Source organism: Capra hircus, chromosome 15 (assembly GCF_001704415.2).
Source record: "Capra hircus breed San Clemente chromosome 15, ASM170441v1, whole genome shotgun sequence".
Classification (NCBI taxonomy): domain Eukaryota; kingdom Metazoa; phylum Chordata; class Mammalia; order Artiodactyla; family Bovidae; genus Capra; species Capra hircus.
In genome coordinates, this window is record NC_030822.1 from 52377786 (window position 1) to 52445894 (window position 68109).

At 53.1% G+C, this 68109-nt stretch overlaps 4 protein-coding genes across 13 annotated transcripts in view; all 4 read left to right on the forward strand.

Annotated features, from left to right (window-relative positions):
- Window positions 3588–9569, forward strand: THY1 (Thy-1 cell surface antigen). 2 transcript variants are annotated; one of them, XM_018059657.1, is made up of 4 exons: window positions 3588–3694; window positions 6469–6529; window positions 7027–7362; window positions 8115–9569. In XM_018059657.1, the coding sequence occupies exons 2-4, from the start codon at window positions 6493–6495 to the stop codon at window positions 8225–8227; spliced, it is 486 nt and encodes a 161-aa protein (XP_017915146.1). In that variant the 5' UTR covers window positions 3588–3694; window positions 6469–6492; the 3' UTR covers window positions 8228–9569. The 2 variants fall into 2 exon arrangements, with proteins under 2 accessions (XP_017915146.1, XP_013824992.1); XM_013969538.2 differs by lacking the exon at window positions 3588–3694 and adding an exon at window positions 4852–5167.
- Window positions 28918–54423, forward strand: USP2 (ubiquitin specific peptidase 2). Of its 8 annotated transcripts, none has more exons than XM_018059659.1 (15): window positions 31160–31241; window positions 32674–32907; window positions 37285–38102; window positions 38323–38508; window positions 49775–49825; window positions 50346–50469; window positions 50638–50749; window positions 50855–50965; window positions 51124–51188; window positions 51379–51482; window positions 51570–51650; window positions 51786–51864; window positions 52052–52159; window positions 52348–52468; window positions 52670–54423. In XM_018059659.1, exons 3-15 carry the CDS (start codon window positions 37326–37328, stop codon window positions 52755–52757), a joined length of 2007 nt encoding a protein of 668 aa, XP_017915148.1. In that variant the 5' UTR covers window positions 31160–31241; window positions 32674–32907; window positions 37285–37325; the 3' UTR covers window positions 52758–54423. The 8 variants fall into 8 exon arrangements, with proteins under 8 accessions (XP_005689603.1, XP_005689608.1, XP_013824982.1 ...); XM_013969529.2 differs by having other exon boundaries at window positions 32674–32882; XM_005689546.3 differs by lacking the exons at window positions 31160–31241; window positions 32674–32907 and adding an exon at window positions 28918–29123.
- MFRP (membrane frizzled-related protein) lies at window positions 61867–67413 on the forward strand. The gene is made up of 13 exons (XM_005689544.3): window positions 61867–62104; window positions 62227–62329; window positions 62447–62560; window positions 62680–62841; window positions 62982–63195; window positions 63632–63762; window positions 63881–64006; window positions 64228–64304; window positions 64677–64825; window positions 65340–65470; window positions 65599–65721; window positions 66470–66597; window positions 66687–67413. Exons 1-13 carry the CDS (start codon window positions 62051–62053, stop codon window positions 66909–66911), a joined length of 1737 nt encoding a protein of 578 aa, XP_005689601.2. The 5' UTR covers window positions 61867–62050; the 3' UTR covers window positions 66912–67413.
- C1QTNF5 (C1q and tumor necrosis factor related protein 5) overlaps window positions 67569–68109 on the forward strand; it is a 2041-nt gene continuing 1500 nt past the window's right edge. Inside the window, exon 1 of one of the 2 annotated variants that reach the window (XM_018059663.1) lies at window positions 67569–67841. The gene's annotated coding sequence lies outside the window, so the exon portion shown is untranslated. Of the gene's footprint in view, window positions 67842–67872 lie in introns of those variants that run through there. The other variant, XM_018059661.1, reaches the window with a different exon arrangement.

The window sequence follows — 68109 nt, forward strand, 5'->3', positions numbered from 1 at the left end:
GAGCTAGTGAGCCCTAAGGGCACTCGGGAAGGAAAAGAATACCTGCCATCTAGCAGCCGTCAGACTACAGCCACTCCCTACGGTGGGCCCGGACGCTCAGGACGTGAAAACACAGGCTGCTGGCCCCAGATAGCTGAGATGCACCTGAAAGCAATAATTTCAATGAGCGAGCCCAGACTCTTGCGCCTTCCCATACACAGAAAAGCGCTAAATTCCTTAACTTGGGGATTCTGATTTTCTTTAATTAACAATAATCTTTTGATGTTCAGACTGCCTGCCAAACTTCTCTATAACCTGGCTCCTCCCCTCGCCTCCTCTGAGCAGTTCTCTCAGGGTCACTTGTGATGTGGTCTCCCGTGCTTGAAGTCCTAAAAATTCCCACCAAATAAAACAGAACTCTTAACTTTTAGGTTGTGACTATTTTGTTAAGTCAACAGGTTTTATGTGTTTGACCATCTCCAAAACCCTAGGATGGGAATCTGGGAATGCTCCCTTATCAACAGAGTGAAGGGGAGGCGATCAAAACCATGTAGCAGCCTGACAGGTATGTTCAGCGTACTCCACAACGTCCTTGTTTTTCCCATTTCATCCAGACCAGTGAAGTCAGTCCAGCAGAAGGCTGAAGACCCGCCCTGGAAGGAGTGGAGCACGCTGTACCTGGAATCAGAAGATCTGCAGTCTAGCTTGTCTTGGCTGTGTTTCATAATATTTGTCTGACCTTTGACAGGTCATTATCCTTTTGGGGCCTCATTTTTCAGCTACAAAATGACGAGATGGCTTCTGCCACCTCTGTGATTTTATAAAGACAATCAGATGAAATCAGGAAATAGAGTGAATGGCTGGTAGACCCTTTGTTAGCCTAAAGGCAGGTGCATTTTGAGAGGAGCATTACTCCATGTATCTCCAGATGGGGTGCCCAGAGGTGATGGGAAAGACCTAAGGGACCCGCAGGGCAGCCACAGTAAGTCGGGAAATCTTGCCTTGGGTGGATAAACCCTTCCTTCCTGCTTTCAGCACTCCTATCCTGTGCCATTAGAAAATGGGAGTTTTTAAATCTCCTCCCCATCAGGACCCTGTGTTCCATCCTAGCCTGTAAATTGATCATTTGAGCCATCCACTCCATCCAGTCAGACACCTTGGTTTAGCAGACACACTGTTGCCACACTCCCCTCCCCTTCCTGAAGCAAAGTGCTTGGGGACCCAAAAAATAGGCCAGGTCCTTGAAACCTTATCAAAATAGCACAGCCAGGCCTTCCAGCCAGCAACACTCAGCGACTGGGCCATAGAGTGGGAAACAGAGCATCCAGGGTCTTATCCAGACAGAGCTCAGATATTTTCTGTTGTTAAGGGGCCTGTGGGTATCCTCATGTCTTGCCCAAAGGAAAAAAAACCCATCTCCAACCCCATGGGGGTAGGAGGCAGGATTAGGCTGAAGCAAAAGCAATTAAAGCAACTGTGTTTTGATAGGAAAGATCCTTGGATTGAGAACCAGAAAGCTGGTGAGCAGGAAAGAAGACAGAGTGGAGTGCCAAGGAGGAGGCTAGCGTGTCCAGAATGCAGCAGGAAGAAGAATGGGAAAGATGAGGTGGTGGTGGAGGTCGGCCGCCAGGGGCAGGACATCCAGGCACTTAAAAATTACCCTCCTGGTGGTCCAATGGTTAAGAATTTGCCTTGCAATGCAGAGGACACTGGCTCAACCCCTGGTCCGGGAAGATTCCAGGTTCCACATGCCACGGAGCAACTAACCCTAGGCGCCACAAATACTGAGCCTGCACTCCGAAGCCCACAAGCTGCAACTACTGAGCTCGTGTGCCGGAACTACTGAAGCTCTCAGTCTCTAGAGCCAGTGCTCCAAAACAAGAGGCCATCGCAATGAGAAGCCCACATACCACAACCAGAGAAAGCCTGTGCCCAGCAACAAAGAGCAGGCAAAATTAAATCCATAAATACTTTTTTAAAAAATTACCCTCCAGACAATGAGAAGCCAGGTCACCTCATCTATGAAAAGGGATGGTCTGCAGTGACCATCAAGGGAGCCTGTGAAATGTAGACTCCGGGAGCCCTACTACTAGGCTAGGAAAATCCCAGGTGGGCAGGAGCAGCTACATTTCTCATAAAGTGCTCCAGGAGCTCCTGCTGTTTACCAGAGCCAAGGCTCTGTGGATTGGACCATCTGTGAGGCTTGTTCCAGTTAGAAAGTTCCATCACTCTAAGTGCTGGGAGGCCACCTAACCTCCAAAGGAGGGAGAAGGAGTGGGAGGGAGAATCCCCCATTTGCTAGCCCAGGGATGGCTTCCAACAGTACCATTACAGTAATGGAAACTGCAGAGAAGGTGCCAACACCATCTCTGCAAAGAAATAGGAGAACGGCTGGGGGTGGGGGGGTGGGGCAGGGTCAGCCCACAGAATGTCTCAACCAGAATTCACAAAGAGGCCAGAAGGAGGCAAATTAATCAAATAAACCTTTGTTCAAAAAAAAAAAAATTGGAGACACAAGTCATCAGCACTGGCTATTAAAAAAAAAAAAAAAAAAAAAGTTCCGAGGGCTTCTGGTGACTTCAAATTAATGGAGCAAGGACAGATGCCCCAGAAGATCAAAAGCGTGGTATCTGCTATTCTTGCTAGTGGTCCTGCCTCCTCTCCCTTCCCACAGTTGCAGAATTTCCCTTTCCCCTGGACTGAAATGCAGCAGTGGAATATAGCTCAGCACCAAAGACTTGGGACTCCAAAGACTTGGGGCTCCATAGCCCAGGTCAACTGGCCATCTCTCCACCTCTTAGCCATGAAATGGGATGAGATGATCCCAGCAGACTATGGCCATGGATGGAACAGGCCAAGCAGAGTGTTTTCTAGAGGGCAGCAGCACCCTGCCTCTTGTCTGAAGACCAAGCACACAGCACTCAGGGACTTGGGTGGCTGTGAGGGGTAAGAGGAGAACATGAAATCGAGAAGAACCTTCTAGCTGTCTGCAACAGGAAGTGCCAGCCCCGGAGTTGAGGGACACAGTGCCCCAGAGCAGAAAGCCTCTTAAGAGATGGGTGTTCTAGGCTGGGTGAGGAGTTGGGGCAGGGCTGGGGACCAGGAAAGACCAAGTGCTGCCCTTAAGGGCTGTTGCCATGTGGAAATACACCCCACTATCCTCCTTTGGAGAAAACCTGGAATATTCCAACACCAAAAACCTCTCACTGGCTGCTCCCGCGGAGATGAGTTCTAGGTGAAACGGAAACGAGGAGGCATGGGCCTTGCCTAAGGGGGCCCAGCAGCTGGCTTCCATCCACCATTCCTTACCCCCTCGGTTTTCGCGCAGGCTTCCAAAACCTAGGTCACAAGAAAGGGTTAAAGCCTTAAAAGGGGAGCGGTCTTGGCGGGGCTCTGGGAGGCGGCTAGCGTTCCCTGAGCGACCCCAGCCCGATCTCCAGGGTCCAGAACCCTGCCCTCCCAGGCCAGGCCAGCCGGCCACAGGATGGCGGCCCCCTTTTGCTGCAGAAGTCCCCTCTTTCTATCTCGGGCCGCCGCCTCCTCCCTCCACCACCCTTTTTCTCTGCCGCTCAGCCTCTGATTGGCCGAGCCCCCGGGCCCTCCCCGCTCCCCCTCTCCCACCCCTGGTGAAAACTGCGGGCGCGGGGTACGGTGCAGCAACTGGAGGCGGCGGCGCGTCTGCGGGCGGCTGCAGCGGCGGAGGACCGGAGGCCAGGTGGGAGCTGGAGCCAGGGCGGGACCCGGGGCGCAGGGATGGATAGGTCTCCGGTGCCCAAGCAAGCCCTCCCGACCCGAGGCTTTGGAAAATGGACCGAGGGCGCCCTGGGAAGGAGCTGCGCAGTGCTTGGGGAGGGGCCTGCTTGCAAGGCAGGGGCGGGAGCAGCGGCGCACCTTTCGCCCGCTGGGAGACGTTTACCTGGGACTGGAGTGCTGGAGGAGAACCGGGAGGAGAGCGGCAAAGACAGGCTTGGGTTCTGCTCTCCACCCAGAAGTACCCAAACCCAGATCGTAAAGGCGCGGGGGCGGGGGCGGGGCGGTGAGACTGGGTGAGACTAAGGGAACGGAGGACCGAAAACCGAAGGCAGTCTCTGCCCTGCGACCTCGCGGCGGGCTTGGTGCGGGGCCTCCAAGGAATGGGAAACCGCAGTGCCGCGAGGCCGGGGGGGAGGGGGTGGGGAGTGCGGGGGGGCGGGCCACCGGGAGAAAGGCCGGCAGACGGCGGAGGCGAGAACCGGAGAAGGATCAGCGAGGGGGAAGGGGGACCTCAATTGGGAAAGGAGAGGCTTGAAATAGGGAAACGGAATAAGGATGGGGTTAGTCGAATGCGGGCTAGAGTGGGCGGGAGCGCGAAGCTTCTCGGGGTTCTGAGCTGCGGGCAAACAAGGCCAGGGAAACGCTAACAGACGGTGCCTCCCCTATAGCGTCCACCCCACCCTTCCGCTCTGCATCCCCTTCCAGCTCCAGCCCCATTTCTTCCTTTCTAGTTCTAGCCGCCTCCCCGCTTCCTCTCTAGATCCCAAGCTCGCCACCCGCCTCTGTAACTCCGTGTCTGCTAATCAAAACCAGATGTTGCCACCCCCCTTTCTTCCCCAACAGCACCTCCGGGTCCCTTTCGGCGGGGGTCTGAAAGGGAACTGACTGCAGCGCAGGCGCCCGGGGACCCCAGCCTCGCCCCTCCCTCCCCGCACTGGGCAGAGCGCCGGGGACCTGGACGCCGCTAGCGGCGCGCCCTGCGCGCGGGAGCGCTGGCACCCGGGCACGGCCCTCCTGTGGCCTCTCCCAGGCGAGCGCTGCTGCGGACAGGCTAGGCTACCCGCTCTGTTGCCTCGCCAGGATACTGATTGAGCCCAGGCTGCAAAAAAAGATGGAGCAGAGAGCCGAGTCAGAGAGGCTACCAGCAGCCGGACTGGAAAATTGCAGGTCCAGGAACCCCGCCCAGAGAGCTGAGCAATAGAAAACGTCTTGGTTCCGATGCTGAGAACACATGCAATAGGAGGCCACTGTCACCTTCCTCACACACAACCAGAGACACGTTTAGATGTGTGCCACGTGGGGCCCCACGCGCACATGACCGACCACCCAGCCATCATCCCCAGCCACACAGTCGGTCAGAGATGAACGCTTATGGATCACTCACTCTTGAACAGTGCCAGATGTTTGTCATTTTCCTTAAGCCCATCACAACCCGGTGGGTATCTAAAGCCAGGTTCATTCAGTATCTTTCAGACATCTGTTATATGCCATCTGTTATATCTGTTTAGGTATTGGGGAGTTTCTTCAGAACGAGAAATAGGAAGTCCCTGAATAAGAAGGTTTTGTTTCATGGGTAGAGAGTTGTGGGTTTTGCAAGATGAAAAGGTGTTTTGCTGAACTTTCATTTCAGGTTGGAGGATCCTTAACAAAAGAAACCACAAATAAATACACAATTTCAATATTTAATAGAGGCTTATTTATATATAATTATTAAAAGAAAAGAGAAATAGGAAAAGTAAAGTAACAGCATATACATCACCGAATTGGGCTGACCAACATCCAGACTTAAACAGCACTGGGAAGTCCCAAATAACAGCAGTCTGGCGTCCCAGTTGGAAAAATGCCCCAGGCTGTGCGTCCACTTAGCGGGTGAGACTTCACATTGCAGTTTTGGGGGTTCCTGCTTATAATCCCAGGCCTTACAGTGATAGCATCATTTGTTTGCATGCAGAAATGCTCTTCTGCATTTTTTACTTATTTAACCCTTTGACAATGCTGTTTGTTTCACCTTATGAGTCATAGGATTTCATTAGACCCTGGGAGATTGGCCAGACCTTCAGGAGTTCAAGAATTCCAAGACCCGCTCTTTTTTCTTTTTTCTTTTTTCTTGACTAAAGCGCCACCTGACTAGCTGTGCTTGCAGGCAGGCACAGAATCCGGGCAGTGTCCAGGCAGGTCAGAGGCCTGCTTGCCTGCTTCTGAAGCCTGAACAAGACTTCCTCCATTTTAATTTCCTCAACAAAAGGGTTCCAGAGATTGGCTGCACTACAGTGTGGATGAACTTTACATTTCTGAATTGTACACTTAAAAATGATTAGCAGGGACTTCCCTGGTGGTCCAGCAGTTAAGACTCCATGCTGCCTGATGCAGCCAATTTTTTTTTTATTATATATGGTTAAGATAAATTGTGTTTCTGCAAATTTTCCGATAAAAAAAGTAGGAGGGCCCTGCCTTGGAAATGATCAAGTTAAAGTCACTTATTCAAAGCCACCCATCTAGTAAATGGTCACATACACACACACCACAGAAGGCTGTGTTCTCCCACCCCCTTGCTTCCCTGACAGGGAAGAGCTGAGTGGCAGTGTCACATTCACTGAGAGGAGGGGAGGGGAGAGGGCTGTAGAGAGGGGCTTGGATGGCCATTATGGGAGGTCTCCTGAGGGCCCCCAACCCTGGCAATAAGTCTGGGGACACCTGCACTACCTCCTGGCTGATTCCCATCTTGTTCCACCCCAGATCCAGGACTGAGCTCTCGGCACCATGAACCCTACCATTGGCATCGCCCTCCTGCTGACAGGTATGCGGCAAGGGGTAGGGCTGGGATTCCAAGCTCCCTGGCTGCTTTCTTTTCAGAAAAGCTAGCTTCTTCCTCAAGAACTCAGAAGGTGGAGGTGACTAAGGGAGAGAGGGCTTCTTTTATCCCTAAGACAGCTGAGCAACCTAGTTGGTTTTCTGACTACCTGGGACCATTTCTGGAAACACAGTTCACTAAGCCTGTCCCATACTAAGTTGGAATCTGCAAATGTGGACCAAGATATAGCATCAACTCCCCCAAGATCTCCTGCCCCTGGAACACACTGGCAGGACCCCAGGACTAGAACAGAGGGAGATGGGCTGGAGTCTGCAGAAGGGAAGGTACACTGGCCCTCAGGGACCGTGTGGGCAGGGAGAGGTGCTCGACAGCAGACCCTTGTGCCCTCCCTGGTCAGGCCTTCCTCTGCTGTGAATGTGGGTGGGAAGCCCCCTGCTCTATAGGTCCTTCCCCAACTTGGAGGGGGGCACTGCTGGTGCCAGTCTTACAGGTGGCCCGTGGGCAGAAGGTGACCAGCCTGACAGCCTGCCTGGTGAACCAGAGCCTTCGTCTAGACTGCCATCATGAGAATACCACCACCACGCCCATGCAGTATGAGTTCAGCCTGACCCGTGATACAAAGAAGTGGGTGCTCTCTGGCTCCAATGGGGTCACTAGGCCAGAATACAGCTCCCGAACCAAATTCTTCAGCAAGTACAACCTCAAGGTCCTCTACCTGTCCAACTTCACCACCAAGGATGAGGGGACCTACACATGTGAACTCCGCCTCTCTGGCCCGAATCCCACCGTCTCCAATAAGGATGTCTCTGTGTTCAGAGGTGAGGCAAGCCCCCTGCAAGATCAAGTAAGCAGGCAGAGGCAAGCTGGGGAGGAATGGGCCAGCTGGGACACCAGGCAAGCCTCTTGGCTGGGCCACAGAGGAGAGTGGCCCCGTAACCTCTCTCCCCTTGTCCCCTACTGCCGCCTGTGCCCAGGGGAATCACTACCCCCAGCCTGAATGGGGGAAGGGCTAAGGGGACAGTCAGACAGGTGGAGTAGTGTGGTGGATGCTTCCCCTATGACTGTGGGCAAATCACTAGGCCTCCCCAAACCTCCTTCTCCCCACCTGGAAAACAGGATGGCTCTAGCTACCTCACCCACAGTTTTCTTGTGAGGATATGTGTTCAAGGGCTCAGGAAAGGAAAAAACAGATGAAAGTGTAGTCACTCAGTCGTGTCCGACTCTCTGTGACCTCCTGGACTGTAGCCCACTGGGCTCCTCTGTCCATGGAATTCTCCAGGCAAGAATACTGGAGTGGGTTGCCATTCCCTTCTTCAGGGGATCTACCCGACCCAGGGATCCAACCTGGGTCTCCTGCATTGCAGGCAGATTCTTTACCGTCTGAGCCACCAGGGAAGCGCTTCAAGGGCTCAGGAACCTGCAAATGGGAAAGATGGTTGGTTCCACTAGGTTGGCCCTGGTTGCAGCCAAGACATCACGGCACCAGCCTCCCCAAGGGAAAGCACCCTTGCCCTGGGCCTGGCCCCTCTCCATTCCCGCCTTTCCTGTCTGCCCCGTTCTCTTGCCACAGATAAACTGGTCAGGTGTGGGGGCATAAGCCTGCTGATCCAGAACACCTCGTGGCTGCTGCTGCTGCTGCTCTCCCTGCCTCTGCTGCAGGCCATGGACTTCATCTCCCTGTGACAAGTCAGGCCCACGGAGGACACAGGAAGCCACAAGGCCCAGTCCAGAGAGCCTGCGTCTCTGAGTCGGCTAACCCCCTTCCCCACAACCCCTCACACACCTTGGGGAGCAATGGGGACCCCTCCCTTCCTAAGGAATTCCAGTGCCGCATGCCATTCCCTCCCCTCTGCCAGTGCCACCTCACACCCCCTCTGCCCGCCACTGGCTACTTGTACTCTTTGTTCCAGAGCTGCTTCTGTCTGGTTTATATTTAGGGCTTATCCTTCCTTGTCTTGGGGAGTTTGTGAACGGGGAAGCCAGGGTTAGAGACCTGATGGAGAGTGAGGGGATGGGAGGGGTGGAAGGATGGAGGGGTATCAGTCTCTGGAGGCCGTCATCCTTGCCCACGGGGACCTGAGCCCTGGGAGAGCCCTGCACGAGGAGGGTGTGTCTGGCCCGAGCAGGCGGGGCAGTGTCTGAAGGCCCCGGATGTGGGGGCACCACCAAGCGTGACCCATCACATGAGGGGAACGCCAAGCGTCGCCACGAGCACTCTCTGCCACAGAAGAATGCCATCTTCTCACCCTGCCGAGGGGCCCTGGGCCCGGGGTCTGGTCCAGTGACGATGCCAATTGTGTGGGAAGCAGTGCTGATGGGTTGGGGGCAGGTGGAGGGGGCACCACAGAGGAAGTTACAGCTGGGAGTCCAGTGTCTCTTACTGGCCAACCAGCAGCTGGGAAGGCGGCAGAGGAGGACAAGCCCGCTCCCCGGCTTATCCCAATATGAGCTTCCAGAACTCGGACCTGGAGGCAGTAAAGTCAGGCCTGGTAGAGGCCCTGATGGAGACCCACGGAGTTTGGCCCCAGTGTTTCTCCAGGAGGCTCTTCCCTTCTCCCCCAGCAGTGCCTGAGCCTTCTGGCAGCCCCCTGCCCCTTAGGCCTGCCTTCTCAGGGACCTCCGGGGGGCGCTGAGGCAGGCCACGGGTTGAGACCCACGAGTGGGACCTGTCTTGAGTGATGGCTTTTCCCAGCACCCAGCTCCCCACCCGGCGGCTCTGCCAAGTCTCGTGACCGTGTGTAGTGCCAGCGTAGCTTATGGCATCTTGTTGAGGAAAAAGAATACTGTACAATAAAACCAAGCCTCTGGAATCTGCCCTCCTGTGGCTCTCTGCTTTGCTTCTCTCTCCAGGCCTGTCCACCACTCCCTTAGCCAAGAGGTCCAACCCCCTGCCTCCTGTCCCCCTGCTCCCTGCCTTCAGCAGCCCTTCCTCTCCCCTCTGCCTCCAGGGGTGGACCACTGCACGCCTGGCTTCTCAACCATTTTAACACCACATGTTTGCCCAAATAAAGGAATATTCCCTCTCTCCAGACTCACCTGCCCACAACACGGTTTGGGCCAAGCCACATGGTGCTGGTTCCAGGATAGGCTAACAAGCATCAAGGTGTGGAGTCTGCCTTCTCAGATGGGGTTGTTCTCAGATGAGGTTACATCTGCTACGTGGGAGCTGCCCACATCCATCAAGGTGTGAGGACAAGCATCTCTTAAGTCCAGCTTGGCCATAGAGAGCATTGGGGTGGGGAGACAACACAGGCCCATCCTGGGCTCCCTCTCCTAAAATCACTGAGCAGAACGCCAACAGCGCCCCCTGGCACCAGGGGCTAGAACACCATAGGGTGGCTCTGGGTCCCAGTGGCTGCCGGAGTGACACAGCTCCCAGACATCCTTCCAGGCTTTGCCAGGGGATCTGGGGGAGGAGAGTGGTGACTACCCAGAATCTGACTCATCTGATATTTGGTGCTGGGTAGGATGATTTTTCTGAGCTTTTGCTTAAAGGCCTAGGATCTAAAGTCACGCCAGTGACTCCCAAGCCCCTGGTGGCCAGGCTAGAAGAGAGCAAGAGAAGTCCCCAAGGAAAACAAACTGTGTCACCAACAACAGGGGCCCACCCACGTGGGCTGTCAGACATTCAGTACGGGGCACCCAGCCTGCGCACAGTTCCCTTTTGGTTTGCTTGGTGGTGGTTTCGTCCCTAAGTCATGTCCGACTCTTACAATCCCATGGACTGTAGCCTGCCAGCCTCTTCCATCCATGGGATTCCCCCGGCAAGAATACTGGAGTGGGTTGCCATTTCCTTCTCCAGGGGATCTTCTCAACCCAGGGATCGAACCCAGGTCTCCTGCCTTGGCAAGCAGAGTCTTTACCACTGAGCCAAAAGAGCCTTTATCAGGGGAAGGGAATTAAAATGCTACACTCGGAAAAAAAAAAAAAAATGCTACACTCAGGGTAGTGAGAGTTCGAGTCGGAAGGAACTGGGAAGCCAGGCGTGCAACCTCGACTGTGAGAAGCCATGAGACCCTGGCACCTGCATGAGCCCCCTGTGGGGTCTTTGTCACCCTGGCGCTGTACCCCTCAAGAGTTTAGTGCCCCATCCCCTCAAGGGTCCCCCTACCGCTGTGGTATGGAGGGGGAGGAGGCGAGCCCAAGGCCCACAGTGAGTGGGGTTAGCTTCAGAAGATACAGAGGCCATCTGAGGTCCAGGGGCTCCAGGAAGGCAGAGACGGAGAAGAGAGGCACAGGCCTGGGCCTGAGAAGGGGCTCAATGACAAAAGTCAGAGCCGTCAGGCCTCACAGCACAAGCTGACCGGGAAAGACTGTGGGCCGGGGCTGCGGCGGGCTCTCAGAGGCAGGCCACGATGGCAGTCAGCTCCTCTCGGTCAAGGAAGGAGAACCTGAAGCGCTGCAATGCGTCCACAGTGACTTGGCTAATAACAAAGCGGGGTAGTGAGGGACTTTGGGAAGGTCGTGTACACACTGCTGTGTTTTAAATGGATAACCAACTAGGACCTGTTATATGGAACTCAGCTCAGTGTTATGTGGCAGCCTGGATGGGAGGGGGCTTTGGGGGAGAATAGGTACAGGCATATGTACGGCTAAGTCCCTTCACTGTTCACCTGGAACTACCACAACATTTTTAACAGGCTATACCCCAATACAAAATTAAAAGTTCAAAATTTGGGAAAATAAAAAAAGAGGCCTGGGCCCCAGCCATCCCTGGTTCCTGCACTGATGCCCAGAACTCACCCCACCAAGCCCCTCCCACTCCTCACCCCTCCCCCACGCCCCCCTCGGCCATCTCCTTCCCTCCCTTAGGGCACAGAATGCTTGCTCGGTGGAAACAGAGAGAAGCTCCTCTCCACACCTCCATCACTGAGACAGAGGAACACCTGAACAACCGGCGTGAGGGTCTTCCCAACACCCAGGGGCTACCTCGGGAAGGGCAAGGGCATCACCATGGGGAGACACCGGGACTCTCTCTGGCCAACCAACAAATGTACCCGGCATCCAGGGGACCCGTGACATACATCCTCCAGCCACCCCACCCCTCTGCCCACCGCCACCAGCGTGATGCTCCTGTCCTGTGTCTGCAACTCCCATGTTGTCATGAGCAGGTTTGTCTTTACATGTGAAGGGAGCAAGTCCCAGGTTAGGAGTCAACCGCTTTCTCATCTATCATTAAGGAGTCTGTGGGGCTGGAGTCCTGAGTTCTGGCAAAGCGTGACAAAGGTCCTCCCTCCTGCTAATCCAGCAAGGATTCAGGACAAAGGTGGGACTGCCCACCCCTCAGGAGGATCGTGTCCTGTGAAGACTCCCAGAAGGATTTCCCTGGTGGCTCAGTGGTAAGAGAATCTGCCTGCCAATGCAGGGGACTGGGACTCAATCCCTGGTCTGGGAAGATTCCACATGATGAGGGGCAACTAAGCCTGTGCTCTAGAGCCCTGGAGCTGCAACTGCTGCGGCCTAGAGCCTGTGTTCTGCAACAAGAGAGGCCACCCAGATGAGAAGTTCACCCATAGCAACTACAGAGTAGCCCTCGCTCACCGCAACTAGAAAAAGCCCACTGCATACAGCAGCAAAAACCCAGCACAGCCAAAAAAAAAAAGACTCTTGGGAGGCATCTTTGCCCAGACAAAGGGGAAGACCTGGGCACAGGGAAGGTATGGAAATGGGCACATGCTGGAGAGGGCACAGTAGGACCAACGGGAGAGTTCTGCAGAGGCCAAGTGTGGCTCCACCCTGGAAGGGCCACTGGTGGCTGGCCTGGCCCAGCACAGAGGTGGGAGTGGCTGGCAGTGGGCATGGTCAGAGGAGGTCATTCAAATAGCTTCTGGTACTTAGTGGAAACCTGGGCTACAAGATCCTAGTCACGTCACCCTTCAATGCCTCACTCCTCTGATTTCCAAAATAAGATGGGGGAAACTCCCTGGTGGTCCAGTGGACTCCACACCCCTCACTGCAGGGAACTAAGATCCTGCAAGCTTTGCAGCGCAGCCAAAGACAAAATAAAAAATAAAATCAGATGGTAGCACTGGAACATTTATTTGTACAACAAATGTTAAGTACCTAGCTAAGCTAAGAGGTGAAAGACACAGCCCCTGGCTGAAGGAATCTACAGCCCAGTAAGAAGTCAGGAATTGATTTCCATGCAGTGATTGTTGCTAGGAGGCAGCAAAACTGTGGCAGACTGCGTAGTGGTTTCCCAACATGCATTCTCCTCTTCTTTCTCAGCAGTAGAACCCACAAATTTGAACTAGAATAAAGACTACATTTCCCAGCTCCCTTGTAGCAAAATGTGCACATACAGCTAAGTTCTGTCCAATGGAACATTAACACAAAATAATCAGTATAATTTCTATGTATGTGTGTTCAGTCACAGTCATGCCTGACTCTATGACCCCATGGACTATAGTCTGCCAAACTCCTCTGTCCATGGAATTTTCCAGGCAAGAATACGGGAGTGAGCTCCAATATTCTTCTCCAGGGGATCGTCTTGACCCAGGAATCAAACTCTGTCTCCTGTGTTGCAAGCAGAGAAGTGCTCTTAAAGAGAGAGCATGTGCTTTTCAGCCCTTTTCATCTTCATGCTGGCTGGAATGTGGAGTCAATGGCTGGAGCTGGAGCAGCCATCCTGGGCTGTAAGACAGAAGTTGAATGCTACACATGACAAAGTACAAGGCAGCAGCTGGGATTCCTAGTGATGGCAGAGTTATTAGAGAAGCCATGGAATACTGCATTAGAGCGACTGTTACTTGGAATTTCTGCACTCACAACTGAACCAAAATGTACCTTTAAAAAGAAGTTGCTATTTAACACAACTTAACTATATGCTTAAAAATGGCTAAGATAGTAAATTATATATATATATATATATTTTACCACCAAAAAAAAAAAAGCCAAAAATCAAATTCAGAGAGACAGAAAGTAAAATGGTGGTTGTCAGAGGTTGAGGGGAGGCGGGAGGAGGGATAGGGAGTCATTATTTAATGGGTACAGAGTTTCAGTTCTGCAAGATGAAAAGCATTCTGGAGATGGATGATGGAAGTTTCACAACAATGTGCACCAAACAGTTTTATGTATTTTAACACAATGTTGTTTTTTTTATTAAAAAAGGAAACAAGGGAAATTTTTGCTGTGTTTATGTGAGCACTTACATTTGTAAAATGCATTTTAGAGTCTCAACTGTGTCAGGAAGTAAAAAGGTCAGAGAGTGGGCAGATTACACATAGATGGAAAGAGGAGGTACAGGGGGCCAAAAGTTGACAGGCCAGAGGGCTGGAAGGAGCATCCACGTGGTTGTTGAAATCTTGGAGAAAGATAAAAGAGACACAGTGGAAAGGAAGCCATTGAGCCAGGAGCCAGCAGTGACCTGGAGCCAGCAGGTGGCAGCAGTGAGGAAGGGCGGCAATAGGGTACCCAGCTGCCGGTAGACTCCTCCACAAGAGAGGGAAGCCGCAAGGACACGCCCCCCACCTGCTGTGGGTTGAAGTGTAGCCTCCCCAAAAAACATACAGTCAGGCCCTAATCCTCATGACCTATGAATGAAGCCTTATTGGGAAACTGGGTCTTTGCAGATGTAATCAAGCTAAAATGAAGTCATAGGATCAGGGTTAGTTGCTCAATCATGTCCAACTCTGTGACCCCATGGACTGTAGTCCACCAGGTTCCTCTGTCCATGGAATTCTCCAGGCAAGGATACTAAGTGGGTTGCCATTCCCTTCCCCAGGGGATCTTCCCTACCCAGGGATCCTGCATTGCAAACAGATTCTTTACTTTCTGGGCAACCAGGGAAGCCCATAGGATTAGAGTGGACCCTAATCCAAAGATTGCTGTCCTTATGAGAAAGGGCAATTTGAACACTGAGAAACAGGAGACACACAGAGAAGACTGCCATGTGATGATGGAGGAAAGATTGGAGTGGTGCTGCCACCAGCCAAGGATCACTGGGGACCACCAGAAGCTGGAAGAGGCCAGGAAGGACCCTCCCCCAGAGGCTTCAGAGGGAGCATGGCCCTGGCAACACCTTGATTTTGGACTTCTGGCCAAAAGTGTAAGTCTAAAAAAAAATTTCTGTTGCTTTAAGAGATGGTCATTTGTCCCGGCAGCCCTAGGACACCCAAATCCCACCTCCCGACCCTGAGGTGTGTGAGGGATGGAGTAAAAGCAGACTCCACTGGAAGGGGGGAGGGAAGCTCGGGAAGGAAGGGAGATACATACATACATACATACACACACACACACATATAATTATGGCTGATTCACATTGTTGTGTGGCAGAGGCCAACACAACATCGCAAAGCAATTATCTTCCAGTTTAAAAAAAAGCAGACTCCACTGAAAGAGGCTTCAAGGGAAACAATGTCCTCAGGGGACAATGAGTTTCACTGAAGGCCAGCACTCAGACTCTCCGGAGAAGAGGCTGAGAATAAAGCAGAGCTTGTCCATCCCAGAGGAGTGTCCAGGCGTGAGAGGGTTTTGGAGAGGTGGGGACGGGAACTGGCTCAGGTAAGGAGATTCTACAGAAGAGAAATGCTGAATTCTCTGGACCACTGGTGACGGAGCTGGACAGGGAGGAGCAGGCCTGAGGCAGTCACTATGGAACGGTGGGCAGTCAGTTTAATTATGGCCTGACACTTGGTCCCACTGTCCCGGGCTCTTGGGGTGTCAGCTGCAGCCTTGGCACATTTAGGACACTGGCGCCTCCAGCTGTGGGGCCTTCTGCGGCAGCTCCACCCCCCATACAGGGTGACACAGCCTCTTGGAGCCTCCGTGTCTTCTGATGACAACAGCCAGCATCACAGCTCTGGGTTCAGGCTTCGGGCTTTAACGCTTCGTGGCTTTCTGCCATCTAGACCCTAGCTGTCCAGTATGGTAGCCACCGGCCACATGTGGGCGTTTAGACATAAACAAGTAACACTTAAGTGAATTAAATTTTCAGTTCCTCAGCCACAACAGCCACACTTCAAGTGCTCAACAGCGCATGTTGGTGATGTTCCCTCCTCACAGAAAGCTCTATTGGACAGAGCTGGACCAGACCAAGGGCAGGAACCATGGTGGTTTGCACCACGGTCCTTATGAAGCAGAGCTGTTCACCTCAGCCAAACTTGTGAAGAGAAGGAGGGCCTGTAATAGGAACACCCCTCGCCTCCCTCCCTCAAGTGAGGGTCAGCTCCAGCAATGCTCTGAGCACATCAACCCCTCAGAGCCCAGAACACAGTGTCAGGAGGCTCAGAAAGGAGAAAGCTTCTTCACCCTTAGAGTCTAAGATCCATCACCCCCCATTCTTTACTTCCTGTCAGCACAACTAACAGCGAAAGTCCACTTCCTTCAGAGGCATGGGCTGGGGTATGCCTCTAACCCTAAGAGGCCACTCACACCCAGACTCATGACACACGCCAACTCAGTTCATTTGAAAATGTCTGGGTTAGCCAGCCATCTGGGCCCTGAGTAGGCCTGAAGGAAGTCCACCACCCACCAGCTCCCTCTCACCTTCTATCACCTCCAGCCCCACCCCACCCCCCAGCCTGGGTCCCTGTCTCACACCTCCGATCCTGCACACAAACGCTGGGCAGAGACCCAGCCAGGGGACTCAAAACTCAGAGCCAAGACATACTTTCTCCTTAGTGCCTTCTAAAAAAGCTAGAAGGCCAGAAAACAATTCCCATCCACCAGATCTAACTACCCTCTCAGTTCAGTGATGGATACTTGCTCCACGTCTGGGAAACTAAAACCTCTTTGTGGTTATTTTCCCAAAGCAAAGAATCAGTCAGCCCCCGTGGGAAGTCTTTTGATCGCTATAAACTGAAAATGTGCTTGCAACTTTTTCAAAAATGTATTTATTATTTCTGTTTGGCTTCGCCAGGTCTTTAGTCGGAGCATATGGAATCTAGTTCCCTGACCAGGGACCGAACCCAAGCCCTGGGAGGCATTGGGAGCGTGGAGTCTTAGCCACTGGACTGCCAGGAAAGCCCCTGTGCTGGCAACCTTTGAAGGATGGTTTTTCCTGCTTCTCCTTATCAAGGTGTCAAAAATCAGGATCTGATCTCAGGTGCCTTTATAAAGGCACCCTTTATAAAGGATTCTGCAAAGTCGGCTTGGAGACCATGAGGGAATGAGACAGCAGGGCCATGCCATCTGGAAATCCTAAAGTTTGGGCAGAAGGCACCTAACGTGAGGAAAACCCCTAACTACATGGCGCCTACACTGAACCAAACTAGACTGTTGAAACTGCAGGGAAATCCCAAAAAGGTGAAGTCACCCAGGGACAACAAACATAAATTAAAATATACATATTACTGCTAACTTCTGGTCTGTAAAATGTTACTGATACTTCCTTTAGTGTGAGTGTTAAATGTCGGCATTGATTTTAGTCAAGATAAAACAGTTATCAGGCATTGGGTATGTCACTCAGTCTTCCTAAACTTTTTTTTTTTTAAATTAAAGCTCTTCAACCATAAAAACCTCACACTGTTTTCCAGAAACCTGACCCTCAGGATTGGGAAGACAATTTTGCCAAACCAGGAGAAATATGAGAATGAAACTCGGGGAGCTTCCCTGGCAGCCCAGGGGTTAAGACTTTGCCTTCCAATGTAGGGTTGGGAATGCCAAAATACCACATGCCTCGCAGCCAAAAAACCAAAACTGAAAACAGAAATACTACAGCAAATTCAATAAAAACATTAAAAATGGTCAACACCAAAAAAATCTTAAAAAAAAAAAACAAAAACTTGGAACTAAGACGCAATGGAGGTGGTAAGAGGGGAACCTGAGGGGAACAAAAGAAAGAGAATGGTCCCCACAAGATGCACTACATACAGTACGATGATGTTTTAAAATATTACTTTTGTTGGCTTCCCTTTACCCCTATGCTGCTGCTGCTGCTAAGTAGCTTCAGTCGCGTCCGACTCTGCAACCCCACAGACGGCAGCCCACCAGGCTCCCCCGTCCCTGGGATTCTCCAGGCAAGAACCCTGGAGTCCAGCCAAGGTTTTGTGCTCATGCCTCAGGAAAAGGATGTGACAGCAAAAACCAGGGGGCAGGGCTTCCCTTGTAGCTCAGTGGTGGAGAATCCGGAAGATCCCACAAGCCGCGGAGCAGCTGAGTCTGTGCGCTACAGCTACTGAGCCTGTCCTCTAGAGCCCAGGAAACACAACTTCTGAAGCCCAGGTGCCCTAGAGCCCATGCTTCACAACAAGAGAAGCCACTGCAAAGGGAAGACTGGGCTCTGCAACTAAAAAAAGGCCCATGGGACAACAAAGACCCAGCACAGTAAAAAAAAAAGAAAGGGGGAAAATGGGAAGCCAGTTCTGGCCTTTATGCTCCATTAGCCTAGACCCTTCACAAGACAGAAAGGACTCACGGGCTGGAGAGAAGTTGTGGAAAAGATGTCTTGGGTAAAGCCAGGCCTCCCATTGGCACAACAACCAGCACCACCTGCAGACACAAGCCAGAGGCGAAGCCGCCAAGAGACAGAAAAAAAACCAGAGAAGGTTTTGAGATCTGACCACAAGGAGGCCCTACCACCCAACCAGGGGTAGATCCTAAGATAGAGGACAGGGCCCCAGATAGAGGAAGTGACTGCAGAGAGCAGCCTACTTTGGAGACAGCTGAAACCTTGGACAGCGTCATGCTTCCTCATGCTATTCTGGGGCCTGGAACAGGCAGAATAATTCCCACGTGTCCAAGAGTGACCGACAGGTAGCAGAGACACATCAGACCTAACGAGGTCACACAAGCAGGAACCAGGCAACATACATTCCAGTGGCCATTTAATACTGGGTTGGCCAAAAGGTTCATTTGGGTTCTTCTTACAGAACATCTTACAGAAAAAACCCAAATGAACTTTTTGGCCAACCCAATAATAAGGGCCACTTCCTCCAGGGCTTTAGTAAATATGTATGGGACACCCCTCAGAGTTCAGGCAATCCTTGCAGAAAGGATGGGCAACTCCATCAACGGACCAAAACTCAGTATCCACCACTCCAGTTAAATAGGGGCTGGCTCCACATAGAAAGGTTTCCCAGGTAGTTCAGTAGGAAAGAATTCACCTGCCAAGGAGGAGACTCAGGTTCAATCCCTGGGTCAGGAAAATCTCCTGGAGAAGGAAATGGCAACCCACTCCAGTATATTCTTGCCTGGGAAAGCACATGGACAGAGCCGCCTGGTAGGCTACAGTCCATGGAGTCGCTGAGTCAGACACAACTAAGCAACTAAGCAGCAGCCACACAGAAATGTAGCCGTATTGCAAAAAAAAAAAGAAAGTTAGTTTCCGGTATATCTGAGTTGGAAGACTAAGAGAATACCTCTGTTTGAGAACTATGGGAGGAGAGAAGTTGAAAACTAGCAAATTTTTGGTAGTAAACTAGATAGATGATGCCACCATTCATAGATGTGGGGATTAAAGGAAGGGGAGCAAATGGAATGGAAAACGGTAAGTTTAAAGATTAAGACACGCTCAGATTGAGGTACTGATGTGATGTCCAAGGGTATGTCAGGAGGCAGCTGGATAACTATGATTGGTACTCAGGAGTGAGTACACATTTGGGCATCATCAGCCCCGACAAGTAACAGCTGATGGATGAGCGAGAGATCAGATGAGCTCAGGCACTCACTACATGCCAAGCACCACTGAAAGCTTTTTGTTTATATGAACTTTTCTTTTTTCACCATGCCACATGGCTTACGGGATCTTAGTCCCCCGATGAGGGATTGAACCCGCACCCTCGGCAGTGAAAGCATGGAGTCCTGACCACTGGACTGCCCCAGAATTTCCTAAACGAACCCATTTAGTCCTCAAATCAACTCCGTGAGAAAGCAGGTACTACTATCCCCATTTTGGGGGATATCTTTTTTACATGCACACTGCTATGTTTCCTTCTTTATTTTTGGCTGCGCCGGGTCTTCGTGGCTACACACAGGCTTTCTCTAGCTGTGGTGAGCAGAGGCTACACCTAGTTGTGGTGCAGAGGCTTCTCTTGTTGCGGAGTCCAGGCTCCAGGGGCAGGCACTTCAACAGCTGCAGCACATGGGCTCAGCAGTTGTGACTTGTGGGCTCGAGGGCACATGGACTCAGTAGTTGCGGCCCACGGGCTTAGTTGCTCTGCAGTATATGGGATCTTCCCAGACCAGGGATCAAACTTGCTGTCCCCTGTATTGTCAGGCAGATTCTTATCCGCTATGCCACCAGGGAAGTCCCCCATTTTTTGTTAACATATGAAGATACAGATGTAAAAGTTGCAGGGCTCGCCGCTAGTAACCAGAGGAATCAGAAGTTCTCTCAGGAAATCTACAGCATACAATCTGCAAGTATAACAGCCACGGTGCTATAAGCTCTCTGAAAACTGAGACTGAAGGGACCCCAGAGGAGAGGGGGAATGAGAAGGAGGCAGCAGGGAGTAAAGGAGAAAAGCATAATCACACAATCTGTGGGAGGTATTAATTTTGTAAGAGATCAAGTAATCGAGTATGACTAAAAAGGCCCACTGGAGCAACCAAGCAGGAGAGGATGCTGAGTGGGTGCGGGCGGTTTCCGGCTCTCTGCAGAATAGACGGGGAGGTGGGGAGACAGTGTGCACAACTCTTCCAAGAGAACTGTGAAGAGAAGAGAGCTAAGAGATTTCAAGATTTATGGGCTTTTTTAAGGGAAAGAATTGGGAGACTTATATGTCAAAGGGAAAGTCGGCAGATATCATATAAAGTCCCTTATATGTGAAATGAACTTACTTGCAAAACAGAAAGAGACTCACAGACATGAACTGGCTGGATGGTAGGGGGAGAATGAAGGGAAGGGGAAGTTAGGGGATCTGGGACGGACAGGAACACACTGCTATATTTAAAATGGATAACCAACAAGCACCTACTATATAGCACAGGGTACTCTGCTCAGTGTCATGGGGCAGCCTGGATGGGAGGGGAATTTGGGGGTAAAATGGATACCTGTGTATATATGCTGTCCCTTTGCTGTCCTCCTGAAACTACCACAACATCGTTAACTGGCTGTACCCCAATACAAAATAACAAGTTAAAAAAAGAAAACGACAGGATTCCACCCAGGGACAGTGACAGTAAATATGGCAAGGAAGAATACGGAATGGAAACACGTCCAATCCCTGATTTCCAGCCTCAAACCAGTCCTTGAAGCTGCTTGACAACCCTGTCTGTGCACAGTTCATACTTTCGCTCTGCCAGCCGCTGGCCCATACCAGCTAGTTCTCAAAGGGTCATCAGACCAGCAGCTTCAGCACCACCCAGAAACTCCTTAGAAACTCAGATTCTCAGGCCCACCCAGCCCTCCAGAGCCAGACACTCTGGATGGGGCTTGAACAGACTCTAGGTGATTCTGATACACACTCAAAGTTAAGTGCCCCGAGATGACTAGTGCACCAACCCCGCCCCGACCTCTCTAAATTTCCAACCCTTCCTCCATCCTCTCTCCCAGCTGACCTTGCTGCCTAATTCACTGAGGGAAAGAGGCCATCCGAGAGAATCTCCACCAGATTCCACCACATCCATCCATCTCTGTGCCGTGGTGCCCTTACTGTGCTGCTCATTTCTCACTCTGGATGCACCTTAGTGCCCTGACCAAGGCCAAGCTCTCATTCTGTACGAGATCCCATCCGCTCTTACCTCGTCAACAAGGTTGCTCCACTAATCTCTCTCCTGCATCATCTGACTCTGGCTCTTTCCCATCAACATATAAATGTACAACTATTTTTCCCACTTAAAAAATTGTCTTTGTAACTGAACAGGACCCTGTGGGGCCCTCCCAGCACAGAGCCACCTATATCCTCTGCCTTTCTCTTATTTGTAGAAAGACTTTAGCCTCCTAGGCCTTCCCAAAGAACAAATTTAATCAGAGAAGTGAGAAAATGCAGAATGAAAGGGAAACAGTCAAGCAAGACAATAAGAGTTTATCTATTAAACCAAGTCAAGGGGGACTGCCCTGGTGGCCCAGCGGTTAAGACTCTGTGCTCCCAATGCAGGGGCCCTGGGTTGGTCCCTGGTCAGGGAACTAGATCCCACACATGGCAACAAAGACCCCCACAAGCCAAAACTAAGACCTGGCACAGCCAAATACATTTTTCAAAAACAAATAAATAAATAAACCAACTCACGAACTTTAGTTCCTCCTCAAGGGCCATGGATAATATTCTGAGCTGTATCCTTTGCGCTATATTCTGCAGATACTGAAACCCTCACCAGGTGGAAGAAGTTAACTACATGCTGACCACCAACACTTAGACCCCAGACAGTTGGAACTGAAACTGTGCAACTCAGACTGGGACTTGAACCCACAGTCTTTTAATTGGGATCACACACCTGGTCTCAGGACTTAATGAAACTCAGCTTATTGATGTCTCATCACAAAAAGAATTCAGTGAGAGACAAAGTGATAGATAAAAAGTGGACTTAGAACACACTCCACAGACAGAGTGTAGGCCATCTCAGAAGGTGAGAGCGGCCCCAGTGTATGGAGTTGTCAGTTTTTACAAGGGTGGGTAATTTCATAAGCTAATGAGTGGGACGAGTGTTCTAACTATCTGGAGGAAGAGGTGGGAATTTCCAGGAATTAGGCCACCACCCACTTTGACCTTTAGGGTTAGCTCTGAATGGTCAAGGTGCTGGAGGGTGTGTCATTTAGATGCTAAGGTATTATACTGAGCATATAATGAAACTCATTTGCCATCACTTCATGGCAAACCAGATGGGGAAACAATGAAAACAGTTAGAAACTTTATTTTCTTGGGCTCCAAAATCACTGCAGATGGTGACTGCAGCCATGAAATTAAAAGATGCTTGCTCCTCGGAAGCTATGACCAACCTAGATAGCATATTAAAAAAACAGAGACGTTACTTTGCCAACAAAGGTCTGTCTAGTTAAAACTACGGCTTTTCCAGTAGTCATGTATGGATGTGATAGTTGGACTATAAAGAAAGCTGAGTGCCAAAGATTTGATGCTTTTGACCTATGGTGTTGGAGAAGGCTCTTGAGTCCCTTGACTGCAAGGAGATCCAACCAGTCCATCCTAAAGAAAATCAGTCCTAAATATTCATTGGAAGGACTGATGCTGAAACTGAAACTCCAATACTTTGTCCACCTAATGTGAAGAACTGACTCACTGAAAAAGATCCTGATGCTGGGAAAGATTGAAGGCAGGAGGAGAGGGGGTGACAGAGGATGAGATGTTGGATGGCATCACTGACTTGATGGACATGAGTTTGAGTAAGTTCCAGAAGTTGGTGATGGACAGGGAAGCCTGGCGCGCTGCAGTCCATGAAGTCGCAAAGTGTCGTACACGACTGAGCAACTGAACTGAGCTGAACTGAATGAGGCTCAAAGTCCACTGGAAGTCTAATCTCCTGCCATCTTGGACCTAGATGTTTCTAACCAGTTTGTCATGGTGGCTCAGTGGTAAAGAATCTGCCTGCCAAAGGAGGAGACACGGGTTCAGTCCCTGGGTTGGGAAGATCCCCTGGAGAAGGGAATGGCAACCCACTCCAATATTCTTGCCTGGGAAATCCCATGGACAGAGGAGCCTGGCAGGCTACAGTCCACGGGGTCGCAAAAGAGTTGGACACGACTTAGCAACTAAACAGAAATTCTCTACAACCATTTAATGTCAGAGATGCCAAGGACAAACTGGCACTTGCCAAAGGCATTCGCCACCTGCCTCTGCAGGGATTGAACCCCATGCTGTTGCAGCTGTTGATCTTCCACATGCCCCAAAGGAAGTTCAGGGTGGAAAACAGGAGCTAGATACTTTGTGTTCCAGGAAAACTGGCAGAATGGGTCTTTAGATAGCTAGATATTTCCAGGAACTGATTTTATGAGCCCAATCCTTGCATCTCCTCCTATCTAGACAAGCACTAAATCCCCTCATGGTGACATCAGCCCCTCATGGCTAGCAGAAAACTTCTGCAAAGAAAATGCTTGATTGTATGAACTCCCCCTTCACCAAAACCACATATACTGACCTCCCCACCACCTCACCTCATTGGAGCAGTTTCTCAGAGCTATCTGAGGTGCAGCATCTCGGGCTGCAGTTCTCATTTTGCCCCCAAATAAAACTATTTTGTCCCCAATAATTCATAACTCTCATATTGTGTATCTTTTTTAAGTCGACAGAGAGCGCCAGGGTTCAATCCTTGCACATCTTTTCTTTCCTGTTTATATTTGCTCCCTTGGTGATTTCTTTTAATCTCATAGCTTTAAATAACATCCATATGCTTGACGACTCTCAATTGTAATCTTCAACCCAGATCTTGCCAAACATGTAAATCCAACTTCTTTCTTGGTGTCTTGACACGCCTAATAGACATCTCAAACTTAATACATGTTAAATCAAGTTCCTGATCTTCCCCTCACTCCCAAATCTACTCCTTCCGTGACGTGTGTGTGCACGCTTGCACGTGTGCACTCAGCTGCTCAGTCTTGTCGACTCTCTGAGACCCCATGGACTGTAGCCTGCCAGGCTCCTCTGTCCAAGGAATTTTCCGTGCAAGAATACTAGAGTGGGTTGCCATTTCCTGCTCCAGGGATCTTCCCAATCCAGGAATTAAAACCCGTGTCTCCTGTATTGGCAGGCAGATTCTTTACCACTGAGCCACCTAGAGCAAAATCTGACTACATGTTGGATCTGCCTTTTACTCTAATCTTTGCTTCCTGTTGCTTTTGTTCACTAACAGTATACTATCTGTACATAATAGCCTGCCATAGGGAACCCTCCCTTCTGCCTGAAGATTAAACCAAAGTGCCTTTGTTTAGGGAGACCTCCTGATCTTGTCCACCTGTGAATGGCTATACGAAAGAAGACATTAACACACTTCCTTCCCTCTATTACACAAGACTGGCCATTCCAGGAGATATTTGCAAGACTTATGGCCTTTTGGGGCTTTCTAGGTGGCTCAGTGGTAAAGGATCTGGCTGCCAATGCAGGGGACTTGGGTTTGATCCCTGGACTAGCTACAGTCCATGGGGTCAAAAAGAGGCGGACACGACAGAGCAATTTCACTTCACTTCACTTCTTGGAGGAGGAAATGGCATCCACTCAAGTATTCTTGTCTAGGAAATCCCATGGACAGAGGAGCCTGGTGGGCTACAGTCCATGCAGTCACAAAAGAGTTGGACATGACTGAGCATACACACACGGCCTTTTTTTTTTTTTCCCCACACACGGCCTATTTAAATACTGTACTTCCTCACCTCCTCCCCATCTCTGTTCTATAGAAGACATCCAGACCCTGATAAGATGGCTTTTTTGAGACACCAGTCTGCCATCTTCTCTGCCAGCTTTCCGAATAATGTCTCTATTCCTCGCCTCAGCACCTTGTCTCCCAATTTACTGGCCTGTTGTGCATGGAGCACAAAGACCTAGGACTCAGTAAAACTTCCACAGCCTATACATCCTCAGTTAATGGTCAGGCCAAAAATTCCTCCCTTTTTCTTATGCTACCCAATCCATCAGGAAACCCTATTGGCTCTATATTCAAAACATCCAGAATCCAATTGCCTCTCACCTCCTCTCCTGTTACCACACTAACCAGAGCCACCATCACCTCTCATGGGATGACTGTAGTGACGTACTTGGTCTCCTGCTTCTACTCAGGCTCTCTTCAGATCTGTCCTCCATTCACTGTGAGGTCCCATACCAAGGTCACAGATGCAAGACCTTGAACCAAGGCCATCTATGGAACTAACTGAACCCAGCTGTAACCATTGCCAAAAGCCCCTCAGTCCTTACAGGCAGCTTCCTGACCCCAAATTAGGCAAAATACTCACCCTAACCAATCACCTAATGCCACCTTTCCAGCAGGAATTTTTTTCTTGAGGCTATAAAAATTGGCTGCTGCTGCTGCTGCTAAGTCACTTCAGTCCTGTCTGACTCTGTGTGACCCCATAGATGGCAGCCCACCAGGCTCCTCTGTCCATGGGATTTTCCAGGAAAGAGACTGGAGTGGGTTGCCATTGCTTTCTCCGATAAAAATTGGCTACTAACCCACAAAAACTGTTGACTCTCCCTGACCTGTCAGAAGGTCGGCGCGGTTCACTTGAAGCACCCTAAACTCACTCCCTTCTGAAATACTCTGTGTCTGGAAATTCTTTTCCAACCCAGGCACAGACTGCCATGACATACAGTGGTTTTAGGGACTCTGTTAGAGCAAAAATCAGATCTACATCCCTCCTCTGTTCAGTGGCTCCTATCTCAGAGTAAAAGTTCAGTTCAGTTCAGTTCGTGTCTGATTCTTTGCAACACTATGGGCTGCAGCACATCAGGCTTCCCTGTCCATCACCAACTCCCGGCGCTTACTCAAACTCATATCTATCAAGTCGGGGATGCCATCCAACCATCTCATCCTCTGTCATCCCTTTCTCCTCCTGCCTTCATTCTTTCCCAGCATCAGGCTCTTTTCCAATGAGTCAGTTCTTCGCATTAGGTGGACAAAGTATTGGAGTTCCAGCTTCAGCATCAGTCCTCCCAATGAATATTCAGGACTGATTTCCTTTAGGATTGACTGCTTTGATCTCCTTGCAGTCCAAGGGACTCTCAAGAGTCTTTTTCAACATCACAGTTCAAAAGCATCAAATCTTTGGCACTCAGCTTTCTTTATAGTCCAACTCTCACATCCATACATGACTACTAGAAATCTTTCCAGTAAAAGTTAAAGTCACTGAAATGCTCTTAGGATCCAACAAGGGTGTTCCCTTTTCTCTTTGACTTTGTCTTCCTCTCTCTAGCTTGTCCTCTTTCACTCCAACCGCACTGATCTTCATTCTCTTCCTCAAAGGTGGCCTACCTCAGGACATCTGCATTACTGTTCCCTCTGTTTCGAATACTCTCTGCCCAGACATCCAGATGGCTCACTCCCTTAGCTCCTTTGGGTTATCCAAAGTCACTTTATCATTGGGACCATCTCTGATATCACTTGACACACTGTATCATCCTCCCTGTTTTATTTGCCTCTATCACTCTGAATGCCATCCAATACTATATAGTTTACTTATTTCCTTATTTGCTTATTGTCTTCTACTTCTACAAAATGTAAGCTCCTTAAAGGCAAAGACATCACCTGTTTTGTTCACTGCTGTATCCCCACTTCCAAGAAGATTACCCAGCATGTCCAGTAGCTATCCCTAAAATGCAATGGAATGAGGGTCCTAAGGTAAACAGAGTAGGCAGTCCCTGGAGAAAGAGAACTAGGTATTGCTTTCTTGACAGAGGAGAAGCCATTTTTGGCCGAAGCTGTTTTGTCATCTAAGCCTGGCCTCAGTGGCAGATCTTGAACAGGTCTCAGTGACCAACGACCTTAAGTGAAGGGAAAGAATGCAGAAATAAAGGAAAACCAGTCAAGAAACAATTGCTCAGTTAAGTAATAGTAAACAATAGTTTAATAAAAAAGAGTCCTAGTTCTTCCTCAAGGGATATACATAAGAATCTGATGTCAATCTTTTCATTCAGCTGGATCTAAGATCCTCACCAAGGTGGAGGATGATAACTATCTGCTGAGACCCTAGACAGGTCTGAATCTAGGGAATGATGCTGACCTTTTCCAACACTCTGACTTCAATCAACTAAGGTGAAGTCACTCAGTCGTGTCTGAGTGGACACGACTTTGCAACCCCGTGGACTGTAGCCCACCAAGCTCCTCTATCCATGGGATTCTCCAGGCAACAGTACTGGAGTGGGTTGCCATTTCCTTCAATCAACTAAAGCCCTCTGTTAAAAAGCAGAGACATCACTTTGCCGACAAATTCCATCTAGTCAAAGCTATGGTTTTTCCAGTAGTCATGTATGGATGTGAGAGTTGGACTATAAAGAAAGCTGAGGGCCAACAAATTGATGATTTTGAACTGCGGTGTTGGAGAAGACTCTTGAGTCCCTTGGACTGCAAGGAGATCAAAGCAGTCAATCCTAAAGGAAATCAGTCCTGAATATTCATTGGGAGGACTGATGCTGAAGCTGGAACTCCAATACTTTGTCCACCTAATGCAAAGAACTGACTCATTGAAAAAGAGCCTGATACTGGGAAAGAATGAAGGCAGGAGGAGAAAGGGATGACAGAGGATGAGATGGTTGGATGGCATCCCCGACTCAATGGACATGAGTTTGAGCAAGCTCCAGTAGTTGGTGAATGACAGGGAAGTCTGCTGTGCTGCAGTCCATGGGGTCACAGAGTCAGTGACTGAGGGACTGAACCAAACTGAAGGCTGTTAACCTTTGATCCAATTCTATGCGGAATTCTGCTTAAGCCCCTTCGTGAATATGCATACACTGCTCAATCCCTCATGAATATGCATGTACCCTTAGCTTAAAACTTCCCCAATTTTGCTGTTCAGGGAGACACTGCTTGGGGAAAGATCCCATCTACTCTCCTCCCTTGCTGCAAGTAATAAATTCTTCCTTCTCCAGATCTTTTGACTTGGTTGTGTCTTTTGGCTTGACACCCACCAAAAGGGGAACCCGGTTTGAGGGTAACAATAGGAAACACAAGAGCTGCGATCTGGAAGATATTTTTCTTGCACAAGAGGGACACAGCTCTCACCGCTCCTGGAGCAGAGGTAAGAATGAATTCAGCTATGTTTGTAGGCAGAACTTTAAGGATTTCCCTCCTGATTGCCTCTAGTTCCTCAGGGAAATAGAAGACAAGGAGGGACTTGGGAGAGTGGTAATGGACAAATGCCAGCTGTAGAGAACAAGAGAAGCAGCTAAGGACACTTGGAAGGACTGACAGTCCAGGTGAAACTGAAAACCTTGGACTTGCCTTGGCACCAGTCTACCTGGCCGTGTGGTTTTCTTCACAGTAGAGGAAAGGGGGGAAAGTTATATACAAAGAATGGAAGTGACCAAAAAAATCAAGTTTCCTTTGGCTTTTTCTTGAAAGACAAAAAGAGAATCTCTGCTACTGACCCAGTGCCACCGTTTACCCACTTCAGAAAACACCACCAGTCACTCGTCTCATGTTAGTAAAATAAGCAGAGAGTGTCTTAAAGAGTAGAGAAGAAGGGAAGAGCCAGAAGAACTGGCCCTCTCCCAGTCGGGTGGGAAGGAGCTGGAACATTTAGCCTTCCCTAAAATCTGAAAGCTAATATGTACGCCCTGCGGTTCAACGCTGAGCCTTCTCCCCGTGACCCTTCCTCTTTCCCAATACCTTCCAGCTGTCCCGTCGTGTCATATTCAGGTCCACTTCAGGTACTCCAACCACCCCTTCCAAGCTCGCGTGCCTTTTCTCCACGTGGTTCTCTGTATATGTCGGTCGCCTGGGAGATCCTGGTCGGGCGGGGCCCTGATGACGTCATAATAGGAACAAGCCAATCGCCGTGACGCGTCTCAGTGACGCTAGACGCGAGGTGTGGCTTTGCCGGCCCCGGGCGCAATGAGGCGGCAGCCCGCTGGGTGGCGCCGATTTCCCGGGGAGGTCCTCTCTGGGCCCCCGGCGGAGGTGGGGTAGAGGCGGGCAAGAGCCGAGGCCAGGGAGCCCTCTGCGTCAGCGGCTGTTTACTGCGCCGCTCCAGTACCAGCCGGGACTCATCGGTAGCTCCATGCTTGTGCCCGGCTCGACTCATCCATCCTCAGAGAATAGGCAGGTACGTGCCACCTGTCGGAGACTGGGGAAGAGGGCATACGGAGGGCAGTGCCGTTTGAGGCTCTGAGAGTGAGGTGTCAACGACCGCCTGGGCAAAATGGGCACTAGAAATGGAGGGCAAGTGCCAGCTGCGCTGAGGATCTCCAGCTGTGGGTGCCAGTTGTGTGTGTGAGCCGACAGCTCAGGGTGCCAGGGAGAGCCATCTGTGTGCTGATCAGTGTGTTCTAAGGAAACGCTGCTTGGGCAGGACCGTATCTCCGAGCCCTGTGTGGGATGTGGCGGAGAGTGACGCCTGGGCCCTGGCAAACCCCTCCCCACGTGTGCGTGGCAGCTTTCTTACTCCCTCCTCTCAAAGCTCCTGGGGGCTTGTCTCTGATCAGTTTGCCAAAGAGGGGTAGGGGTCGGGGGGAGGGTAGTAGTTAAGTGGAAAAGGGGTAGATTTTCCACCAATCCCAAACCAGAAAGAGGCGTCTTTGAAATTCTCACCAATCCCAAACCAGAATCAGGCACGCGATGCTCCAAGGCAAGTAACTTATACTCAACAGCCTAAGGAAGTCCTGGCCAGCCCATTCTGGCTGTCCTCTAAGGAGGAGCATCTACCTCCTGACCTGGCCGCTCTTAGAATGGAACTGAGCTTGAGATCCTGCCCATGCTCATCTCCCCAGGCACAGGCAGGAAAAGGTCCCCAGAGTCCGACATGTACAGTGGAGGAAAGGAGAGCTGGTTGGGCTGGGGTTGGAGCAGCCACCATTCCTTTGATGCTGTAGATGATGCCAGACTGGAGTCGGAATGAGGACTGGAATGAGGGCTGGGGACGAGGGCGTCCTCTGAAGTGCATCGTCAGGACCTGAGCTGAGTCAGTAGTCTCTGCTGAGACAGGGTGGAGGCACCATCCCGGGTACTCCCAGTCCCCAGGGAGAGCCATCGAGAAACAGGAGGAACAGCTGGGAGCTGACAAGAGCACCAAGGTCCGAGAGGTTCAGAATCCTGCACCTTCCTCCTGTGACCCTGCCCAGCCAGCCTGGCTCTGTAGGCTCGGGATCCTGAACACTCCTCCAGGTAGAGTGGAATCACTCCAGAGCAGCCAGGCTTGCTCCTGGTAGCCTGGGGGAAGCTACACTTGCTATATATTTTTCTAGGTAGAGAAGGAAAGAGCCCAAGTGGGCCTGGCCCTCCTCTGATGGGTGGACTGCACATCTGGGAATAGGGTAAGCCTCATTTGCCTTGCCAGCTATGGGACATGGATCAGCTCTGAAAACCATGGCAGTTTTCTGACATGAGAACAGGGCACTCCCACGGGGTGGCCTGGAGGAACCTTTTCTCCCTAGCAAGGTTCACCTGACAAATGCTACCACTAATTAGAAGTGGAAGTATTCGATCTAGTAGTGATGATCATTTATTGAACTCTTACTATGTGCCAGGAAATTAACAAGCATTATTTAATCCTCACCTCCATGAGGTATATCATTATTATTACTCCTAAGACTAAATAAGGTTTGGACCACTTAAATGACCGCTTAAATGTCTCTGAGGCAATAAAAAGGAAAGACTTGGAATACAAGCCCAAGCCTAGAAGTCCATTATAAAAGAGCTTGAACTGGAAACCTGAGAGAGGTCCCTTCTGCCTCTCCCTGCTTCTGTGTCCTTGAGGGAGCTGCTGTCTGCCTCCAGGTCTCCTCCATCTCAGAGCTAAAGGAAGTGGACTGGGGCTTCTTCCTCTTCTCTAGTTCTGTGACTGACACCTCCTTCTCCATATTTTTGCCTAATTCCACCCCCATCCCTCTACCCTCTTTCCAGTTCTGCTTCCCCTTGAATCCCTCTTCTGTTCCATTTCAAAATGCTCCCTGCAAACAGTCTCCTAGGATCTCCTTGCCTGGCACCCACCTCAAGAGGGAGGGCCTGCCACTGCCCCTTTAATTCTCCCTGGGCTCAGAATGCCAGCGAGTGGAGCTAGCCATCTCCATGAGGTCAGATAAGATACTATATATATCGAGTCAGTAACCTGAGCCCCGGATTACCCGACCCAAGTCAGACTCCTGCTTCTGGGCTCGCCACTGCACTCCCTGCCCTGCCCGGGAAGGAGAAGCCCCCAGATCCTGCCCAGTGTCCCCGGACACAGGTCGGTAACTGCTCCTTTGGTATCCGAAATTCACAGGGCCGTTGTCCCTAGGGCCCTGGACTGTCTGTTTGAGGGATCCCTGTCTGTTTGGGGGAGCATGTGAGAGGCCACCCCACCAGGCCTGGGAGGTGCTATGGGCAAGACCCAGGGGCAGAACCAAGGGCTGGGAGGCCAGGAGGAGGAAGCTGAAGCCCTGGAGGAGAGGGAAGGAGCCTGGGGCTCTCCCCTGGGGTAGGGGTTCCAGGAGAGTGCCTGGGACAGTCGTGGTTAGAAAACAGAATTTAAGAATTCCAGTACTGTCTGGGGGCCCCATATCTTTGCCTTTTCTTGGAGGTATAGAGATGCCCACCCGCTCCCAACCCAAATGAAGGAGAACCCTGAAGAGACACTGCGTTAAGGCCACCCACCTCTTCTCCTCCAGGCGGAATTCTGGTTTTAATCTCCAGTCTCTTTATTTTACCTCTTTTGCCCGTCCCAGCCCTTGAGTAACTGGTGGGATCTAGAGAAACTGAGAGGGATCCAATCCCCTTGATGACCCCCGGCCAAGGCCTATCAGGCACTAAACTGGTGGGTCAGAGGGTGCCAGCCCAAGAGGTAGAGCCGCTAGCTCCAGGCTGAGGCTCCCGGGCATCCGAGAGCAGTAAACAGAACTCCTGAACTGTGAGAGCGCAAATATCCCCCACCCCAACCTCCCCCTCCGCCTACATGTTCCACTCCTGCCAGGACATCCCGAGACCTAGGGGATGACGCTTGTGTCTAGGCAGTGTCCCAGCAGCCGGGCTTGTGGGTGGGAAAGTGTAGATGGAGACAGGGCCCCTCTGTCAGCCCACTTTACCCTTCAAGGTCAGCCGTCTCAGTCGGTGCCTCATTCCGATGTTGTTAGCAAGCAGCTTTGGGAAGCTCTGAGGTCACCCCTGTGACGGTTCCCAAGCACCTGTGGGACTGCCTGGGATTCCCTACTCACCTACCTCGGACACAGATAGGAGGAAAGGGACTGAACCCCGCTGAGGCCTATGTCTGAAGCCCAGCTGGGGGCTTTCTATCCAGGCAGTGGCAAGGCCACAGAAGCTGGCGTGCCTTCACCCCAGACAGCAGAGCGGATCTAGGCAGAGAGGGGCCGTGAAGGCTCCTGGGATGTTGGGCATCACCCATCCCATACCCTGGGGGCCAAGAGTGCCTGGCATTCCTGGGGAGCAAGTCCCTCCCCTGGCTGGGCAGGTTAGGGAGCCCTTCACGTGAGCGGCAGGAAATGACAGTGGCTGATGTAATGGGCTAGTGGCCCCAGGAAGATAGGGTTCATTTTAAGCCCTGACTCACCTAGTCTGGGTACCCTGGGGAGTGGGCCAAGCTGCCGCAAGGGTAGGAGGCAGGGGACATGCAGGAGCTTGGCATCACGGGTGAAATGGAGGCCTCCTGGACCATCTCTCGGCAGATCAGCATTGTTCCGGGGCTCAGGTTGCGCCTGGCTTCGCTTTCATCTGCCTGCAGTGGAAACTCGAAGGGCAGCTCCTTTGGGAGTCTGTACCCGCCACGCTGTTTTGCCTAGACGGTGGACACCTGGACCCCCTCACCCCATGCTGCAGGAACCCCAGCCTGTGCCAGCTCAGGGAAGAGAGAAGGGGGCGACGGGTTGGCTTCAAGGTAGGCGTTAGCAGGCAGAGCCCAGGTAGGTCCCAGTCCCAGTGTGACCCCGGGGGAGCCACACCACCTCTCCAAACCCCGGGGGAGCCACACCACCTCTCCAAACCCTAGTTTCCTCATCTGCACACGGGCATAATAATAGCACCTGTTGCTCAGGGCAGTCATGAGGATTAAGTGAGTGATTAATATGCGGTGTCCCAGAAGTCTTAGTGCTGATTTAAGCTTTAATAACTTCAGAAATATGAATGCTAAACGCTTCACTTGACTGTTTCACTATTTAAATTTCTTGTCTATTTGAATGAAAGTATTTTGAATTTCAATTTAACATTTAAAAAAATTAAACCTTCAAATGATGTTTGTAAGCCAGGGGCATTGGGAAGGCTGTCTCAGTGTTGGACTTTGGGCTGCTGAAAAAATGACAAGCTGCCTAAGAAGTACCCAGTGGGATGCCTGGTCCAGGGGTGCTCTGTACCTGCTGGCGGGGCGATGGCCAACTGGTTCCCTCGTCCTTTCAGGAGAAGTCCCTCCACACCTCCCAAGAAGGGAAAACTGAGTAAAGCAAGAGGGAAGAAAGGGAAGCGTGGCAGAACAGGGAAGAGCCAAGAGCCCTGGCGAGCCTGCACAGACAAGGAGGCTGGCAGGAAGGCTGCCCCACTGTCCAAGGTGGCGGGCACCTGGGGAGGTGCTGCCTGGAACCGCATGCCTGTACTTGCCAGCTCTGGGTAAACAGTGAAAGGAGTCGGGCAGCAGGGGCCCCACGCTGGGCAGGGAGGGGCACGGGGGATCACAGCCAATCGGCTGGCCTCCCACTGCCCCATGAAAGAGCCATTCAGTTCAGGCCGTTCCTTTGGCAACGAGGAGACTCGCGGCCATGTGAGTGCCCGTCCTGTCCCTGTCTTGTGCCGCAGAGCTATAGCCAGGGCCCCGGTCCGCTTCCCCGCCCAGGGTGCCTCCTACAGCCTCCAGGGACAGCCACGCCAGGTAACTCAAGGGTCACCAACCCAAGCTGTCTGCTCACCTGCAAGGTGCTGGCACTGTCCTCAAGAGCGAAACTGGGGGTTGGGGGAGAAGGCAGGCATGCTCCAGGCCTCAGCCGCAGTGAGGACCCTCTCCCCAGACAGAGGAACTCTCTGCCAGTTGGCAGCTTCCTGGGGGCTGTTAGTGGTAGGGAGGCCCGTCAGTTGTCTGGCAGGTGAAGCAGACGAGAGAGCAGGGTTTAGGAGCCCTCCCACGGGTGGTGCGGCTCCACTCATGGGCCCCGATCCTGCCCAGGGCGACCTGTGGGCCATCCCAGGGCCGTCTGTCCCTGTCCGCTGTACCTGTCTGGCCCCAGCACTTCTGCGTCAGCAGGGCCCGGAGAGATCGCAAGCTTGGGGCGCTGCCTGCAGAATACCAATTCCCCCGTGTGGGGGGAGGGGTAGAGAGACCTGTGGGGAGGAGGCAGGAGTTCAGGCCCTTGTGGGGGTGGGGAGCATATCTGATCGGCTGCTCGGTGTCCCAGAGCCCAGCTCCTGGGACCTGGAGTCTCTGTGACTTTGAATTATTGATGGAGCTCTCCAAAGTGAAATAGAGCAGGACTGGTCCCACACCCCCACCCCGAGCCTCTGCCTGTCTCCGCCCCTAGCCTCCTCAGCCTTCATCCTCTTCCTCCCCTGGACCCCAGGAAGCTAAGCAGATGGGAGGGAAGCTTGTGGTTCCCCCAGCCCTGCACCAGGCCCTCCTCCCATTCTCTTTTCCTAGAAAGGGGTAAAAGTTGTGCTGGCTGTGGGAACACGGCTGGTTGAAGGAGCCCCCAGCCAGGCCAGACGGGAATAAGGGTGGATGGTCATTTATAGGCCAGGCCTTTCTGACATCAGCCTGGACTGAAAATGGCTGGAGGTCTCTGGCAGAGTCTGGAAGTTCTATCCTGGGGCCTATATGAAAAGTGCCACCTGCTCACCTCCCACCTCTGCAACCTATCCCATACCTTACATGGACTGAGTATCTAGGGCTCTCTGCCAGGCACTCAGCACTTGGGGCTTGGCACCAGGCCCCATCTGCCCTAATGAGCTGGGCTACAGCCTAGGGCAGGCTGTAGGCTGCCTGAGCCACTGACTGCCAAACAGCTAGATTCTGCCCACGACCCACTCATCTCACTAGGAGCTGCAGGGAGAACCCTGATGCCCAGGGCTGTGGTCAGAGGCCGGCCCGGCCAGGAGACAGTCAGCCCCGACATTATTATAGGCCTACAAAGGGAGGAGCCGGGCTGCCTGGCAGGGCTGGGAGAGGAGATAATAACCACTGTCTTTGTTGAGAGCTTTCACATGTTATTATCTCATTTATTCCTCGCAACAACCCTGTGAGGTAGGAATCATAATGATGATTACTATACTGATTTTGCAGCTGAGGAAATTGGGGCTCAGAGAGATTCAGTGACTAGGGCAGAATCACCCAGCTAGTCAGCCACGGAGCAAGACTCCTCTGAGAGTCCTGCATGGCTCTGCAACCCCACCACCCCAGGAGCACCCAAGAGCCCCTGTTGACCCTCAAGGAAAATGAGAGATCTTACCTACCCCTCCTTTGCCCTCCGGCTCCTTCAGAGATAAAGCCTGCAGGTTTGCAGTGGTGGAGGGACTCTGGGGGCCGCCACGTGAGCCTGAACTTGATGGGGGTGGTGAGTTGAGGTAAAGCGGGAGGGGCACTGGGCTGGAAATCTGAGAGACATGGACACGAGTCCTCGCTCTACTAGCATGTGGCCCTGGGCGAGTCAGTGGCACTTTTCCACTCGTACAACGGAGAACATGAGACGGATGACCCTTCATCGAGGGGACACTCTCATACGCCCCCGGCGGGGGTGGTGGATGTCCTAACCAGTCTTAATTGGCTAGAGCATGCACTTGGACACAGCTTACTCCAAGTTCCTGAAAAACAGCTTGGGCAGACCTCTTACTATTTAGTCTGAGTAACAGTTGGAGGATGTTGCTACAAGTCCTTTGTAGCAACAATTAAAGCAAGCTTGACAGTGCGGGCCGGTGACAGGTGCAGTGCACCTAACTGATGATCACCCTTGTTTCAGCAGAGGGGAAATCTGGGCTAGATTCCCAAATCTGATGTCCCCGTGGTGAGACCTAGCTGTAGCTGTTTCACGTCGGTCACTTTGGTGTCCTCTATGTAAAGTGTGGTCGTGGCTGTCCACTCCCTAGGCCCGCGGGAAGGTTCAATTGGATGATGGATGTGGAAATGTCCCCTTTCACTTGTGGTAAAATATATATGACGTGAAACTAAAAAAAAAAAAAAGTCGACCCATTCGGCCTTTGAAAACTCAATTCAGAGGTTCCGTGTTCCTTCAGCAGATCCACCCCAGCTGCAAGGACTGCGGGTGGAAATAGGAGCGCTGCCTGCAGTGCAGGATTTTAGCCTCTAGGGGGCCCCCTTTGCACAAGTCATTATCACCATCGGTTTGCTGTGGGTACTAATAGGGGAAGCCCTGGGAGGCCACAGGGCCCTAACTCCACTTAGAAACGAAAGCTTAGGTCAGTGCAGAGGGTGGGCTCTACCTCACGAGGATCCCCCACCGCAGCAGGTGGCCATGTCCAGGGAAGCACTCTGGGATTGGGTCTGGAGACTGAGATCAAGCGTTCCTCTCAGCCACCCATCACCACCGCCACCCACACCTAGGCCCCTTTCCTCGTCTCATGGGCCTCCTGTTCCTCATCAGGGATCTGGCTAAATGATCCTCACGTCATGCTGTCTAAACAGTGTAAGATTCCCAAAAGATTGCTCCCAAAGAGGGGAGTAATCTGAACTCTTGGAATGTCCAGCAGTTTTTAATCCAGGCGGTGAGGGCGGTGGCATCCCTCATCTCGGGGGTGCCTGCAGAAAGAAGCCAAGGAGAGGAAGCAGATGGGATTTTGGTTGGAATACTCTTGGGGGCTTTTTTGTTTTTGTTTATTCCGCTGCATCGGGTGTTAGTTGGGGCACGGGAGATCCCAGACCAGAGATCGAGCCCAGGGCCCTTGCATTGGGAGTGTGGAGTCCTAGCCACTGCACCACTGGGGAAGTCCCTGGAGTACTATTTGTTGCTTGAAGGGCTGCAGTGGTGCGGTCCCTGCTCTCAGGCTAGGGGCTTTGAGGGGAGCGTCTAGTCCAAGCAGTGCTGAGACTGATTGCCCGTGTGGTTTAGGAAAGCCTCTCAGCTCTGGGGCTCTCCCTGAGGTGTGAATGCCTGGGTGCGTGGAGACCTGCACACTGGTGCACACGCACATGCAGAGGTGTGTCCCAGTGGCGGGCCAGTGGCTTTCCTGGAAACAGACAAGTGTGGCCCCTGGTTGAGGTCAAGCCACTGAGGAATGGAAAGCAGGCACAGTGGGAGCAGCCTGACCCCCGGCAGGGCCTTCTGACAACTGCTTTCCTTGTCTTTCAGCCCATGAGGCTCCCAGTCCCCACCGAGTGCCGCCCTGAAGGATGTCCCAGCTCTCCTCCACTCTGAAGCGCTACACAGAATCGGCCCGTTATACAGATGCGCCTTTCACCAAACCGAGCTATGGCACCTACACTCCCTCTTCCTATGGAACCAACCTGGCTGCCTCCTTCCTGGAGAAGGAGAAGCTGGGTTTCAAGCCCAGCCCCCCTACCAGCTATCTCACCCGTCCCCGTACCTATGGCCCCCCCTCCATCCTGGACTATGACAGAGGCCGCCCCCTGCTGAGACCTGATGTCATCGGGGGTGGTAAACGGGCCGAGAGCCAGACTCGGGGCAGCGAGCGGCCTTCAGGGAGTGGACTCAGTGGGGGCAGTGGATTCCCTTATGGAGTGACCACCAGCTCCCTCAGCTACCTGCCTGTCAGTGCCCGCGACCAGGGGGTGACCCTGACCCAGAAGAAGTCGAACAGTCAGTCAGACCTGGCCCGGGATTTCTCCAGCCTCCGGACCTCAGATAGCTACCGGCTGGACTCTGGGAACCTGGGCCGCAGCCCCATGCTGGCCCGAACTCGCAAGGAGCTGTGCGCCCTGCAGGGCCTGTACCAGGCGGCCAGCCGCTCCGAGTACCTGGCCGACTACCTGGAGAATTATGGGCGCAAGGCCAGCGCACCTCAGGTGCCCACCCCGACCCCTCCCTCACGAGCCCCCGAAGTCCTCAGCCCCACCTACCGACCCAGTGGCCGTTACAGTCTGTGGGAGAAGGGCAAGGGCCAGGCCCTTGTGTCCAGCCGCTCCAGCTCCCCAGGGCGAGACACTATGGTGAGTTTGCTCCTTGGGGACCTGGTGATGGGCTGGGGAGGAAGCCACTGATGAGGAAAGGGCTTCCACCTTGACAATCGCAGACAGAGGTTTTCCTTCCCAGGCCTCACAGTGGCTGTTCCTATAGCCCAGGTGGGGACGAACCAGGGAAGTCATCTCAGCACAGCTGGTGCCCTCGTGGCTTGATGTCTTTGCTCAGGGGCTCTCCCACTCTCCCCAGGAAATGCACTCCACGACCTGTGCACTCGACGATGGCCCTGCAGTGCTCTTGGAAACGCCCAGCTACCCTCACATACACTGCGACTCTTATCCTCTGCTTTCCCACCCAACATGCCTGGGGCCCCTGCAGGCCCTGCCCCCTCCTGGACTGCATGCTGAGACCCCCAGACCACCAGTGTGCCCTGTGGTAAGAGAGGCCCCCTGGCCCTGACTGCATCTCTCCTCCTGCTCAGGCTTTTATCTCTGAGTCCAGAGACATGGCTTAACGTTGGAACGTAAGACATCAGGAGAAGAGGATCTCTCCTCTGATGGATGCTACCTGGCTGCGGACCAGGGGTCTAGACAGGAGTAGTTCTCGTGTGTCTTTGGAGAAAATGGTGCAGAACTTCTTGTCTAGGGCTTTAGGTGATCCAGTCTCTTTCTACTCCAGTGTGCCTGGGATCAAATAAGGCAAGAGGCTCTGCTGGAGACTTGAGTGAGGGCTGGCATGACCCACCCACATCTGATCCCTGACACACCTCTCCTGGGGCACTGACTACAGTTCTTCCTTTTGTGTAGTCATCAGTTTACCCATTAGGTGGTGAGCTTTCAGAGGAGGAGAAAGAAATCAAATCTCCAGATCCCTCACTGTGTACCTAGCTCAGTGTAGAATTCGGCTCACCTGCGTATCACATGGATGGTTGAATGGATGGATGGACGGGGGAGTTGAACAGATATATGGGCGGATGAATGGATAGACGGGGGAGTGAGCAGGTAGATGGATGGATGTATGTGAGTGGGTATTCAGAAGGACAGGCAAGCATCTGGGCAGGAGCACTGGGTGTTGTCATCTTCGTTACTTTATGTACCCTTCTACTCTTAGGACACATGTCTTTTAGAAACAATAGCTATGCCATAGCAAGAAATGCTGTTTAGGGGACTTGTCCAGAAAAACGGAACAGGGGTACAGGATAGGGGCGGCACTTTGGGACACAGACCTTGAAGCTTGTCAAAACTAAAGGTCCTGAGAGGACAAATTGATACCATTGCTTGGAGAATCTCAGCCTTGCTGGACCCCCTGTGAAGTGCCAAGAGAGATCCAAAAGCTGGTGCCTCCCACAACAGTCGGACCCTGAGAAGGCAGGGCTGGCTACGGTGGAGGGCTAGAGTGGACGAGGGATGGCAAACAACAGAGCGGCCTCAGGGGGAGACACGCTCTCAGGGGGCACATACTTGGGTTGAAGCGTGATTGGCTGGCACAGGTCTGGTGTTGCTCATCTCAGGGGCAATCAATCAGAAAGTGGCTCTCAATGGAGGGGCCTGGGTGTTAGAGGCTTCTGAGGGGCTCCCTCCCTCTGTTCAGAAGGACTCTTTATGGGGCTCAGTGTTCCTAAAAAGTGGGGTCTGCAGACTGACTACTTCAGAATCATCTGTGTGCTGAATTGTCTGGGGGCCCCCCATCCAGACCCCCTGGAGGCAAACTCTCTAGGGATATAGGGCCTGATACTCCGGCCCTTTTTCACAAGCTTTTCAGGTAATCTTCAAGCACACTGAGGTGTGAAAACCTCCCCTCCACAGACTAAACCACAGAGCCATTCTCAGCCCCAATCCCCTGAGAGCAGGCCCGCCTCCTTCCCACACAGGCAGATCCCAAACCTCCCTAGAGTCTCCACAGCAGACACCCTGGCCCCAACCTCCTCCCCTAGGGCCAGCCTGAGGGGAGTTTTGCAAGAGGACCTCAGAGAAGTGGGCAGGTTGACCCAGGGCAAACTCAGCCACTGTAACATCCCTTTTTTCCTGTCTAGAAACAACTCACAACACACAGGAGTAACCAGCAGCCCTACAACTGAGCTAGCGTTTCACTCTGAGCTCTTCCTCAAGAAAAAGGTCGTCTGAGTTTTTCTATAACAGAAAAACCCAAACAAATTTCCTGGTCAGCTCAATACTACCAACTGGGAAAGATTTCTCTTGGGCTCAGCGGTGTAAGACCTTGATTTAACCTCACTCCTCTCCCCTCACCACCCTCACCCTCGCTTCTGGTGCTGATCACATCTTGCTGGGGTGAGAACCACCCTGTCCATGGGGCCTGGACCACTTCTTTCTAGAACCAGGTCCAGTTTCTTTTCTGACCTCCATCAACGGCTCTTCCCATCTCATTCATTCATTTTATGGTGTCCAGCTTACTAGCAGCGTAACCTTAGAGAAACGCGTGAACTTCTGAACCTGTTTGCTCTGTAAAATGAAAGCAATCATAGTTCCCACTTCAGAGATCCTGGTGTGGAATCAAAGGTTGTCGTGTGAAAGGGTTTGGCACTTAGTAGGTGCTTGATCAATATCAGTCCTCCTTTCTGCCTTCCAGGTGCTTGGTGGTGGGGGTGGGGGTGGGGGGTTGGTGCAGGAGAGGTGTGAGCTGTGGTCCCTGCCCTCTGGGAAGCTTGGGGAAGTAAGTTCTAAAAATAGTTGCACCAGGAGGCCGCCCTAGGTGTTTTTTCAGTGTCATAGGTGATGGGAAAGGGAGAAGGTCATCCGAGGCTGGGATGAACAGTTTGGCCGCTGGAAGAACACTTTGCCTCTTTAACCTTGGATACCTCTCATCTGAACTGTTGCCTCACCCATAAAAGGGAATGGTCATGCCTGCCCTGCCCACTTCCCAGGGATGTCATGAGGTTCAAAGCAAATCATGGATACAGAGGAATTTGCAACCAGTAAAATGCAATGGGAGAGCTGCCTTAAACTCAAGGGGGAAAAGGTGCTGCAGGAAAAGAAGGGGCCTTTGGCAGCTGACTGGAGTCGGGGGAGGGGACCACCACCGGGAGGAGCAAAGGTGAGAGAGTGCATCCTAGGGCAGGGCCCCGGGTGAGATCTGACTCCTCTAGGCAGCCCTGGCCCCCGGGCTCTCTGGGCAGCTGACAGGTCAAAAGAAGCAGGACCAACGGGGAATAGAACAGATCTAACCAGACTCAATCCTCCTGTTAATAGTAACAGCCCACATGAACTTGGAATATCACAGACTCAGCTGAGCATGAGTGAAGAACTGGTGGAGGGGGACAAGAATTCTGAAAACCTCCCATCCACGGCTGGCTTGCTTAAGCACCAAGATGCCAGTCCACGGAGTGTGCGCTGTCAGCCTAGGGCAGTGAGGGTGCCCTAGACTCCCTCTTCAGATAGACTGCAGAGGAGTTGTATGTTGGTTCGGAATTGTTGGGTTTTTTTTTTTTTAAGAAAAAAAACCTTCACTACCCACAGTGGGGGCTTCAAGCCAGGCCAGGTGCGTTGGCCCTGCAGAGAGCCAGGGGTCCAAGCCCCCAACTTGGTCACATCCCCCCTCCACCCCACCTCTCTTGTTCCCCTGGGCCTATGGAAGGACAAGCTGTTCCCATTGAGCCCTGCCAGGGCTGCGCTTTAACCCCTACAATCCATGCTAATCCTCAGCTCCACCCACTCCAGCTGCTCTCTCCCCTGAGCCCTGGTAGTTCTGCCTGCCAGCTTCAGCCCTGCGCTCACCCTGCCCAGGGCACCCTCTCCTCTCCCTGAGAAGAGCTGGGAGCTGGCCCAGGGCCCTCCAGAGCACAAGTCACGGGCTGGGCACCTACTACTCAGATGCGAAGCCCGGCCCAGCCTCTTGCCCTCACACGGCCTCTCCCACACCCTTGCCCTCTGCCCTGGGACCTGTTGCTAGGAGCAGTCGGCCTGGGCACCTGGACTACCTGGATCCTATTTGCCCCTGGGGGGGCTGCTGACTCATCTCACAAAGCCTCGGGTTCCAGCTGTTCAGTGACAGGGAGATTATATAAGATGAGGTCATGTGATTCTCCTCTTGGGTGGGACTTTGGACTTGACTGCTGTCAAGCAGTGAGGGGAAGGGAGGAGTTTTAGTCTGAAGTGGAGGACAGTGACGGCTGTCCTAGGACTCCTGGGTGAGAAGTGTGACCTTTCCCTCTGTCCCCGACCTTCTCACTGTTTACTCGGCCACACTGAACTGCATCTCTGCTGTCCTGTTTGTCCAGCTTGGCAGCCGGAGACCCTGGGGCTTGTCCTCACCCACATGGCCACCTGGAGGAGGGCAAACTTCCTGAAGGCCTGAAGCTGTGCTCACGGCCTAGGAAAGTCACACAGAGGGGTCCCATGGCAGGACTGATCCTAGCTGCTGAGAAAGAAAGAGCAGTCGGTTTGTAGTTTGTGGTCAGAATCAGCAAGACACTAATGTCTCCAGGCCTTGAAGACCGGCTGTGGACTGCGACCTGGCTGGTGGCCGTGGAGCCGCCTAACCCAGGCTCATTTTCTCAATCAGTGCCCAGCACCAGGCTCCCTGCTCCTTCCTCCACACCCACTCTTGGATGGATGTCTCTGTGAGTGAGTTCAAGTAGTATGGGGGTGGGCTCAGCAAGGCAGGAGTTAATCCGAGCCTGGCAAAATGTTCCTGCCTGTGGGAGAGCCGCTCCACTGACCATCCTGCTGCAGAAATGAACATCATGTTCAGGGCCCAGAGCTGCACACGTGGTTCCCTGCACCTTCTCACCTCAATGGAGACGTAAAACTGGCGCCCCACACAGAGACATAAACGAGAGAGGGAAGTGTGTGGGCCTCTGGAATCCAGCTGGTCCAGACCAGACTGCCCAGGGGCTCCAGGGAGCACAGAGCTTTAGGCCTCCTGGGGTCTGCGTGATGCAGGAAGGAGGAGCTTCCCAGGGACCTCGGTCCAGCTGGCTGGCCCTCCCTCCCCAAGGGCACTGGAGGGCTGAAAGCCGCACCCCTAACAAGGACCCTGAGCCCCCACCAGTTCAATCAGGCCGCCAGTCTGTCCCATCTTGCGTGGGTAACTGCAGGTGCAAGCAGGAGCAGGGTTTAAGCCGTGTTTCTAAACCTAGGACTGGGCTGCCCACTAACAGCTGAGAAAGCAAGATATTTGTAGCCTTGTCTTCACACAACCAAACCTGACTTTAATTTATTTAAATGCTCCATCCGTGCCAGGGGGGATTTGAGGGGAGAAAATACCGCCAGGGGAGGCAGGCCAAGCACGGGGTCTGAGAAATGGCAGTCTTGGGCTCCAGCAAGGAGTTCTGCTCAGATTAGCTCAGTGTGTTTGAGGCAAAAAGTCACAGAGCCAGAGCCAGATTCAGATCCCCAAAGACTGTCTGCTTTGCCCATGCCACTTCAGGAAACGGCACTGAGGAGAAAGGGTCTCTCGGGGTCCTGGTTAGTTGAGAAATCACCACAGTTCTTCATGGCCGTGTCCAGCAGCCATCACACCTGCCTGACGAGACTGGGCCCCATTTGTATCTCTCCAACCAGACTTCTCAAAGGGCACCCATGCAAGAGCCTTCCCCAGCTGGGCCTCCCTGCTCCCAGCAATGCCCCTGACCTCCTACATCCCAGGAAAGAGGGAGAGAGTAGGCTGGCAGAATGCCATGATGTCCCCAGGGTAGCTGGCCTACGTCATGGGGAAACAGGCCAAACACACCAGTGGGTGGCCGCCTGACAGCACTTCCTGCAAATCACTTACTCAATACGCAAACCCAGACTGACCCCACCTTCTGAGGCTCAATGGGACTTCCAGCACCGCTTGGTCTGGCCCCCTTTCGTGATGAGCTCACAGTCCTGCCCTTGAGGTATCAATGTAATGGTACAATCAACACCCAAGCTCAGACCATTTACAGAAGTCTTAGAAATATGTATAAGACAAACATAAACATACCAAGACAAACTGGTACGGTGGAAACAGTGCTAGAAAACCGGGAGTACACAATAATGGAATGTTTAGAACTTGGAGTTTATTAGAAAAGGCTTTGTGGAAAACATTTTGAGCAGAATTTACAAGGAGATAATTGACAGAGAACAGGAAGGGCATTCCAGAATCTCCTGGTAGTTGTTACTAGCATGGGTTTTGCTGTAGGACCCATTTGGGTTCAAAGACCTACACCGCCATGTACCAGCTTTGCAGTCCTGGCAAGTTGTTTGACCTCTCAGGGCTTAAGATCCTTCATTTAGAAAACAGAGGTAACAGTTACTGCGTCACTGTCCCTGAGTTGTTATGCAAGTTAACTGGCATAATGTATATAAAGCACTCAGCAGTGCCTGGCATTTAGTAAGTACTTCACTGGTGACAGTTTTGTTAAAGGAGAGAAGGCATGTGATAAAGCAGGTTGATTGGCAGCGGGGATTAGAGAAGAGTGAGGGTGGTAACCATGGTGCTATCCAGCCTATGGACCACAGCCTCACAGACAAGTCTATCTAAGGCTTCCAGACTGGCTGGAAGAGTCAGGTATGTCAGGGCACGGGAGTGATGTGATGAAATGCAAGCCTTGTTGCAGATAGTGTGGGACTGGCTCAGAGGGGTGTGGTTAGGAAGAAGGAAGCATGGAGGGAAAGCATGCATCTTGTCCAGGGCCCAGCTTTGATCCCAGCAAGGACAGTGACTGGAGATCTGCTCTTCTAATGTCACTTACCACCTAGTAGGATGCCCTGAAGCCCCTGCCTCCTGCCCACTCCTCCCACCACCGAGGCAGGAACACGGGGGCGACTGTCTGTGCTCCTCTCTCCACAGCACAGAAGTGCTGTTCTGTGGGAGGCCTGGGGTACAGCCACACATGTGTCCTGGACATATTCCCCATGTGGCTGTGGTTGTGTGTGCAGTGCGCGTGTACATGTGGGGATGAGCAGGCCAAGAGGAACAGAAGGAGGCCACAGATGAGTAACAGCACACACTGCTGCCTCTCAGAGTATTTTTAAATGCTAAAAATACTGGCTAAAAATAGCCGTCAAGCTCCAAACAAGATACTTTCTCCAGGCAGATTCTGTGTGGGTCCCTGATAGGTGAGACGGGTGGAGCAGCAGGAATAAAACCCAGAGACCTCTGATCTCCGAGCATTGCTGCCCTTAGGGTCAGAGAAGGACACTCCCTCCAACACACCAACTGAGCACCAGTTTCCCCACGTGCTGTGACTTGCTTCCCACCTCCCAAAAACAAATCAAAATCTGAGATTCTCAGAGAGATGGAGTTGGGTAATTGGGTAGATGAGGCCAGAAAAAGGTTTCTTCCTGAGGCCAAAAGGAACACTGACCTGTTGTCATCATGTAAAAAATCAAGGCATTGCCTTTCTTGATAGTGGGCCAAACTAGGACTGGAGGGAGGAGGGGAGTTCGTCCGGAAGCCGAGGAAATCTACCTTTGGGTCCTCTTACCCTCACGGACTGGGTGGATACTGGGCTTCAAGAAGGCGTGAGTCGTCCTCTCCCACCCACACGCCCAGAATGTTGTGCAAAAGTTTGCGCGTGGGTGCATTTTTTCCTGAAAAAAATGAGTACAGGGCTTTCATCGGGTTCTCAAAATGATCTGCAGCCCTCCAAAAGTTAGGAATCTTTCGCTGCCCTCGGGGAAGCTCACCCGCTGATACTCGGCCTTGGAGACGTGTCCTCTTTGGGCCTCAAAAGCAGTTTCTCCCGAGTCCCAACCCCGAGGTGGTTCCCGGGCTCCGCGCTCCGGTCCTGCCCGCCCGGGTCCGGCCTGCCCCCGGGACTGCAAGTCTCGATCGCGGGCAGGCCCGCCTGGTCCCGGATGGGGGCTGGGGGCAGCCGGGCCGGGGGTGGAGGCGCGGGGGCGCGGCCTCACTCCGGTCCGCGTGCCGGGGGCCCGGGGGCGGGGCCGAGTGGGGCGGGGCCGGGCTCGGCCCCGCCCCGGCGATGACGTCGCGCGGCCCGAGGCGGCGGCGGGGCGCCAGTCGGCCGGAGCGCGAGAGCCGGCGCCGGGTCGGTTGGCTGCTCGTGCTGGGGAGGTTGAGGTGCGGGAGCGCGCGGTCGGCCCGCCGGAGCGGTTACCGCCGGGCGCCGCGGACGGCGTGCTGTGGCGGCCTCGCTGGCCTGGGCGTCCGGGCCGTGGGACCTCGCGGTACTCCCCCGCGCCCTATTGGCCAACGTTAGGCGAGGGGCCGAGCCCGCCGCCCGCCCCCCAGCATGCGCACCTCGTACACCGTAACCCTGCCCGAGGAGCCCCCCGCCGCCCCCTTTCCCGCCCTCGCCAAGGAGCTGCGGCCGCGCTCCCCGCTCTCCCCTTCCCTGCTGCTCTCCACCTTCGTGGGGCTCCTGCTCAACAAAGCCAAGGTACGCGGGGCCCTTTTCCGGGACCCTCACGCCGAGGGCTGGGGTTCTGCCTCCTTACCGGGGTGCTCCCCTCCCGCCCCCTTCCACCGCGCGCCCGCCCGGCCGAGGCACAGATTCTTCCCAGCCCCCTCCCCTCCTTTCCCAGGGTCTCCCGACAAGGAATGCCCCCTCCCCAGGTGATCTCACGCTTACTCGCGGCCCCATCCCCCTTGCTGAGGTCCCTGCCCCCCCCCCCCAAGTCCCCCTGGCTCCTCCCTCTCCTCGACCCCAGCACCAGGTGGCTCTTGGGCTCGAAATTCCTGGCACCTATCCGGACAGGTGCAGAAAAGCGTAACCTTGACTAGTTCTCGGGGTGTGAGGGAACGGGCAGCCCGCTGGACTCTGCGGGTGTGACTTCTCCAAGGCCCAAAGCCAGCAAGAAAGGCAGGTGGGAAAGGGACCGCCTCCCCGTCACTCATCGCAAAACGCCCTCTCCCAGAGGGTGGACAACAGGGGTCCTTTGACCCCGCGAAGGGCAAAGGAGTTGCAGACAGGGAAAGAGGTCAACGTCCCTTCCCTTGCCTTCCCTCCCGTCCCCTCCCCAGTTCAGCTCGGTGGGCACTGGATCCCTTCAATGATGTAGCCGCCCCAGAGTGATGCTGGGGCTAAAAGCTGGGCACTGCCCCCTCGGGGAAGAGAGAAGGGGCCAGAGCTTGACAGATCTTATGTAACAGCACAAGCTCCCGTGTTGGCAGTGCGTGCACTGCCCCGTGCCAGGGCCACACCAGGCTCCTTGGCTGCAGCCAGGACTCATGGCTGACCCTCATGGCACAGGTGAAGTAAGCCGGAAAAGCCCTTTCCTGGGGTCTCAAGTGTGAGGACACAAACCTCCATCAGCCTTTCTTCTGTGGCCCGTGTTCCCAGATGTTTCCTCCATGTTCGCATAGCAGCGGGGCTCTCGCTGCTTCAGTGGGTGGTGAATACTGTCTGTTTACTGGCCATAGAGGTGGCACCTGCCTTCTAGAACAATGGCTGCTCCTGAGTCGAATTAGGTTTTCTGATGGCTAATTTTAAGGAAGTTTTTGCCCCGAACTTTTCTCAGCTCTTTGCAACTTGAGCTCCAGCAGCCCAGCTGGAGTCATTTCCTTCTCCTGCTGAGAGGCTGGTGTGCAGGGTCTCTCCCAGCTTCTCCAGTTTGGGCCTCTCCCTGTCAGCCCTGAGGTAGGATTGTTTTCCCCGTAAGAAAGGTCACTCCTGGGACATTTTGTTCCCCTCTGGAATGGAAACTGCTGACTTTCCCTGGAGCTCCTGATTTCCTATTCATGGCAGAAGAATATCTGGCTGGGCAGAGAACAGCCCTGCTCTCCCCTCCACTCCCACCCCCTGACTCCTTATACCCATCCGCCTTCTACACAGAGTGCTTGGAAATTGGCAGGCACTTTCAAGCTCAGGAAATTTTAGACAAAGGCACAGCCCCCACCCCCAGAATTAAGAGGGTCCTGGCGAAGAAGCCTTAAAGGAGCCTCCTGCATCCCTCCACCAGCCAGGCCAGACATAGGGTTAGATTCTTAAGGATAGTAACCCCGATCATGACCTGTTCTTCCTGACCTGCCCTCCCCTGGTTCAGAGAGAGAAGTGTCAACACCACAGGAATGCTTCATTAGAAAGACGCCTCCAGCCTCCCATTGCCGCACCCCCAACTGCGTGACTGCTGTCTCAGTCGAGGGCCCACTTTGGTGGACAGTGACAGTCACCAGCGGTAGAATGCTTTGCTTCTGTGGTCTGTTTAGACAGATGTTGTCTGAGGCATGAGGGGCAGGTGGGGGAGGGGTGCGAGGTAGAACTGAAAAAGCACTGCTGGAAAGAGGTGTTCGAGTGGGTATTCTAGGAGAGGAAGAGCAGGTATGCAGGTGTGGGCAGGCTTTAATATTTAGTTCCAAATGAGCAACACAGACTTGAGTGTTTCTGTTGAGCCCCAGGTCTCCTTCCAAACGCTGATAAGGTCTTTGTCCAGGGAATTATCTGTTGTGGCCCACTGACTGGAACATCAGGGTTTAGATTGTCATAAAAATAAGATTTAAATGTCATGTTTGGGACCATGCACTGCTGATCTTCAGTGATGCTTGTACCCCACCTGCTGCCAATAGGCTTTTCTTTCTAGCTGCAGGTGGACAGCAGGTCTGCCTGCTGGTTTAGGTATTTCCCTCCCTACCTGTGAGTGTTAGACCTAATAACTGGCAAGGAGGGATCGTCTTACTTGGGGGGGGGGGGCGGGGATCAGCAGGGCAATTCCTGAGAAAAGCCCTCCTTCAGCCTTCCTCTCCCCACCCCACCCCCCTATGCTGACAACCTCATGGGCTTTGAGCTGCTGACAGCACACGGCATGAGTAATTTTAGCTGAGTTATTTCAGGCTCCTGTTCTGATCAGGGTTGAGCTGGCCCCACGCATGCCCCAGCCAGTGTTGCTCCAGAGTTGCCTGCTCCCGGTCCCCTCCCCAAGAAAGAGAGTAGCAGGCTCATCTGTATGCTGATGCTTTAACCCTTTGAGCCGAAAGGTTATTTGACTTCTTGGAGGTTGGGCCAGGATTAGCCAAGAGACCTGGACAAACAATGCTCAGAGTCCTGTTCACTCTCCCACCCCCTCACCAGCCTCCACGAGAAGTACAGGAGCAAGAGTAGCACCTTCAGCCAGGTGCTGACCTCTGCTTGGCCGCAAGCTGCCATCAGAAGGATTCCCAGCCAGTGGCCGATCAGGATGTTGAAACCTGAACCAGGCAGGGAGGATTCTCCCAGGCTCTAAACAGCCCTCAGGAGCTGAGCTCAGCTGGAAGGAATTCCACCTGTCTCTGGCAGTTCAGAATGGCAGGCCGACTGGAGCTTTTCCCCAGCTGAAGATCTAAACTCAGTTTAGATGTTTTGTCATTGAACTTTTGAAGACCTCCATGAAGTGCTCATTATGACAGCTGCTTTAGATATCAGACATCTCAGAGTACAAATGTAGGTCATTTGAGAGAGTGCCTGGATCTGGGACCTGAAATCTGTCAGAATCAGGTATATGAATTCCTAGTCTCTGGCTTCTAATGTCCAGTCTCCAATATGGCAGAGAATGAAAAGTATTAACATAAAGGATGGGAGGGTAATTACATGTCAGTTAAAGAAAGCAAAACCACATAAGAAAAGAAAGCAAAATCTTGAGGAATGTTTTTGTCATGTGTTGAAAATGACAGGCATTCCGTACCCCTCTTTCCTACAATGTAAAGTAGATTAAAGTTGAAGAGAGAGGGTCATGTGTGTGGCCTGAGGCTAGTGGCTACAACTGGCAGAACGTTGCAGAGAGAACCTAACGTAGGCCAGGCCTCTTCCTTCAGCCTGAATATGCCTCATGTTCTTTGCTTACAGAATTCTAAGAGCGCCCAGGGTCTGGCTGGTCTTCGAAACCTTGGGAACACGGTGAGTTCTCCCCAGCCAACTTCTTTCCCAAGGTGGGACTCAGTCCCATCTCAACTGGGACTGTCTAACGAGATGATGCTGGCTACAGCTAACTCCCTACCCCCTAGGCCAGTTGGTACCTGTCCTTCCTGGCTGATGTTTTACAGAGTTGCTGGGCTCTGCCTCACCCCCACCCAAGCAGGAAGCACTGCTAAAGGGCAGTCGCCCTTTTAACTGATACCTTAGTCACTTTCTTGGATCCTTCTCCCCCAGGACATCCATCACTTCCCACCCACTCTGTCCAGCTGCCCGATACTCTTTTGTACACCTCTGTAGTAAATAACCAGTTACTTCACCCATGCCAGCAGTGGGGATTTGCCTCACTTCAACACTGTGACTTACAGAAAGAGGAACTTGAGGCTATGGGAGGCTTGAGGCTCACTTGTAGGCCAGGTATACCAGAGGGCTCTGAGTGTTAGGTAACTAGACATGCCAGCCAGGGGTCTTTGTTCCGCTACTGACGTCTAGTGGTCTCCCACAGTGCTTCATGAACTCCATTCTCCAGTGCCTGAGCAACACGCGGGAGCTGAGAGACTACTGCCTGCAGCGGCTCTACCTGCGGGACCTCAGCCACAGCAGCCGTGCACACACGGCCCTCATGGAAGGTGAGGGCCTGGCTCTGGACACCTTTCCACGCTACTGTAGGAGTCGAGGGTTACATGCTTCTCTCCCATTTCTCTTCCTCTGGCTTCTTTCTGTTGGGACTCTACAGAATAGAGAAAATGGCTCAGCTATCCTCCACGCCCCCCTCTACCCTTTTCTTCTTCCTATAGAGTTTGCAAAACTAATCCAGACCATATGGACCTCATCCCCCAATGACGTGGTGAGCCCCTCTGAGTTCAAAACCCAGATCCAGAGATACGCACCGCGCTTCGTCGGCTATAAGTAAGGGCCTTGGGGACGTGTTCCCCCCCCCCCCAGAGTGGGTGGCGGCAGTAGCAGATTTGAGGGACCAGAGGTGTCGCTTAACTCCCTTCTCTTCACGTTCAGTCAGCAGGATGCTCAGGAGTTTCTTCGCTTCCTTCTGGACGGGCTGCACAATGAGGTGAACCGGGTCACAGCGAGGCCCAAGTCCAACACTGAAAACCTCGACCATCTGCCGTAAGTAGGAGGAGAGGGCTGGGGCCCGAACTATGGGAACTTGTTTGGGGATAATGATTTCAGAAGAATTTTGGATATTAAGGATTTAGATGGCTAGGCCTTTACACCTATCACGGTTTGAGGTCTGACCCAATTCTGTTCCTCTCTCTGGGTCCTAGTGACGATGAGAAAGGGCGCCAGATGTGGAGAAAGTATCTAGAACGGGAGGACAGTCGGATCGGGGGTGAGTGCAAGCAAGGGGGGTGGGGGTGGGTTGTCTGCCTTCCCTGTTTGCTTGGCCTGAGCAGAGCATGAGAAGCCCGTTCTCCCAGGACCCCTCCAGCTTCCCAGTGCCCAGCCCCCAGGGGACTGAGGTGGGAGCAGTGAGAAAGGAGCCGTGGCCTTTAGGCGCCGTGTGTCCGTCTCTTCCCCAGATCTCTTTGTTGGGCAGCTGAAGAGCTCCCTGACGTGCACTGATTGTGGCTACTGTTCCACGGTCTTTGATCCCTTTTGGGACCTCTCTCTGCCCATTACTAAGGTAGGCACCCCTGTCGCCCCAGTTCTGAAACTCTTGCTCTTACCCTTTCATTTCGTTGACCTCTGACCCCTCTCTTCTCTCTCCTAGCGAGGTTATCCTGAGGTGACGTTAATGGACTGCATGAGGCTCTTCACCAAAGAGGACGTGCTTGATGGCGATGAAAAGCCGGTACGTCACCCTCTGTGGCAGTGAGGGCACATCTCCCGGAGCCCCCTTAGGGGTAGACCAGCCTAGGAATTGCTGCATTCGGCCGTTGGCCTCACACATGAGTCCTTCCCAGCTCTGTCCTGTTATATCTTTCAGACGTGCTGTCACTGCCGAGCCAGAAAACGGTGTATAAAGAAGTTCTCCATCCAGAGGTTCCCAAAGATCTTGGTGCTCCGTATCCTTCAGATGGTCAGGGCAGGGGCTGACGTTAGAGAGTGAGGACTGGGGGCCGGCTGAGGGCCAGCAGGGTAGGACAAGAAAACTCGCTGGGCTCTCCCCTCCTCGACTTCCTGAGACGTGTAGTCACCCTCAGGGGCTGTGTCTCCTATTCTGACTCTGTCCTTGACTCACGCCAACACCAGATCTGAAGCGGTTCTCAGAATCCAGGATACGAACCAGCAAGCTTACAGCATTTGTGAATTTCCCACTAAGAGACCTGGACTTGAGGGAATTTGCCTCAGAAAACACCAGTAAGCGTTTCTGAGCTGGAAGCACAGAACCAAGGCACGGGTGTCTGAGCTGCAGATGGGAGGCCCCAAGGTGGCGGGAAGCGGCTGAGGAGAGAGGTGGAAACTGGGAGGAGACGCAGGACTGGGAGGGCAGGAGGAGAGGGCCCAAGGGACACCCTGGGGCTTGACACCTCAGGCTTCCTCTTCAGACCACGCTGTTTACAACCTGTACGCGGTGTCCAATCACTCCGGAACCACCATGGGCGGCCACTACACAGCCTACTGCCGGAGTCCGGTGACGGGCGAGTGGCACACGTTCAACGACTCCAGGTGAGACGGGCCTCGGGCGGGCACCCGTCCCTCAAGCAGTAGCGGGCAGGGCCCAGAGGTGTGGCGCTGCCCAGCAGAAGGCTCTCCAGAAGGAGATGGCCCCGGGCGTCCGATAGGTCAGAGACGGGCCCTCATGCTGCCCCGGCTGCGCGTCCCCGGCCCCCCAGGCTGCCAGGCTGACCTGTCCTGCTCTCTCCGCAGTGTCTCCCCCATGTCCTCCAGCCAAGTGCGTACCAGCGACGCCTACCTGCTCTTCTACGAGTTGGCCAGTCCACCCTCCCGCATGTAGCAACGAGGAGCTACATCCCATCCTCCCTTCCCCGTGGTGGCCCCACAACCTAAGTATTTTTAAAAAGACCAAAAAAAGGCAAAAAAAAAAGTCCTGACAAATAAGAGGAAAATAAAGGAAAGTGAAGCTGCAGAGCAGGAGTTGCTGCAGCCTGGCCAGAGCCTGGAGCGGGGAGCCCGGTGCCCCCGAGCCCCGCCTGGTAGGGAAGATTGGCAGGACGCAGACCGAGCCAGCACGGTGCCCTCGACTTCTCATGTCTGCATTTGTAAGCGCGTGGTTCTTTTCCCATGTGTGATAAACCGCAGCCTTCTGTGGGGAGAAGATCCTTGTCCTCGGGTCCACTGGCCTTGGCCCAGCCCCGGCCTCCTGAGAACACAGCGCCCCCTGGAGCCTGCTGGGAGGATTGCTGCCTGGAATGCTGCCCGTCTTTACCTGGACCCCGCTTCACCCTTCCAGGAGCAAGAAAAACACCCATGAGCCAAGAGCCCTCTTAAGGCTGCTAACTCCAGGGGGACAGATGAGGGGACATCTTTGAAAAAAGCTGTTTTTGATTTTTAAAAGCCCAACTTTTTTTTTTAATTACCGTAACTAAAGTTTTCAGACTGGAGATGCTCTCTTTCACACCTCTTCACAGCTGGGATGTTGTGCTGGTCTTTTTTTTTTTTTTTTTAATTCTACAAGTACAACTTTTCTAGTGCTAGCCCCCAGTGGTGCTAGGTGGGAGTTGGCCAGGCCCAAGCACAGCCACAGTAGACCTGGGATCTGACAGGTTGTTGTTGTTTTTTTTTTTTTAATGTTTTGGATGGAATCTAGTTGCCTCCAAGAATTGTGCCTTATAGTGTTTGGGGACCAGGGGGTAACTGCCCCTCCCTGAAATATCCCTCAGCCTCTTCCCTCTTCCCCAGTGCCATGTCCAGAGCTGCCAGGGAGCTCGGGGTCACATCCACGGCCCCTGGCTCGTTCCGCACTGCAGAGGTGAAGAGGAGAGTAGGTAAGAGGAAATTCTTCTGATAGTGTATCAAGTTCTTCCCGCAGCTTCCTCTAACCCAGCCCTGGTCTACTCCCCAGCTGTTGGAAGGATAGCACGAGCCCCTGATCCTTGAGCTGCTCTCACCTTTAATTTATTCCCCTTAACTTGCTCCTTCTCCCCAGCCTCCCTGCCCCGCCCCCCTTCTCAGAGCCTCCTGACATAGGCCCTTTGGACCGAGTTTCTCAGGGATGCCCATGCCACCCCCAGCTCCCCTTGGCATCAGTCTGGAGTTCAGCCTGGGAGCTGGAGCCTGGGTGTCTGGGGACATCTTGCCTCAGTTGTATGGTTCTTCCCCATGGGCTTGATTTTGCTCTTAAGTCGTCGGGCAAAACTCTTGTCCCAGAGAGAAAAGCTGTTCAGCACCAAGGCCCAGAGCTCTGTGGGTGGCGTACCCTGCACACCCACACAGCTGGGCCCTGCCTGTGCCCCTCGAGGGCAGAACTCTCCAGCGCTTCCAGGAGGCCGCAGAATAAGACACCCTGAGTCTAACTGGCCTGACATCCTTCTCCAGGGAAGACCTGTGAACCTGAGCCAAAGGGCTGGTGTATACACTTGTTTACCGTGTAAGCAAGAGTAGATGAATGTGTGATGTACAGTGGAACCTTGTACAGAATAAATCATAGCTTTGAGAAATAAGCTGGTAAGTGATGGACTCTTGATTTGGGAGGGGTCCGAACCCAGGAAGTGCTCCTAGCCTATCAGTGGCCAGATATCTTACTGCTTCAACCAGGTTGTAAATTCCAAGTTCTAGAAAAAGTAAACTACCTACTTTTTAGCTTAAACTTCTCAATTCTGTTTTTTAAAAAAGCCAGAGTAGTACATATTTTGAACACAATATTCCTCATCTGGATTCACCGATATTTTAACTTTTTGCCACATTTGTTTATGTATATACACTTTATTCTTTGGGGCAAAACATTTAGTGGGTGAGGCATCCTATTACCACTTCTGAACACCTCAGCGTGTTTCTCCCATGTAACCACAACCCTGGCTTCACACCGAGGAAATCTCTAACAGACCTCTCTCTAAATGGTCTGTCTGGTTTTTAACTGCTGGTATGGGCACCCTGGTGGTTCTCTGTTGACAACTCGGGTCCCTCTACAGACCCATGACAAGCCAAGACAGGTCTCCAGCAGAGGCTGAATACAGACAGCATGGTTTGCTCTGAGAGCAGAGTGGCCTGTGCCTGGATGTGGAGTGATCAAGGCCTGGTCCTCATAATGAAACATCTCAACGTGCCCCACTAATACCTGGAAACAGCTGCGTTTACATTAAAATTGTTCTCTACTGTTGTCAAGACATCACCAGATTGAACTTCTTGGAGGAAGGACCTCCTTGGCACCCCCAGGGACTTGGTTCCTTGGGTTTTCTCTTTTTTCTGTTCAGATTTTCCATTTCTATCACCGATCTAGAACTTGGGAAACTGAAGTCTCCACCAGTTGAGCTTAGAGTGTCTTAGTGGGATTTTTCCCAGTAACAACTGCCACCCATGATCCAGACACTGAGAAATCAAGGCCTCCTTCCCTCTCCCTCTCTGAGACAGTGGCACCTGCTGTCACACCTCCTGGGCATTTCCTGAGTAGGATCAAAAACAACAGTGACTCAAGGTAGAGATTTCTCCCAAACATGCGCTGGCAGGGGCCTGACCTAGGAAAGATAATTTCCCCCAAACCACAAGTGAACAGGATGACCTTCCAAATGGAAACATTAGGCTTGAGCAAAGTGGATGGCTGAGCCCCTAATCCACGTAAGGTGCTCTGCCTCTTCTGTGACCAATTTTTCACGAGATGTAGAAGTCGCCTGTGTGTTTCGTTGTCTTCTGCTGGGGAGCAGACAGACTACAGGTAAGGGCCCCCTCAAGGACGGGGGCTCAGCCCATCCTTGCTCCCAGCCCTTCCTTCTATACTTAGCCTGTGGCGCTTTCTCATCCCCTGTGGCAACAGGTCCTAGTGCTGCACAAGTCACCAAACAGCCTATCGCCGTGTTTCCTCACCCGTCAGCTTTGCCCCCTAGCAACTGGGATTGCGGTCCCCATTCTTTGCTGGCATCCCAGCAGGCCTCTCCCTAGAGGAGAGGCTCCCCTTGCTCCTGTTCTTGTGTGACCTTGAGCAAGAACCTCCCTCTTTCTGGGCCTTGGTATCTCATCTCTGAATTAAGGAGATTAGACTAGAGTTTCTCCAAGGTCTCAACTTGAATGTTCTCACTCTAAGTCATTTTTTCCCTAAACGCAAGTCCAGTGGTTCCCTGATTCCATTTCCTAGAGTCTATCTGTTTTAAAGGAGCCAGTGCTCAGAAAATGCATCCTGCTTTCCGTTGGGGTCACCTTGTCCATGTTCTCATCTTGCCAGGGAGGACACGTGCTCTAGAGACACCTCAAGTCCACCAGCTGGTCGGTGGCAGGGACAGGACGCAACTCAGGGATCTTGACTCCCCACCAGCTCTCTTTCCATCTGAGTGCTCTTTTGGTCAAATAACTGACAACATTTTTCAGAGCTTTCTGCAGCAAACCACCCAACCCTGTGTTCAGCTGAGCGGAACAGTAACCTGGGCACTCACTCACTTTACACATTCGTACGTGCTAAGTCGCTTCAGTCGTGTCCAAGTCATGACCCTGTGGACTATAGTCTACCAGGCCCTTCTGTCTATGGGATTCTTACACGTGCATACAGCCAAGAGCAAACCAGCATGATCTGTTGCATACCTGGGCCACGCACCTCTGAGGGTCCCGTCCTTCACCACTCTAGAGGCACAAATAAGCACCTGGGCAGGAGACGGGGCAGCAGAGAGAACAGCATTCATAGTCCAAGCAAAGTACTTCCTTTCTCTGGGCTTGTTTCCACCTCTGTAATCTGTGCACAAGAGCTACTCAGAATTGTGACTGTGAGAGTCTGGCACATAGTAGGTACTCAATGGATGTCCATTTCCCCCAGCCTCACCTCCATTTCCAGGATTGTGCCATCATCATTCCACTAAGATTCTCATAGCGAGTGATCCTTGGCAAATGCCAAGTTCCCCTGGCTGCTCAGAGTGTTCCTGACTTTTCAGGAATGCAATAAGTATAGTACAGCATCGCCCAAACCACACAGAGTTAGTGACGCAGAGCACTGTCTGGGCATTCCAAAGCCAAGGGCTGAGCTCTTCTGATTTCCTGGTACTTGGTGTGACCTTCCTCTTGGAGACCGCAGAGGGTGGGCTGGGATAGAGCTGCAGTCGTCCTGGCTCCTAGAGGCTAAAGATCCAGGAACCAGAGGGGTGAGAGTCAAGGGTACAGATGGCAGTGAGTAATGAGAGGAGAGAGTTTTTGACAGACTTAGTAAAGGAGCTGCTAAGTCACTTCAGTCATGTCCGACTCTGTGTGACCCCACAGATGGCAGCCCACCAGGCTCCCCAGTCCCTGGGATTCTCCAGGCAAGAATACTGGAGTGGGTTGTCATTTCCTTCTCCAATGCATGAAAGTGAAAAGTGAAAGGGAAGTTGCTCAGTCGTGTCCGACTCTTCGCGACCCCGTGGACTGCAGCCCACCAGGCTCCTCCGTCCATGGGATTTTCCAGGCAAGAGTACTGGAGTGGAATGCCATCGCCTTCTCCTTAGTAAAGGAGAATTATGTCCAAATGCATGCCTAGAATGCTGGCCCTGGGAGCGAGCAAAAGGAAAGTGTTCAGATCAGAGGACAAGCCTAGACAAAGACAGGGTGGGTACAGTGTGTGCCAGGGACCAGAGAGAGGCCAATCTGGCGGGAGTGGAGGTCAGGGGCCAGAGGCCCAGTAGGAGGGAGAGCTAGTGAGCCAGAGTGTAGAAGGTGACAGCTAACTTCAGCTGGCCTTGCCCTTCCTGGTTATGGAGGGGACACAGAGAGCCAGGCAGGCCAAGCTTTTGCAGGAACCAAAGCAAAAGCCCAGTGGAGCTTCTGGGAGTCTGGAAATCGCCTGAGCAAGAAAAGGGGTCACTTCCCTTAGCTTGTTAGTTTTATCCAGAGTGGCTGGCAGGAAAGTCCATGCAGGGCTGTAGGGGCAAGAAAAGGGAGGGCTGGAGACACAAAGTCCTTGCAGGCAGCGAGGAGGCGGGGACACCCCTGAGAAGGAAGAGGCAAGAAGGCCAAGGCCTGGGGCCTGCAAAGGAGAAAAGGAAGCCCAAGAGGCAGTCAAGAATGAAGCAAGAACCTGGGACTCGATGGCCACCAGCAGAAAACCTCTCCGGGGCCTCAAGGCCCAGGCCTCCTCCACACACCTGGGCTCCAGCAAAGGCTGCCTACAGGGTCCTTGCCCATAGGCCCTCTCGCCCCCGCTATTCTACACGGTTTGCAGAAAAAAACTTGGAAGGAAAGAAAAAAATAAAAAAGGAAAGGAAGAAAAGGAATAAAAGCTAAAAAACCAGAATCCAATAGACCCAGCTCTGAAACCCAGCGCTGCTCCTTGCCAGCTGTGCTACTCTGGTGCCTCAGTGACATCTGGAAAATGGGAACAAAAACGTCCCCCTGTCCTTGCCTCCCAAGACTGTTATGAGGGTCAAATAAGCCAATGAGTGAAGGGTCTAAGTTCTGTTTCTCTCGTTGTCCGTTTAGCCGAGCCCTCATCCGGCCCTGCCCTGGTGCCTCGCTCAGCCTACGTTCTCTCCTAGGAATACTTTCACGAAGCAGCCAACTGCAAAGGGTGTCGTGGAGGATGGCCATGGGCAAGGGCAAAACCAGAGAGAAGCTTCCAGCCCTGCCTGCCTCCCCCTTGCCTCCTTTCTACCACTTTCTCACAAACAGGGGCTGTTCTGAGACCCGGTTCTGACCAAGCCACTCCCTGCTTAAATGGGTTACAACTCAGGCTCCTGAGGCCCACAGTGCTAAGCAGCCCCTCTTTTCTGGAATCCCTACCCAACCCCCAAGTTTTACCTACTAAAATCTTTTTCAATTCTCTCACTTTTTTTTAATTAAAAAGAAATTTTATTTGGCTATGCCAGGTCCTAGTTGCAACATGTGGGATCTAGTTCCCTGACCTGGGATAGAACCCAGGCCCCCTGCATAGGGAACACAGAGTCTTATCCACTGAACCACCAGGGAAGTCCCTCAACTCTCAACTTTAGACCACATGTCCACCTCTTCCAAGAAGTCTCCCTGCCCGTTATAGCTATCAGTATTTACCATGTTAAAATTTGAAAGGAAAACAAATACTTATTAATTTTTAAATAAAATTTTAAAATAACAGTAAACCTTCTATACGCTAACATAAGTAACATTTTCTTTCTTTTCTTTCTCTTTTTGGCTGCACCACACAGTTTGTGGAATCTTAGTTCTGTGATCAGGGATTTAAACCACCTGATTGAACCAGTGACCCCCTGCAGTGGAAGCACAGAGTCCTAACCTCTGGGCTGCCAGGGAATGCCCTTAAATTTTTTTTTTTTTTTAGTCATTCTTTACTTATTTTTTAATCTCAGTTTTATTTATTTTTTAATTTTTTTACATTACAATATTGTAGTGGTTTTGCCATACGTTGACATGAATCCTCCATGGGTGTACATGTGTTCCCCATTCTGAACCCCCCTCCCACCGCCCTGCCCTTCCCATCCCTCTGGGTCATCCCAGTGCACCAGCCCCGAGCACCCTGTATCATGCATCAAACCTGGACTGGCGATTCGTTTCACATATGATAATATACAGGTTTCAATGCCATTCTCCCATATCATCCCACCCTCGCCCTCTCCCACAGAGTCCAAAAGACTGTTCAATACATCTGTGTCTCTTTTGCACACAGGGTTATCATTACCATCTTTCTAAATTCCATATATATGCGTTTGTATACTGTATTGGTGTTTTTCTTTCTGGCTTACTTCACTCTGTATAATAGGCTCCAGTTTCATCCACCACATTAGAACTGATTCAAATGGATTCTTTTTAATGGCGGAGTAATAAAACTACATTTTCCAAAACAAAAAGAACTGAGGAAGAAGGATAGTATTTACATTTTTGCAAATCTCATTAACACCTGGCTGGATTCTCACCTGCTTCACATCAGGCAGCCTCATGAAACCATGCTGTGCGCTCAGGAATGAAAGGGAGAAGGACAAATAATGCCTGTGTTATTTATGGACAATACTTTTGACCTTTTAAACCCTCTAAAAACAGTCCAGCCTTAGGACCCAGGAAAGCTTTCTCCTCTAGACAAAAATGCCCCAGGGTTCTCCAGCGGGTGAATGGGGAGGAACTGGAAACTTCCCTGGTAGCCCAGAGGCTAAGATTCTGAGCTCCCAGTGCAGGGGTCCAGGTTGGATCCCTGGTCAGGGAATGAGATCCTACACGCCTCGGCTAAAGCGACTGCATGTGTCAATGAAGATCAAAGATATAGTACCACTAAGACCTGGCGCAGCCATATAAATATTTTTTAAAAAATAAAAAGAGAGACACAGACATAAGAAAACAAACTTACGTTTGCCAGGGAGAAGGGGTAGTTAGGGAGTTTGGGATGGACTGATGCGCACTGCTATATTTAAAATGGATAACCTATGAGGACCTCCTGTATAGCACAGGGAATTCTGCTCAACGTTAAGTGCCAGCCTGCATGGGAGAGGGGTTGGGAGGAGAGTGGGTACATGTATATGTGTGTATGAGTCTCTTTGCTGTTCACTGGGAACTATCACACTGTTAGTCGGCTATATACTCCAATACAAAAATGTTTTTGGTGTTTAAAAAAATTAAAATAAATAAAGAAATAAAGAGAGAGAGAGAAGGGCTGGATGCGTGTGTGTGAGGAGAGCTGCCTCAGGGCCACAGACTCAGCCTCCCCACTTCTCTCCCTGCCGGGCTCCTCACTTAGTCCCGCAGAGGTGTGTCTGAGAAAATGTGCATTTTGGATTTTCCCAGTCCCGGGTTCAACTCCTGTCTCAGTATCTCACCGGCTGTGTGACCTTGAGGAAGTTACTGAACCTCCCGGGGAGCCGTAGGCCATCATTTGTAACAGGATTATGCGGCCTCACAGTGATTCAGGAGAGAAATTGCACTTAGGACCTTTCACCCAGGGCTAGTATGTAACAGACATTCTACAAACCATAGAAAAAAAATACGCTGCTTCCCCACCTCCTGCCCTGCCCAACTCAGCCCAAGCATGGCCGAGTCAAAACAGATGACAATCCCTTTCCAGTCTCCCTGCGGACAGCTGAGCCAGGCGGGGATTTTCCAGGAGAACTTCGCTCCTGGAGAGAGAGGCACGGAGTGATGTAGTTTGCAGAGGGCAGATTTTCTATCCTGCAACAGCAGATGGCACCACCCACCAGAATTCACAGCCCATCTGAAGGGCCTGCCCTGACCCTGCCCAAGGCCTCAGGCACCTTCTCCTCCTCTGTCCTTTCTCCTGCAGCCTGGAGCGACCCAGGAAGCAGCAGCCAACCCCTCGAGTTCACAAACAGCCCCTACACACCATGTCCCACCCACACCGTGTTCTTGTCCCTGAGCACCCGGGTGCTTTAGGGGGACTTTCAAAGACCCAGCTTGGGTAATGCCTCAGTCACCCAGATGCTAAGGAGCAGTTGTTGTTTAGCTGCTAAACTGTTGTCTGACTCTTTGCGACCCCATGGACTGTAGCCCACCAGGCTCCTCTGTCCATGGTATTTCCCCGGCAAGAATACTGGAGTGGGTTACCATTTCCTTCACCAGGGTATCTTCCCCACCCAGGGACTGAACCCCCGTCTCCTACATTGGCAGGCAGATTTTTTACCCCTGAGCCACCTGGGAAGCCTGGAAGGAGCAGAAGGCCGCTGTTTTTGTCCAGGGCCCTCAGGACTCGGGCTCTGAAGCTGCCGAGTCCTCACACCTGGCTTTGAAGGCTCCTTCATGCTTGCAAGACTGCCCCACTGCCCTCCTTCCCTCCCTCACTCAACACCTCAGTGAGATTAAGAAAGGGGGTGACCAGCTCCCCGCCACAGCCCGCACAGAGCACCCAGCTTCGTGTGCAGGGTGTCCTCAGCCATGGCCTGTGCCTTTAAGGACCACTGCTGTGTGCCAGGGCCTTGACTTCAGCATCCTCAGCTGAGTTGGATTAAGCGACCATTCCATGCCTTTGCGAATTCCTTCTGGCTGTTGTCCCTTCCCCCACACGGAGACTGAATAGCCAGCGACCTGAGCCAGTCTGCCTAGGGCAGCAGGAGAGCTGGTCTAGCCCGACTGCCCTCGGCCTCAGGGAGCAGAGGCTGCCCCTCGAGAGGGGGACTGGGGCAGGAAGTGGGCTCTTTGGGGTCTTGCGCTGCTGTCACAGGGACGCCAGAAAGCCATGCAGAGCCTAGAGCCATGAAGGCCTGCTCAGATATCGTCGTCTGTGTGGAAACGACAGAGCTGAGCAAGGTAAGGGCCACCAGGGCCGCTCCCACAAGCCCCAGACGCCTGCCTAGAGCTGCTGTGCCCCATGAGCACACCTGCCAGGCAGCACGGCCACCGGCCCTCAGCCCTCAGATCTCTCCCTTCAGACTGAGTTCTGCAATCCTGCTTTCGAGCCTGAATCAGGGCCATCTTGCCCCCTCCCCGCCCTCCGGGAGGAAGCCAACTGCAGCGCCCGAGCTCCCTGGCAAGGTAACCATCTCAGGGGGTGACCCGGGGGTAGGACAATAAAGTCCTGGCAGCTCAGGGTGGTAGGTGAGGGGTGCCCTAGGGAAAGGGCTCTCAAAACCCCGCCCTGCCTGTCCGCAGGTCGGCATCCCCGACGGCTGCAGCCAGACTGCCACTTCTCCTGGCTGTGTGTCCTCCTGCTGGCCGGCCTGCTGCTCCTGCTGCTCGGGCTGCTGGTGGCCATCATCCTGGCCCGTAAGTCCCCAGGGCCTGCTGGAAAAAGGGCTTTAGGATGAGACCCCATGAGCTCTTCTGCCCATGCCCCCGAGGGATCCAGAGCCTCTGAGGCCCCTCCCCCATCTTGTCACCTCCAGAATTGCAGGCTACAGCCCCACCGGGGGCCACCTACCGTCCAATGCCTTCCCGAGGCCTCGCCACCACTGGCACTACCCCTGCCACCTCCACCACCACCTCCCAGGCAACTGGAACCCCTAAAAGGCAACCGGAGGCAGGAGTGAGCCTCGCACCTCAGTCCGGTGAGTACTCAGGGCTGATCTTCCTGGAGAAGGGCCCAAGATGGCAGGAGGGGGACATGCAGGAAAAGGCACCTTGAGAGGAAAAAAAAAAAAACCTCTCTCTTCTTTTGACCTCTGATTGCTCACCTCCATCTCTGCAGCCTGTGGGGGCCTCCTTCCCGGCCCAAGGGGCTTCTTCAGCAGCCCCAACTACCCAGACCCTTACCCACCCAATGCCCACTGCGTGTGGCATATCCAGGTGGCCACAGACCACGCAATACAGCTCAAGATCGAAACTCTCAGCATGGAGAGCGTGGCCTCTTGTCTTTTCGATCGCTTGGAAATCTCTCCTGAGCCTGAAGGCCCCCTCCTCAGGTAGGTTCCTCTGTCCCCGGAGATCCCAACCCCCACTCTCTCATCCCTGTCCTGAACAACTGTCTGGAGGGCAGAACCAGGGAGGTGCAGAGGGAAACTCTTGACTGGGAGGAAGAAATGGAGAGACTTGGCCTCTGCGCCCAGCTCTGCCACCATCTTACTACATGACCTTGGGAAGGTCACTTCCCCTCTCTGACCTTGGCTTCCAAATCTGGAAGCTGGAGCTCCCACATGTCTTTCCCATGAATCAATGGTTCAAGGATGGACAAGCAGGTGCCAGGGAGGTCACGGCTCTGCTGGAAAGGAACAGAACCTCTTTTGACACATCTTCCCCAGGATGGGACTTCAGGAAAGAGGACCACAGAGCCCAGGCAGGCTCCACTGCCACTTGCCCTGAGCTCTGAGCCACCATCACCCCCAATCTGGCTTCTTGCAGAGTATGTGGGAGGGTGCCTCCCCCCACATTCAATACCAACGCCAGCCGCCTCCGGCTGGCCTTCGTCTCTGACAGCAGTGTGGAAGGATCTGGCTTCCATGCCTGGTACCAGGCTGTGGCCCCTGGACACGGTGAGTGTTCTCCCACCAAATGCCCAGCTACCCATCAACTGGCCAACTCCAGCTGCTCCCAGCCCTAAAAAAGCGGCAGAGATTCTAGAGGGTTCTGAATCCAGATGCCTACCCCCAGGGAGCTGTGCCCACGAGGAGTTCCCCTGTGACCAGTTCGTCTGCTTGCTGCGTGACTCAGTGTGTGACGGTTTTGCCAACTGTGCTGATGGCAGTGACGAGACCAACTGCAGTGCCAAGTTTTCAGGTACAGGTCCGATCAGCCTCAGGGCGGGTACTGTCTGATCCAGGTGCAGGCTGGACCCCTCCCGGCCTGGCCCAGCTCCAAACCTGCCTGGTCATCCTTCTGACCCAGAACTTGTTTCCCATGGGCACAGACAAGATTCTTCACCGCCGTCACTGCCAGGCCTACTGGCGAAAGGCACAGAGCCTAGCAAACTCATGAGCCTCCCGCCCTCCTCTCTACAGGGTGTGGGGGGAACCTGACTGGGCTTGAGGGCACTTTCTCTGCTCCCAGCTACCTGCAGCAGTACCCTCACCAACAGGTAAGCCAGCCAGTGCTCCACAGGGAGGGCAGTGGGGCACGTGTGGGCACACCTGAGCAGCGGGGTTAGTGCGATGGAGAACAGCATGGCAGATACTCCTTGTACCTGGAAAGACCAGAGATCAAGCAAACAGGAAGGGGACATTATTAAGTGCTTACTAAGTACCCAGCTCCTGTGCTGGGTAAGCTTATCTCTGAGACAAGACAAGTTAAAGGCCCTTCCACCAACGGTGTTGAGAGTGGTGTAGGCCAAGCCCGCCCACTCCCTACCCAACTTGCAACCAGGGAAAGCCCGTCTGGAGTTCAGCCTGGGGACCCCGATTGGAACAGGAGAAGGAACCCATAAATTACCCCACCTGTGCCCTCCCCCCAGCTTTGCACCTGGCATATCTCGGTGCCTGCTGGACATGGCGTCGAACTGCTCTTCCACAACTTCAGCCTGGAAGCTCAGGACGAGTGCAAGTCTGACTACGTGGAGGTGTACGAGGCCCACAACTCTGGGGCCCTCAGCCTCCTGGACAGGTACAGGGCAGAACCACGGGAGGAGCCGAGGATACACCCCGCCTCCACAGCCTGACGTCAAGGCTGCCCACAAATTACCACCCCCATTCAGTAGCCTCGTTGTCCTCTCTTGCACCAAGCTGAAGGTCTCCTCGCTGTCACACTTTTTAAAAAGAGGCTTGTCCTTCCGCACCTGTCCTTTGTGCCTGTCCCTCTTGCCTCGAGTCCTTGCATTGCCTCCTCCAGGAAGCCCTCCCCAGGCCTCTCCCACTCCCAGTTCTCCTGGGTCCATTTCCAGTTCCCCCAGAACCCTCACTGATTTTCCCTAGGTGGAAGTGGCTCAAGTTCAAGCAGTGTGTCTAGTACTTTGTCTACTGAACATGTGTGTCTTCCTCCCATGAGTCAATGACTATGCCTCCCATCCCCTCTGGCATTGTCCAGAACACCCAGCTCCCCCTCAGGCCTGCAAGAGGCCTCATGCATGCTCGCCCAGCCAGGGGGGCCCGATGCCAGGATTCCTGCCTGCTCTGGACAGGTTCTGTGGAGCAGAGCCGCCCCCACGTCTCATCTCCTCGCACCACCAGCTGGCAGTGCTCTTTAGGACAGACCATGGTTTCAGCATTGGGGGCTTCTCAGCCACCTACCGGGCCCTCAACGCCACAGAGAGTAGGTGGCCCTGGGCGCTTGGGTGTGGGCAGTAGGGGCGCCTCCAGAAGAATGGGGAAGGGTTCTAGACCCTGGTCTAGGCACAGTGAAGGCCATGGGGATTCAGACATGTCCCCCCGTGCCTGCAGGCCCCTGTAGGCCCGGAGAGTTCTCCTGCCAGGATGGAGGGTGTAAGAGTCTGCAGTGGATGTGCAGCACGTGGCGAGACTGCACCAATGACAACTGCAGCAGCCCTTTGTTCCCACCCCCAGGTGAGGAGCCTGCCCTGCACTGCGGGCAGGGCTGCCAGGCCTGGGAAGGCTGGGTGCCCATCCAGAGAAACCCACGGGCACACATCTTAACAGTTATCCCTATCCTTCCTGATGGGGGCTGAGGGCCCCCTGTTCAGACTATAGACCACTTTACCAAATCCTGAAGAGATTCTCCCCTAGTGGTGGCAACAACATTTAAAGTTACCCCCAAGACAAATGGGAATCTGGGAGACGATGGTTCGGGCTTCAAGAACCAGTCCGGTCTTTGCCACACAGAGGCTCTCTCCAGGGCCCACCTCAGAGATGTGGGTGAGCCCTGGGGAATTCCTTCCAGATGGCTAGTGATTCTGCCAATGTCGGTGACCCTTGCTCCCTGAGATCACAGAGGTGCCTGCATGATGCCCGGGGCTGGCGAAAGATGCTTGGAGTAGGCTCCCGAGAACAGGAACCCTCGACATGTATATAAGGCATCTCTCTGTGTTAACTCTTTTGATTCTCACAATGGCAACCCACTCCAGGATCTTGCCTGGAGAATTCCATGGACATAGGAGGCTGGCAGGCTACAGTCCATGGGGTCGCAGAGTCGGACATGACTGAGCAACTGACACTTTCACTTTCTTTCCATATTATTTCCTTTGGTTCTCACAACAAGCCCCATCTGACTCATAAAGGGTAATTAGGTGACTTGTCCCCAGTCACACAGCCAGTGAGTGCTCCCCAGGGTGACCCTCCCCTCCCCTCCCTGCAGAGCTGGCCTGTGAGCCTGTCCAGGTGGAGATGTGCGTCGGTCTGAGCTACAACACCACGGCCTTCCCTAACATCTGGGTGGGCATGACCACCCAGGAAGAGGTGGTGGAGGTCCTCAGAGGTTACAAGGTACTCCAGGCAGAGATAAGGAGGAGCCCCCAGGAAGGGAAGGAACCTGGGGAGCCGGGTGCCTGAGGGCTCCTCTCTTCCTTCCACAGAGCCTGACGAGCCTGCCCTGCTACCAGAATTTCCGGAGGCTCCTTTGCGGGCTGTTGGTGCCCCACTGCACCCCACTAGGCAGCGTCCTTCCCCCTTGCCGCTCTGTCTGCCAGGAGGCAGAGCGCCAGTGCCAGTCTGGCCTGGTGCTACTGGGCACCCCCTGGCCCTTCAACTGCAACAGGCTGCCTGAGGCAGCTGGCCTGGAGGCTTGTGCCCAGCCCTGACCCTGAGGCGGGGCCCTTGCCCTCTGCTACACACCCTCCTTTGCCCATCAGGGTGGGCAGGCAGGGGAGCAAGGGAAGGGGCCCAGCATGGAACTCTGCCCATCCCCCCCACTTCAGGGTCCTCCCAGGGAGGGGAAGAGGAGTCCTCAGTGGAGCTAGTGGGGCCCTCCCAACTTCCCATATCCTCCCCTATCCCTTTACTTTCCCCAGCTGCTGCAAACAGCTGGCCTGACTCCACGCTGTACCACTGACAATCTGGACCCCTTCCCACCCAAGTCTCTGATCTTGACTCCCTGTCTTCTGCCTTCCTCATCTCCCATCTAGTTTTTCAGGCTCTCTGTCACCCCGCCTTCTGACATTTTCATTTATTCAACAGAAAATGTCATCTAGAGTCTAGTCGTGTGGCAGGGCCTAGTTCTGAGCCCTGGCCATCCAGCTGTCTACTGTTCTAGAACCCTCCACCCTCAGTTCTCAGCTTCGGTTTCTCCTGGATTTATCCTTGGACTCTGTTATCCTTGGACTCTGTTATCCTTGGTCTCTGTAGCGGCATCATCTCTGCTTCCAGCTCCCTGGAGCTATGGATGCCCTGAGCGTCTGTCAATAGTTCTGCCTCTCTGTGCCCGCCTCAAACCTCTCCCTCCTTTCTCCGCCAAACTTTGGCCGGACGCCGCGCGACACCACGAGTTATTTCCCTGCTATTTCCCGGCCCGGGCTCTTGGCCCCCGAGCAACTGGTTTCCTCTTGGAGTCTGGGAGGAGCACAGCGGAGCCGGCAAGGAACGAACCAGGACCAGGGAGACACCGGCAGCAGGGGGAGACTGGCTGGAGAGAAGCGCAGGGAAGGCAGCGCTGGGGTCACCTGGAGGGTCTGAATTAGCGAGAGCCCCGAAGGCCACGGAGAGAGCGAGCAGCCCCGGGCGCCGGGAGGGGCGTGAGTGGGGCGGGGAGATGGGGCCGGGGGAGGGGACTGTGGGAAAGACTGGGCGCCGGCCGGGGCTGGAGGAGGAGGGAGGTCCGGTCTGTCCTTCCCTCGCGCGGGGCTTTAGAGGTTCCCGGGTCTAGGGACCCCTCTTCTTCTTCCCCACGCGGCCACTCAGCCTCGCTCAGGGACACGGCAGTGGGGTGGGGACCGAGCCGGCCGCGCCGGGAGTGGGGACCGAGACAGGTCCCAGGATTCTTGGTCCCGACTCCTGTCCTGC

Bases quoted from the DNA above. Each gene is read 5' to 3' on its own strand.
- MFRP (XM_005689544.3), top strand. From the start codon at position 62,051: ATGAAGGCCTGCTCAGATATCGTCGTCTGTGTGGAAACGACAGAGCTG. The intron at 63,763-63,880 runs GTGAGTGTTCTC...GCCTACCCCCAG, and splicing joins GGCTGTGGCCCCTGGACACG to GGAGCTGTGCCCACGAGGAG. The intron at 65,471-65,598 runs GTAGGTGGCCCT...CCGTGCCTGCAG, and splicing joins GGCCCTCAACGCCACAGAGA to GCCCCTGTAGGCCCGGAGAG.
- THY1 (XM_018059657.1), top strand. From the start codon at position 6,493: ATGAACCCTACCATTGGCATCGCCCTCCTGCTGACAG. The intron at 6,530-7,026 runs GTATGCGGCAAG...TGCTGGTGCCAG, and splicing joins CATCGCCCTCCTGCTGACAG to TCTTACAGGTGGCCCGTGGG. The intron at 7,363-8,114 runs GTGAGGCAAGCC...CTCTTGCCACAG, and splicing joins GGATGTCTCTGTGTTCAGAG to ATAAACTGGTCAGGTGTGGG.
- USP2 (XM_005689546.3), top strand. From the start codon at position 37,326: ATGTCCCAGCTCTCCTCCACTCTGAAGCGCTACACAGAATCGGCCCGT. The intron at 38,103-38,322 runs GTGAGTTTGCTC...CACTCTCCCCAG, and splicing joins CCCCAGGGCGAGACACTATG to GAAATGCACTCCACGACCTG. The intron at 51,651-51,785 runs GTACGTCACCCT...TATATCTTTCAG, and splicing joins TTGATGGCGATGAAAAGCCG to ACGTGCTGTCACTGCCGAGC.